We start from the raw sequence: 71,034 nt of genomic DNA, 5'->3' as shown, positions 1-71,034 counted from the left end.
TGCTTAAGTCATGGGAAGGCCTAGGTCACATGGGTTTGAGTCAGATGGTTGTGATGTCCTCTGACCCTGAAGAAGTGCATATATACTCTGAGGTTAGCATTTTGCTTGGCACTCACTCACTGGAAGAGTGTCATGTGATTTGACCAGACGAGACTCTAGGTAGCCATTAAGGAGGCCCCCCTCCCCACTCCCCTGCTTTGAAAAACCCAGATGTTGGTGCTTCTCTCTCTGGTAACGATGTGTGTAATATCTTGGTCAGATGGCTAGAAGCCTGTCTGTTGATTTGTGTTATTTTGCTCTGTTTATATAATTTCTGCTTGTAATTTCTGTTTGTGTTTTCTCTGAAGTTCAGGGTACTGACTTTTTCCCCTGAACTAAGTGAATGACATATGTATGTTTAATTAAAGTAAGATTGTTAACCCCTTAAAGTTGCTTTCCTTAGAAAAGCAGATCAAAGAATCTGTGCTAGCAGCTCTCCTGTGTGCTGGTGTTATTGGCCTTATACAACCATAGTAGTGGCAAGTAGCATTGTGGTTCCACCCCTCTGATCTCCATTTTCTCTATATTCTCCATGCAGTCAAAGCTTCCAAGGTATCCATTTTAAGCTTTCTCCTCTACGCACTTTCTGCCACTGCTTTGTAGGGACTGCCCCATCTATTCCTCTTTTCCATTGTGCTTTACTTACATAACAATGCTAATTATTGCAGGTGTCAGAGAGGATACTTACTCATAGAAAGACTCCTGCTATATCATGTTCCTGATTATGTAGCCCACTACTGATCTGTAGCCTCTCCTGATCTTTTTCCCCTACATTTGTTTTGAAATCTCTTTTGTCTATTCATGCTCTCCTACTCCTCCAGGAGCTAAGTGCCCCCATGGATTCAAACTCTTGGCCTCCCTGAACAAATAGACTTTTCAAGCACCAAATCCCCTAGGCCTCATCTGGGGTAAGGTACTTATCTCCTTCCATTTACCATCTCTCTTCACCCATAAGAGCATTCATCAGTGGAATCCCCTTCACCTCCAAATAAGGCCTTCTTCCTTTCTCCCATTCCTCCTTTTCCCCTTCCTCCTCACTCATTCCTCTGTAGGCTCTTCTCTTTCTGAGACTACAGAGGTCCCCTTCCCCTCATTGCTAGCCTTTGATTGGATCCCAGTGCATCACTCACTCCTCTCTATTCCCTTGCTCTGCCCCTCCCATCCCCGCCCCCCCCCCCCACATTATGTACCTTCCCATGTTTTAATGTAGATCCACAAACAAGCATGGATTCATCTGTAGGTGGGATGTTGCTAGGTTTTGTCCATAATACCCCCATCCTCCTTTCCACTGTTACCTCTACCAATGTCCAACTTCACCTGTTTCCTTGTGTACATTTAGGAAGAAGTCTCTTACTGGTCTTTCTGCCATCATGTTGTTGCTATTACTATCCTTACCTGATGCATTTATTTACTACTCTTGTATTTCTGTTGTTTGGGGTATTTGAGAGGCAAATCATCTCTTCGGTTCTGTTTTTTTTCCTAAAAAATCTTTCAAACTCTTTTTTACTACTGAATATCCATCTTTTGTCCTATATAGTTAAGTTCAGATTTACAGGACAGGTCACCTAGGGCTTCAGTGTTCTTTGGAATACATTATTCCATTGTCTCTTTTGTTCTACTGGGTACAGAATAGTCTTACATTATTTGATGTCCTTTCCTTGGTATTTAAAGGTCTTTCTCCTGATAGCTTGCAGAACTTGTTTCTGAATTGAACTGTTAAATTTAACAATATATGTCTTGGAGTTAGGCATCATTAGGTTTTTTTCTGGAGGCAATCCATGAATTCTTTCAATCGGAATTTCATTTCCTAGGTTTAGAAGTTCTCGGAAATTAGCTTCTATAATTTCCTTCATTATGGTGCTAATGTTTTTTGTCCTGTTGTATTCTTTTTGGAGATTTCTGATCCCTTAGATTATCTCTGCATATCTGTCTTAGAGTTCAGTGTGTTTTACTTGCGTAGTGAATATATTTTCTTTAAATGTTATTTTTTATTTGCATCTCTTCTTCCAGGTTGTTCTTCACTTCTGTGTATTTGATTTCTCAGTTTACTGTTCTCTCTTTTGTTTCTTTGGTGAAGCTTGCCATTGCAGATTCAAGTTTTTCTTTTCTGCTCATTATTTTTGCTGTACAGGACATACATTCTGCTCTTATGATTCTCATTTCTCTTTTAAACAACTCAGGAATAGTGTGTTGTAGTTGCATGTCCTCTTCAAATTCCCCAGCATCTTTAGACTCATGAAATGTGGGATCATTTTCTTTTATTTTGCAGTATTTATGCTTAGAAATGCCTGAACTCTTTTACTAGATCTGGAGCCCATACTTCCTTCTGTGGTTATTGTATTTCTTGTTGATTTATCTGTTTACGTTCAAGGTCTTTGAGTTTTCTTCTTCCTGAAATCTTTGGGACTTCCAGTCTTCGCTGCACCCCCATTCATGCCCTGTTTTCCCAATCACTCACTTTCTGACTCCCTCCCCTCTGCTTGTAGTTTCCTTTGGGGCTAGCTCTCAAAGGCATAAGCTTCCTCCCACCCTGAGTAATTCATGGTTCACCAACCTAGGTCTCTGCTCCAACTGACTTTTGCATGCTCAGAACTGACCCCAGATGGATGATATATTTTTCCTTTAAGCTTGGTAGAATGCTGCACAGTATCCTGTCCTGGCAACATCCCACTTTCTCTATTTTTCAGTTCTCACAGGTAGTTCAGTGCTTTACAAATGCTGGTGCTTCCAGGTTGCTGCCCTGGCAGGCTTTTGCTCATGTAAGGCTGTGGCCAAACTGGCTGACAAGGTCTGAACTAATTTCTGTAACCTGGAGCCATAGCCAATTTATGGCACTAGAAGAGAGAGGGGACACTGGGGCATAGGTGTGAATTTTGATGTAAGACTATATTTTCAGTCTGCTAGTGCAGCCTTTCTACTAGTTTTGTGGGGAGTGAGGGGGGTGATAAATGAGCTCAGAGTCAGTGAATTTTAGGTCCTGGGTTGTTTTTTAAATTTTCTTTGGGATACCAGGTGTCCCAGCACTTCTTAAACTGTGGATTGTGGCTACAAATGGGGTCTTGACCCAGAGTTTAAGAAGTGCTGAAGGGGTCATGAGTAGAAAAAGTTAAGAAGCTCTGTGACCTAGACCATGAAAACAGCTGAAGTTGCTTTATATTTTTGGCCTATTATTTCTGTTCTGTAGAGTTTTGAGAGGTTGTGGAGATTGAAGAAAATATCTAGTCCACAATCTTGTTGCTACGTGACCTGGAATCAACAGTATCTTTCTTTCTATTTAGTCATCATATCTCAGCTGCCTTCTCACCATGGACAGTCCTTCAGTATCTATGGACCACTTCTCTGGGAATTTCTCTTAGGAATAAAGAAGTTCTCACTCTGGAGGTTCTCACCTCTGCCAGGCTGGCCCTCTTCTCTCATTGGTGAATTCCTCCCCAGGCTTCCATATTGGGAAGGGGCCTAAAATAGCCATCCCTAATTATCCTACAAGCTCTGCTTCTGATTCTCTGGTCTTTGCCACCATGGCCCATTTAGGGTACCTTCCCATTCCCCCTCCCCCTTCCAATTTCCTTTTATGCATTGTCTTCCCTCATTAAACTATAAGCTCCCTCAGGGAAAGGACTATCCTTTTGCCTATATTTGTATTCCCAGAATTTAGAACAGTGTTTGGCACATAGTGAGTGATTAATAAATGCATGCTTGCTGCTGCTGTTTGTCCTTCCTTCTCAAAGAGGACCGTGACATCAGGGAGATGATGCCATGATATGCAAGTGAATTAGATTTAAGTGAGGGAGGGCTATGCAAAGTCACCAGCCTCACTTTTTCCTTCAGAGCCATCTGGGTCCAGTGGCCAGATATGGATCAGGACAACTGGAGATGGTCCAGGATACAGTGGGGGACCTTGGCCTTTTCAAGCTAAGGTCTTTGACAAGTCTCAGTTTGACTGAGGCAGCACCCATTCAGTGATTAAGGCTTAATAAGAAATAAGGCATATTGGCTAACTGAATGACTGGACCCATACCTGTGATTCTGCTGATGTTTTCACACTATTTCCACTGCCTTTGGCCTTAGAGTCTTTAGTGGATGCTGATTCACTGCATGGCTATTGTCACTACTACCCCATCTTCTAGATCTTTTGGAACTCTGATCTAGGGCACTACTACGCATTTTTTTTTTCTGGAAAGACTTAGAACCCTTATCCTGGGATTAGCAGGATCTCCAGTTCTGTTTCCTTGGAGTCTTGGCTCCAAGGCTTGCTATTTCCTGAGTAGCAGTTTCCCAGCCTCTGGCTCTCTCTCCTTTGCCTAATAATTTGAATCAGCTCCATAGTGAAACTCTCTCTTAGGCTTTAAGTGAGCATACGTCTTTTGCAGCCATGTGGTCCTGCAACAAGAACCCATTACCAGTGGAGGGGGAAGAGAGACAAATCTCCTTAGCCTTGCTTCATTTCACAAAAGGAGCAAGGGAAGAGGGGATAGTGAGCTCTCAAGGGCTGAATTCTTTCCCTATTGCTATTTCTCTTCCTAAGTATCCCCCACAGCTAATTCCTAGTAGGGTTGGCTCCTCCCCTTTTTAACTCTCAGACCTTTCTGTTTCACCCACATCAGTTAGTGGTAGGAGAACTGGGCACTGGGTACAGGTCCATAGTTTTTGCCAATCGTTGCCCTGTTTCTGACTCTTTCATGTGCAAAAGATCAAGGTCTTAACTTTACAAAGATAAGGTGCCACACCAAGTCTTCCAGGGTTACATTCTTTAATCTCGTTATCTCTCGAAAAAAGAACTGCAAAGTATCCCAAACCACATGAAAAATGCTCCAAATCACTAATAATAAGAGAAATGCAAATCAAAAAAACCCTGAGATTTTATTCATATCCTGCAAATTGGGCAAAAATGACAAAAAATGGCAATAGTCAATGCTGGAGGAATTGTAGGAATATAGACCTACATTGTTTTTTTTTCAGGCTTAATGTATTGTTTTATTGAGTGTCTAGTCATAACAAAAGTGATGGAGAAAATGTTATTATTGTGGATTAAGCTTATATATGTGTGTGCATGTATATATGACAAAAATATCTATCTAAAACCAAAGTAGGTAATATATTCGATGAATAAAAATTAGAAAATTTCACAACAAAAATAAAACAAAGATATCCCCTTTTCCTTCTGTTATGTGTGCTTTTTTTTTTCTAGAAATGCTAGCAATAACAACACACAAATTAAAAGAAAGTAAAGGTATAAAAATATGAGAAGAGGAGGGAAAATTATCACAATTTACCAATGACATCATCAATTGCATGGAATATGAATAATATAATAATAATATTATTTATATAGCTTTAAAGTTTATAAAGCTTTTTATATTTTTATCTCATTTTATCCTTACAAAAATGCTAAGGTGGGTACTATTATTTTTCTCATTTTACAAATGTGAGAAAGGTTTTGAGACTTGTACAAGGTCACATAGCTAATTAGTGTCTTTGGTAAGATTCAAACTAAGAATTTCCCAAAAAGAAGTTCCTCACTCTATGTGCTGTACTAACCAAGTTTTCTCTTAAAAAATCCTAAGGAATCAGCAAAGAAACTAATCAGAAAAAAATTAATAGATTTCTTCAAGTGACAGGCTATAAAATGAACCCATAACAGTTAAAACAATTTCATATATCAGTAAGAAAATGCAGGAAGCTGTAAAGGAATGGGAAGTTCCATTCAAAATAGCTACAAAATGCATAAAATACCTTGGAGTCAGTCTATCAAAGCATGCTGAATAATAGCAGAGAAACAATTTTTCACTAAAATTGGGGGTCCGGGGCTATTTCAGACACTGGAGGAGTCTTCAAAACTCATTCCTAGGCCATGCCAATAAAACAAACATGACAATATGAACAAAATTAATGTACATATTTTCTAAAGGAATGATAAAATTACCAAAGGGATACTTTATAGAACCAGATAAAATAATTTTAAAAAGTAATGTAGAGTAACAAAAACTTTTCAAAGAAACGAATGGGAAAAGAGAGGAATGAAAAGGGAATAGAGCAAAAACTCTAACAACTCTTTTTTTCTCTCTGTCTCTGTCATCATATTAAGCACATGATGGCAATATTATGTAAATACTTAGATAAATCAGTGAACTTGGTATAGTGAATATTCCCTACACATCCTGTCCTTGTTTTCTGGGTCTGTCCCTAGTTCTTTTGTGTATGTATGTTTGTTTGTTTTCTTTCCTCTTTTTTTTTATTTAATATATTTAGTTTTCAGCATTGAATTACAAATTTTTTCCCCATTTCTACCCTCCCCCCCACTCCAAGATGGCGTATATTCTGGTTGCCCTGTTCCCCAGTCAGCCCTCCCTTCTGTCACCCCACTCCCCTCCCATCCTCTTTTCCCTTCCTTTCTTGTAGGGCAAGATAAATTTCTACGCTCCATTGCCTGTGTATCTTATTTTCTAGTTGCATGCAAAAACTTCTTTGTTTTTGAACATCTGTTTTTAAAACTTTGAGTTCCAAATTCTCTCCCTTCTTCCCTTCCCACCCACCCTCCCTAAGAAGGCAAGCAATTCAACATAGGCCACATGCGTATCATTATGTATAACCCTTCCACAATACTCATGTTGTGAAAGACTCACTATATTTTGCTCCTTCCTAACCTATCCCCCTTTATTGAATTTTTTCCCTTGACCCTGTCCCTTTTCAAAAGTGTTTGTTTTTGATTACCTCCACCCCCATCTGCCCTCCCTTCTATCATCTCCCCTTTTTTTTAATCTTCTTCCTCCTTTTTTTCCTGTGGGGTAAGATACCCAATTGAGTATGTATGGTATTCCCTCCTCAGGTCAAATCTGATGAGAGCAAGATTCACTCATTCCCCCTCACCTGCCTTCTCTTCTCTTCCTACAAAACTGCTTTTTCTTGCCACTTTTATGCGAGATAATTTACCCCATTCTATCTCTCCCTATCTCCCTCTCTCAATATATTCCTCTCTCATCCCTTAATTTTATTTTATTTCTTTTAGATATCTTCCCTTTATCTTCAACTCACCCTGTGCCCACTCTCTCTCTCTCTCTATATATATACACATACATATATACATACATATACACTCACATATACATATATATACATAAACATATATACATATATATATGCATATGCCCTTCAGCTACCCTAATACTGAGGTCTCATGAATCATACACATCATCCTTCTATGTAGGAATGAAAACAAAACAGTTCAACTTTAGTAAGTCCCTTGCAATTTCTTTTTCTTGTTCTTTTTCTTGATTACCTTTTCATGCTTCTCTTGATTCTTGTGTTTGAAAGTCAGATTTTCTGTTCAGCTCTGGTCTTTTCACTGAGAAAGCTTGAAAGTCCTCTATTTTATTGAAAATCCACATTTTGCCTTGGAGCATGATACTCAGTTTTGCTGGGTAGGTGATTCTTGGTTTTAATCCTAGCTCCATTGACCTCTGGAATATCGTATTCCAAGCCCTTCGATCTCAACGTAGAAGCTGCTAGATCTTGGGTTATTCTGATTCTGTTTCCACAATACTCAAATTGTTTCTTTCTGGCTGCTTGCAGTATTTTCTCCTTGATCTGGGAGCTCTGGAATTTGGCAACAATATTCCTAGGAGATTTCTTTTTGGAATCTATTTGAGGAGGAGATCAGTGGATTCTTTCAATTTCTATTTTGCCCTGTGGCTCTAGAATATCAGGGCAATTCTCCTTGATAATTTCTGGAAAGATGATATCTAGGCTCTTTTTTTGATCATGGCTTTCAGGTAGTCCAATAATTTTTAAATGATCTCTCCTGGATCTATTTTCCAGGTCAGTGATTTTTCCAGTGAGATACTTCACATTGTCTTCCATATTTTTCATTCCTTTTGGTTCTGTTTTATAATACCTTGGTTTCTCATAAAGTCACTAGCTTCCACTTGCTCCAATCTAATTTTTAAGGTGTTATTTTCTTCAGTGGTCTTTTGGACCTCCTTTTCCATTTGGCTAATTTGCCTTTCAAGGCATTCTTCTCCTCATTGGCTTTCTGGAGCTCTTTTGCCATTTGAGTTAGTCTATTTTTTAAGGTGTTGTTTTCTCCAGTATATTTTTCAGTATTTTTTTGGGTCTCCTTTAGCAAGTCATTGACTTATTTTTCATGGTTTTCTTGCATCCTTCTCATTTCTCTTCCTAATTTTTCCTCTACTTCTCTAACTTGCTTTTCCAAGTCCTTTTTGAGCTCTTCCATGGCCTGAGACCAGTTCGTGTTTTTCTTGGAGGCTTTTGTTGTAGGCTCTTTGACTTTGTTGACTTCTTGTGGCTGTATGTTTTGGTCTTCTTTGTCACCAAAGAAAGACTCCAAAGTCTGAGACTGAATCTGGGTGCGTTTTTGCTGCCTGGCCATATTCCCAGCCAACTAACTTGACTCTTGAGTTTTTCAGTGGGGTATGACTGCTTGTAGAGTTAAGAGAACTACGTTCCAAGCTTGGGGGTATGCGCCAGCTCTGCCACACCAGCACTCCTCCTTCCCTGAGAACCCCCAACCCGGACTGGACTTAGATCTTCAGCAGGCTCTGCACTTCTGCTCTGATCCGCCACTTAATTCCTCCCACCAGGTGGGCCTGGGGCCAGAAGCAACTGCAGCTGTAGTTCTGTAGCTGCCCCACCTCCTCTGCCCCCGGGGCAGTGGCCGAACTGCAAACTCCTTTTTTCACTCTGTCCCCAGCAGCTTTTCCCACTAACCTTCTCTGTTGTCTTTGGTGTTTGTGGGTTGAGAAGTCTGGTAACTGCTGCAGCTCACTGATTCAGGGTGCTAGGGCACGCTCTGCCTGGCTCCTGGTCTGGTTGGTCCGCACTGCCCACTGCTCTGCTCTGCTCCGCTCCCAGCTCTGTGTGGGACAGACCTTACGCAGAGACCATCCAGGCTGTCCTGGGCTGGAACCCTGCTTCCCTCTGCTATTTTGTGGGTTCTGCAGTTCTAGAATTGGTTCAGAGCCATTTTTTATAGCTTTTGGAGGGACTCGGCAGGGAGCTCACGCTAGTCCCTGGTTTCTCGATAGACCTACATTGTTGATGGAACTGTGAAATGGCTCAACCATTTTGGAAAGCAATTTGGAATTATGTCAATAAAATAAGTAAAATGTCCATACCCTTGGAACCAGAGACACTATTACTGGGCTTACCCCAAGGAAGCCACTGATAAGAAAAAAGTGCCCATATACTCCAAAATATTTATAGTAGCACTTTTTGTGATAGCTAAGAAATGGAAACAAAGTAGATACCTATCAGTTTGGGAATCACTATAAAGAAACTGTGGCATATAAATGAAATGTAATACTATTGTGCTGTAAGAAATGACGCGTGTGATCAATATGGAGAAGCATGGAAAGATCTCTACGAACTGATGCAGAGTAAAGTCAGCAAAGCCAAGAAAACAATCTGCACAATAACTACAACAATATAAATGGAAATAGCACACCAAAAAATCAGAAGTAAATGTAATAAAATTATAAAGTGAGACTCAAATGAAGGGATATAAGAAGATAGTTGTGATTGGTGTGGGTGGGAGGTCCATAGGTGTTACATTGCATGTATTTTTGGACTTTCTCAGTGTATCAATAAGTTATGCTTTTTATATGTTAAAAGAAGAGATGAATTTTAATACTGCAAAACTAAATACAAGTGGGCAAGGGATTAGAGATCACAAAGTAGACTCACGTGGAGGGGATTAATATGGGAAGGCAGAAGGAGAGGTGGAAAGGCAAGAGATTATGGTCAAATAATGGAATTTCTGAATTCTTAAACATGGAGGTGGTGTGAGCATCTTTGTGTGTGGTTGAGGTGGGGTGAAGGAATAGGTCATGGGAAGTGAGCAGGTTGAGTAACTAACTGTTTAGGATGTTTGAGGGCAAGTAATTATGTATTTTGAAGTCCCCAGTATTAGGGCAGGTGTTGGGGGAGAGAGAAAAAATTGTTAGCCAGGAAGCAAACTCACTGAGGAAGGAAGGGGAATGATCTGGAGGTTAGTAGACAACAGTTGCCAGGATTTTGGTTGGATGGTTGATATGAATTACATGAACCTTAAAGGAGAAGAGGTTACTGAATGATGGATGTAGGGAGTATTCCATCTCCCCTGTCTCTACTAGTGAGCATGAAGGTGCAGGAAGTATTGGAAAGGATGACCAGGGAGACCAACCCAAAAGGAGAAGGGAATAAAACTAGAATAGACAGAACCCTTAGGGAACATCCATAGTTAGGGCATGTACTTTGCATGATGAGCCAACCAAGGAGACTGAGGAGGGGTCAGAAAGTTAGGAAGAAAACCAGTAGAGAGTGATATCATGAAAACCTAGAGAAGGGAGTATCCAGGAGGAAAGGTTGGATAGGTTGTGTCAAATGCAGGTGACAGGTTAAGGAGGATGATGACTGAGAAAAACCATCAGACTTGATAATTAAGAGATCTTTGGTAACTTTGGAGAGGGCAGTTTCATTTGAGTCATAAGGTTGGAAGCCAGTTTGTAAAGGGTTGAGGAGGAGTAAGAGGAAAGGGAATAGAGACAGCAAATGAATATAGTTTTTTCAAGGAGTTTGACTAAGAAAGGGAGCAGATATAGAGGAGATAATATAGAAAGGTTTGCATAGTTTCAAACAAAGAGGCTGATCTAAAGTTTACCATGCTAATACTAATTTGTAAAATGTAGGAGTGGCATATATTATAAGAGAATTTACATAATTGAATTCAAATAAGCATAGCCTATAGGAATAAACAAGGATGGTAAATGATTTTGTTAAAAATGAGAGCATAGCAAGTTCGAATATACATACCTAATAAATTTATAGTAAAATTTATTTTTACATTTTGGAGGCAATCAGGGTTGCCATTTCCTTCTGCAGCTCATTTTACAGATGAGGAAACTGATGCAGACAGGATTAAGTGATTTGCCCAGAGTCACACAGCTAGTAAGTGTCTGAACCTGGATTTGCACTCAGGTCTTCCTAACTTCAGGGCCAGTGCTCTGTCTACTGTGCCACCTACCTGCCTTTGTAGTAAATTTTATAAAAGAAATGTTCACAGTCTTACAAAAATAGGCGAGAAATTAAAATACCGCTATAAGAACATGACAGTCAACCAAAAGATAAGTTGATTAAGAACATGAAACAAACTAGATAAAAAAGAGAGATGGAGAGAATTCAGTGGGAAAAGCAAAGCATATATATTTTACTTCAAGCACATGTGGGCCATGAACAAAATCTGATTACCTACTGGATCACAAAGAAGATATTAAGAAATACCGAAAAGCAGAGATCTTTTATTCTGTATTTACAAATCACAATGAGATATAGTCAGTTGTAAATAATGACACCATGAGTATGGTCTAGGTCCTGATGAAAATTTAAAAGTTTATGAAATAATGGAGAGGTGATTTGATTAAGAATACATCTATGCATAGCTGTGAGAAGTATATGATCTGCTTCTCTTCTAAGTTTTTATAACATTTTTAATCTTAAGATCACGTATCTATTTATAACACTGTGGAATAGAGTGTAAGGTGTTGGTCTAAACCTCATTTCTGCCAAATGCTTTCCAGTTTTCCCAATTTTTATCAGATAGTTCTTTCCTAAGTAATTTATATTTTCCACTTTTTTATTTTTTTATATATTTTTAAAATTTATTTTCCACTTTATTGAACCCTGGTTATTGAGTTCCATTTTTTCTGATTTTCCCTTCTCTAATCTGTTCTACTGATCTACCTCCTTGTTTTTTAACCAGGACCAGATGTTTTTTTGATGACAACTGCTTCATAATAATAGTTCGAGACCTGGAAGTGCCATTCCCCTTTCAACCCTACCTTAGCTTTATCATTTCCCTTGATATTTTAGATTTTCCCTCCCAAATGAAGTTATTGTTTTATTAAGTTCCATAAAGGATCTCTCTATTTTTTGGCTAGTATAGCATTAAACGTATACATTTTATTTGGTAGTACAGTCATTTTTATTATATTGGAAAAACCTAGCAGTGAGCCCTGAATATTCTTTATTCATTTTTTAGTTATTGGGAATGGGATTCCTCTTTGAATTACTGCCTCTTGGATTGTATTATTATATAGAAATCCAGTTGATTGTTGAGGATTTTGTAGACTGCAGCTCTGCTAAAGCTGTTGTCTCAAAAGTATCTGCTAATTCCTTAGGATTTTCCAAGTAAATCATATCATCAGCAAACAGGGATAGATTGATCTCTCCCTTTTACATTTCTTTATATCTTTAATTTCTTTTTCTTGTCTTATTGCTATTGCTAGCATTTCCAGTACTATAATAATGGGAAGAGTGGGTACCCTTGCTTTACTCCTTTTTTTTATTGGAAAAAGTTCTAATGTATCCCCATTGCATATCAGACTTACCTTTGGGTTTAGATACATCTTTTTTGATATTTAAAAAATCATTTCCTCTAAGCCTAGACTTTGAAGGGTTTTCTTCATATCAAAGGCTTTCCCCACATCTACCGAAATAATCATGTGGTTTTTGAATGTTTTTATTTTTAATATCATGATTTGATTGTTTTCTTAATGTGGAAGCATCTTTGCATTCCTGGTATAAATCCAACTTGGTCATAGTGAATGATTTTTTGGATAAATCTGTTAAGATTTTATTTAAAACTTTTATTCAACATTTATTATTGATATGGAAAGTAGGTGGGAAAGAGACTCAAGAAGAAAAAGTTAATAGACAGTGAAGAAAGGGCTGGTATTCCCTAATAACTCCCCCCAGGCAGCTGGGTGATGGGCACAGTGGCCGAGGTCACGAAAACCTGAATGCAATCCAGCCTCAGACATTTACGGGTCTCTTATCCTGAGCAAGTCAATTAACTCTTGTCTGCCTAAGTTTTCTCATCCGTAAAATGCCTGGGTTGTGGTGTAAATGAGCGCTATTTCTTTAGAAAAGGCTTTCTTTGCACAGTTTAAAACACTAGCTATTGTCATTGCAGGATTTGGAAACGTAACCCAAGGAATGGGCATGAAAGCTGTCTGGTACTGGGGGGGCAGTGTAGACAGAAAAAGGCGAATGCACAGAAGAGCGAACCCCACGTAGTGAAGAAGTCGGGCTGGATAAACACCTGTCCCCAAAGCCTGCAGAAAGCCGGAGGTCCGCAGGGCGGGTTCGGTCCCGACAACGAACCGGACGGACCTTTGTTCCCGCGTCCGCAGGGAGCACCCCCCTCCCCAAGTTGGGCAGCGCGGACCTGTGGGTCGCCTCCTCCCGGGAGGCAGCCGCAGACGAGGGCCGGACTGCCAGCCGGGGCTGCTTCTCCTCCCCCTTCCTCCGAGCCAGGCCTACCCCGAGCCCTCATGACGTCACCGACGCGGGACCAGCCCGATTTCCCGGCGCCAAACTCCATCCTGGGATTTCTAGGCTTCATCCCCACCGCCATCTTCCCCGTGGGCAAGGAGGTAAGGAGGCCGGAGGGGAAGGTTCGGAAAGGAAAAGACTGGGGGCCCGGACATCTAGGCTGAAGAGCCAAACTCAATTAAATACTTAAGAGTCCCGCCAGTAGAATTCTGTTAGAGGGAGAAGGTGTTGTGCGCGCATCTCTTGCCGCTGCGCACAGGATGTCATGGAAAATTGTACAAGTTGTCTTTGGACTACGATTCCCAGAGGCCTCCGGGGCCGAGGGACGTCCATTTTTTTTCCGGACTACATTTCCCAGAAACCTGGGCGGCGAAGTTCTCGAGAGACCTAACGCCAGCTTCCTTTCTCTGTTGGACTCTGAGCCTTGAGCTCCCTCACCCATCGAAGCCAGAGGGCAGCTTCGCCTCCTGCACGCTCCTGTAGGCCCTTAGTCCCAGACCCTAGCGGGGCGGACACTTGTCTCTATTTCGGAGTCACGTGCCCTGAACCCGGTCTCTATAGCAACCGCTTGACAGTGGTCCGTCGGCCTCAATCACCCCGGAAAGGGCGGAAACCCAGCCCGGAGGTTCCGGGAAATGTAATCTGGAAGTGGAGGTGCGGGCAGGGTCGGACGGAGGGCGTAGGGGCGGGGTTGGGGAATAACTAACTCACTTCTGCCTCAGGCGAGGAAGCAGAGACCAAAGAGATTGTGTTGATGACTGCCAGTCCTTGCGTCACTTGAAACCCTCACGCCCAAGGCCTGTGATTTTGGCAGTTGAGTTTCTTGGCCTTTGGCGTTGGGGGCGGGGAGGGTTTGTGGAGTTGCAGGGAGTGGGATTGAGGAGACCTGGAGGGGTGCGGTTGGGCAAAGAGATTTTGCATTCCTGGGGGGCGGGGGAAGAAAGAGTCTGTCTGGGTGTATGCGCATGCTCCATGGCATTACTTGGAATCTCTGGGGTCCATCCTCAGTGAGCTTTCTTGCCGCTAGGGGGCGTATGAACTCCGTGTTATTTCTATTTTCTCAAATATTCAAAATTGCTTCGGAATTACTTGATTAACACGTTATTGTTTCCTTTCTTCCCGTCATATTTTACGTTCAGTGAATGATCATTTTGAAGGACCTTCCTTAACTTGTTCCGGTTCTCTAATAGCATTGTTAATTTAATAACTCATTGTTAACTTTGGTTTCTTATACCTTAGGGGTGTCCTTTGAAGGGAACTTCTTTGAGGCATAGATCCTTGTGGAGTTTTGTTTTTGTTATTTCTTAACTTGCACACGCTCACATGGCCGTGGAATCTAGAGAGGCTGTAGCCCTGGATCCCCAGAATCCAACAGTGAAAGAGAGACTTCAGGTAGTAAACATGGAAGAAGAAGAGGATTACCTGTGGGGGGAGAAAGGCAGCCAGAAGAGGAACAGCCCCTCCACCCAGGAGATCTTCCGCCAGCGGTTCAGGCAGTTCGGCTATTATGACACACCTGGACCCCGAGAGGCTCTGAACAAGCTCTGGGAACTTTGCCATCAGTGGCTAAGACCAGAGATCCACACGAAGGAGCAGATTCTAGAGCTGCTGGTCCTGGAGCAGTTCCTGACCATTTTGCCAGAGGACCTGCAGAGCTGGGTGAGAGATCAGCATCCAGAGAGTGGAGAGGAGGTGGTAATTGTGCTGGAAGATTTGGAGAGAGAACTTCTTGAACCAGGACAACAGGTGGGAAAGGGGAAGTGTAATTTATTTTGGGAAAAAAGTGGTTTTTTTTTGTCTTCTCCATTACAGAGTGAGCTCCTTGAGAGCAGGCTCTGTTGTTGGTTTGGTTTTTTTTTGCCTGCCTCCGTATTCCCAGCACTTAGCACAATGCCTTGCACATGATGGACACAGTAATGTTGGTTGACTTGATTTGCTGACAAAGGGGATAGTTATGAAAAGAAAGTGAGTAAATTCCAATCTTTAGTGTAATTAGCTAGGACTATTAGCCCATATATTTGAGTCTTCTTTATTTTCTTGTTGCCAGTTGCTCAACTGCTCTTGAAAATATGAGATATAAGAATTCCTAATTGCAGGGGGCTGTAAAGAACACGTTTGTGGAATCATTCAACAAATATTTTTTGAGTGTCTACTATAGTTAAATCAGTGTTAATCAATGTGAGGGCTACAAAAAATACATAATCCTTGCTTCCTCTGACTTCATCTAAAAATTGACAAAATTGTACTGGCCACAATTCAGTGAACACCAAATAATACCTAGTAAACTAAACAAACAATAAAATGGCTATGCATTGCAACCTCCTTGAGGACTAAGAGTCTAGTTGCAGAAATAGGGCAGGAACTATAATTTCAATTAAAATATAATAAAGATATAGGGGGCAGCTAGGTGGTGCAGTGGATTGATCTCTGGGCCTGCAGTCAGGAAGTTTTCATTGCTGTTGTTTATTCCTTTCAGTCATGTCCAGCCTTTAGTGACCCCTTTTGGGATTTCTTGGCAAAGATCCTGGAGTAGTTTGCCATTTCCTTCTCCAGCTCATTTTACAGATGAGGAAACTGAGGAAAACAGGGTTAAGTGACTTGCCCAGGGTCACTGAGGCCAGATTTGAATTCAGGAAGATGAGTCTTCTTGAATCCAGGTCTGGCACTCTATCCGCTGGATCACCTAGTTGCCCCCAGTGTCAGGAAGATCTGAATTAAAATCTGAATTGGAGACTGGAGTCAGGGAAACTGGTTAAGAGGTACTAGTACAGTGTTTCTTAAACTGTGGATCACGACCCCATATGGGGTTGTGAAAAATTTGACAACAGTAAAAGGTTTCTGAAGGCACAATGACCGAAAAGTAAAAGTCAGATGCACAATGAATGCACAGATGCACAAGGTGGTGCTGGCAGCACTTGCCTGTGTTGCTTGGGGCAACTTCACTGCAGCCTTAGTTCTGAACACAAAGCATGTGCACTTGGCACTGAGCATGCCCTCTGGCCACTCTATGCTAACAAAACTGATACTGAAATGTGAAAAGGGGTTGAGAGCGGAAAAAATTTAAGAAGCCTTGGTCTAGAGGAGATGCGGAGAGTCTGCACTAGTAGCAGTATAAATGGAAAGGAGGGGGTGGTTGTGAAAAAGTCTTCAGAGATGCGATCAACAGGACCTATGTCTCTTTCTGTTCCCTTGTTGGCCACATCCAAAGACCATATCATGGTTTCCAGCTGCAAGTCTGAGGGGGTGTTGGTTTCATTAACAGAAATGTCAGGGTTTGGGGGTGAGAAGAACTTATCTGTTTAGTTGGGGGTTGTTGAGCTTGGGGACCCCCAGGTCCTCCGTTAGAAATATCTAGTAAGTCAGGGCTCTGCAACTTTAGGTTTTTTTTTGAAACAATTAGAGAGTATATTTTGATTTGCTATTTTAGTGAGAGCTCTGTGGTAGCTTGGCTTCATTTACTGAAGCATTTATGTAAATTTCTGTGCTTGTAGGCAGGCCGCATAAATCACACTGCAGGCCCCATGAAGCCCCATTTTGGACAGCCCTGTAGTAAGTAATTGCTGTCCAGGAGAGAGGTTAAAGATACATACAAGTATATTAATCTTTAGAGAACCAGTTTACATATTTAGGGAATAATTGACTAGTTTGGGATGCGGGATTCCTATAGGATAATAGTTTGAGATGAGAGACTAGAAAGGGAACAGAGTCTAACAAGGCAGGCTAAGGAATTTGAACTTTTTCAGTAATATTGAGGAGCTGATGAAAGGTTGTTGTTTCTGTTATTGTTTTTGAGCAAGAGCGTGTTATGAAAAGTACTTTTACTATGATTATTCTGGTGTTATATTTGCTTATTTTATTAAGGAAGACTGGAGGTAGGTAGACCATTTTAGGAAGCAATATCTGTCGTCAGTCAGTGAGCATTTATTAAATATCTTCGTGTGAGGAACTATGCAAGGTGATGTGGAAAGAAAGAAAAAATTAACTGGACTTGTTCAGTGACTAGATATGAGGCATTAGGGAGAAAATAAAGGATGACTGAGTTTTTTTGATCTGGTTGACTTAATTGCCAAATTTACCTGAAAGTGAATGAGATTTCTTCCTGGGAAAGCCTATTTATAAGCATATAGAAAAGAACCATAGAAGAACATAGAGGAGTGGTCAGAGAGATAGGAGACCAAGGGTAGTGTGGTATTATGAAAACCAAAAAGAAGGGAGTCAAATGTGATACTGAAAATGTAGGCCGAAAATAAGCATAGAGTAGGAGGGAGGCTGGTAGAGTGTAAAGTGTGTTGAATTTGGATTGGGATGATTTTGGCTTGAATCATGAACTTTCCTCTTGTTAGAGCAAACCTTTTAACGTTTCTGGTTCTCAGTTTCCTCACCCTGTAAAATGAAAGGGTTGGACTAGATCACTTTTAAGATTCCTTTCAGCTCTCAAATCTATTATCTTCTATCACAACAACAAAGGAAGTAATCATATTTTCCCAAGTTTTTCAGCTAGCATGTACTAATATACTCAAAATCCTCCCTAACATTCTATACTTAGGCTTTATGCTTAAGAACAATTCTTCTAGGTATAACCTATATCTGATTGTTTACTGTCTCAGGGAGCATAGGAGGAGGAGAGGGAGGAATAGAATTTGGAACTTAAAACTTAAAAAAAAAAGTTTAAAAATGTTTGTAATAGCAGTGCTACTTGCTACTGTGGCTATGTAAGGTTAATAACACCAGCATACAGGATGGCTACTAGCGCAGGTTCTTTGATTTGCTTTTCTAAGGAAAGCAACTTTAAGGGGTTTACAATCTCTCTTTAATTAAACATACATGTATCATTCACTTAGTTCAGGGGAAAAAGTTAGCACCCTGAACTTCAGAGAAAATACAAATGGAAATTACAAGCAGAAATTATATAAACAGAGTAAATAACAAATCAACAGACAGGCTTCTGTCTGACCATAGCAATATATACATATACATATATGTATACACATATATGTATATATATGTACATATACATATATATACACATATATGTATATATATGTACATATACATATATGTACATACATATATACATAGTTACCAAAGAGAGAAGCACCAACATCTAGTTTTTCAAGGGGTGGGGAGGGAGGGGTTCAGCTCCTTAATGGCTGCCCAGAGTCTCCACACCACCACTCTTCCAATGAGTGATCCCCCAAAGCAAAACCTCTCCTCCCACAGTTCTGAAAGTTCTAGCTGAAGGGCTACCCTCAGAGTATATATAAATCCTTTTTCAGGGCTCCAGGGCTTCACACCTCTCCTGACCCAATTAGCAAAAGGGTGTGGGCTTTCCTACTGACCAAGGCAAGACTCACTCAAAGGCACTTGATTACCTTAGTGCTGAGAAACAGCACTAAAAAAGAAAAAAACAGTAAGAAGTCCCACTTTGTTTGCCCTTACGATGTTTTAACATGTAATTGGGGGAAAAATAAAATATATTAAAAAAAAGAACAATTGTTTTGTGAGAACATGGTTTCTCATACTTTCTAAAAGTTAAAGTATCATTATGGATGTGGTAGGTCTACAAATGGTTAAAGCTAAGCCCATAATTTATTTTTAATTGGTAAAAATGGGTAAATATTAAGAGGAGTTTATCCACATTGCTTGAAGTTTTCTTGTACATTCATCTTACTAAATACTAAATCATTCATTATTCACTTATCCCCATCATGATTAACATTAGCACGAATTTTATGAGATTTCTTGTGTTATCAGTAACAGAAATTTCCTGTGTGGTTAATTCTTTCATGTGCCCAGTCAGCCATTTTCCTGAAAGGCAGTAGACTATTCATTATTAATAAAAAGTGCCTCCTGGGTTGTTTTATGATTAATCTTAATACAGTCCTTTTGAATCTGACAAACAAGACTTTGGTTCTTCCTCCCCTGTCCTGTATCCCTGGAGGAATGTACATTCTTTCTGTATTTTATGTTTTAGCTTCCATGGTGATTCCTTCACAAAGCCAAACATATCTCCTTATCTTCAGGTTGCATCAAGTACACAGAGAGAGGCAGGGGCCTGGGAGAAGATGGCACCCTTGAGAGCAGCACAGGATGCACTGAATGTCCAGCTTCAGCCTATGAATGCCCAGATCAAGTGTGGCTCTCCAGAGCCCCAGTACTTACAAGAAAGAGGTGAGGAGCAAGATTGAATATAAGAAGGAGGGTTGGACTAGATGGTGTTCAGGTCCTTTCCCATTTAAAATCTGATTCCATGAAGAGATTTTTATTTTAAAGACCAATGATTTCAGGAGCTATATGATTTTATATGAGAAGGAAGCAACCAATAGACAAAGAAACATTGAAGATTAATAGTGGGGATGGTACAGGAGCCAAGCTGCTGGAGAAGAAGGGATGGACTGAAATCACTTGTTCATGTGGTGGGGTTTGCCTTGGCAAGAAGGAGGACCTGCCTCTTATGAGAGAATGAGGTGAAGGAAGTGATAGTAGGGGAAAGCATCTGCATGATATGAAATGGGGAGATCAGAGGGAACACTTGTCAAGCAGCCTGATTTCTTCAGAGAAATATGAGGCCAGGCTCTTAGCAGAGAGGGTGGTAGTGGTGGTGGGGCAGGGCCAGGGATAGTGAATTGATTAGGGGAAGTATAAAAGAATTGTATTGTTGCATTGAGGGCCCAGTTAAGATTATGTAATATAAATTTTTAATGGACCTGGTCAACACAATTTCAGTTTTCTCCTCCACGATTCAGAAACACTTGAGTGAGAGTGAAGACAGAGGATGAATTCTAGTAATGTTTATATTCTTAGCTTTTTGAATAAATAATTCCATGTAAATTTTTAAAAGCATTATTGAGTAGAAACTCATTGGATCAGAAATCTACAGTTTGGAAGGACCTCAGAAACCACATAATCCAGGGGTTCTTAACTTTTTTTGTGTCACAGACTCCTTTGACTATGGGCCCTTTCTCTGAATAATGTCTAGAAAATACATAGGGTTATAAAGGAAACCAGTTATATTGAAATATGGTTATCAAAAACTTTTTTTTTAAGTTCACGGACCCCAGGTTAAGAACCATTGACATTGTCCTACCTTCTCATTTACAAATGAGGAGTCCAAGGCCTCAGGAAGTTAATTGACTGGCCCAAGGTCACTAGGCAGGTAGTAAGTAACATAAATAGTCTTTGAACCCTGGTCCTCTGATGCTAGAGCCAAGGCTTGCTCTACTGCCCCATAGTCTTTCTTAATGATAATTTCTATCTCAGTTTGTGATACCTATAGGATGCCTGGTTGTTCTAATCATAAAGCTATAACCAATACATCACCCTAGACCCGCTAGTAGCTTAGGTTAATTGCAGGCAAAGTAACCAAAAGTCAGATAACAGTCTAGCAGGACTGGCTTGCGAAAACTTAAGCCTACCAATAGGTACTCTTCATCTTTTCTAGCATTCCTCCTCTTTCCAAGTTCCTAGGCCCAGTCTTTTCTACTGTTTCTGGTTCATTCCTCCTGAGAATGGCCAGAAAGCTTTCTCACGGAGGAATGGGCTGCAGGGTGCCTGCCGCTCACAGGAATTCACTATGGCTAGAAACAACTTCACCCTCAAAATACTGAATTAGTATAACTCAAGGGGTTTTGAAAGATCCTTTCCTCCATGGGAAAATGGATTAGAGTTCAGCAGAGCAAATTTCCGTAGTCCCCCCTCTCCCATTGGCAAATCTGTTGTAGAAGAACCATCCTTTGTCTTGGAAGGTCACTGCCTCCTTTGGGGGAGCTGCTGTCAGAATGAACCATCCCTCCCATGGAGAGATGCTGATTGGCATTCGTTAAGCAAAGATCATGAGGAGCTTGCCACCAGATTGTTGCCTGTGACGGCACGGGAAGGAAAAGCCACACACTCCCTGAATTAATACAAGTCTAGAGACCAAAATGAAAGAGATCATAGCCTTACTCTATTCTGTCCAGGTCAGGCCACATCTGGATGGAGTACGTGTTCATTTCTGGGTGCCATTTTTTAAGAAAGCTATTTACAAACTGGAGCAAGTCTAAAAAGTGATCAGGACACTGAATGGGCTCACAGCCATTCCACAGGGACCTGGAGTGTTTACTCTGGAGAAGGAGACTTGGGAGGACGTGGCCACTGTCTTCAGTGGCCCCTTATATGGAAGGGGCATTAGGTTACATTTTATCAAAGCTGCAGAGCACAGAACTGTAGGCAACGAGTGGAAATTATAAAGAGGCTAATTTTTTAGGCTGATGATAGGGAAGAAATTCCTAATGATGACTGCTGTCCATCTTTGGAATAAGCTACCTTAGACAAGAGTAAGATAGTTGTTATTAGAGTACTTTAAGCAGAAATTGGACAAATGTTTGTGAGAGAGAATTTAATTCAATTCAGCAAACTTCACGCATATTTATATAAGGCCTTGTGCTTGAAATAAAACATAATAACCCCAGCCCTCAAGAATCTTACATTCTACTGAGAGGGTCCAATTTGTATCTAGAAAAGTAAATACAAGAAAATTTCAAGGAGAGAAGCAGCACTTAGTACTGGGAGTATCAGGAAGGGCTTAGTGTTGGAGGTGGAATTGAATGATGTTGGGGATTCTAGGACGTGAAAATGAAGAGGCATGCCAGGCCCAGAGGACAACCCAAGCAAAGCCATAGAAAGGGGAAATGGAATGAAGGGATTGCATTATTCCGAAAAATATTGTACTAGATGACCCTCAGTCATCTGGCCTTTCCCACAGCTGCTAATCCATGTTCTCTGGCTTGGAGGGGTATAAACAAAGTACTGTACAGGTTCAGAGTAGGGAGAAGTGATACCCAGGGTATGGAATCAGGTGAGGCATCATGGAGGAGGAAGCATTTGAGCTGAGCCTTGAAGGATAGATGAGATGCTGACAGACAAAGATGGGGACTCGAGGGAGGGCTAAGTGGATTTTGGGTGACTGTGATAGGGCAGTCCTTGCTTTAGCCAGCTCAGAACCAAAACTATCACCTGCTTGTTACAGGAGGAGAGTGTAGCCAGTACAGGGGTGACATTCTGGGCACTTCTCCTTCCTACAGTTAACCACTGAGTCTCTCTTTGGTGGTAATAAACAGTTTTCTCTCTCTCCCTTCTTCACTTAAAACCCTTTTGATTACATTTACAGGAAATCAGGCATATACTTCCCTCCTCCCCTTTTCCTGCCTTAATTTATTTTTTTCCAGTTACATGTAAAAACAAACTTTTACATTCTTTTAAAAAAATTTTGAGTTCCATATTCTCTCCCTTCCTTCCTTGCCTCACCTCTCATTGAGAAGGCAAGCAATTTTATCTAGGTTATACAGGTGTTCCTAAAGTCTGGACACATAGGCAAAGATGCGTATTTTCAAGAAATGAATGAAATTTTCAAAAACATTTTATTTAATTGGAATATTAACAGATAACATCTTCAATATGATTTCCATCATTTGTGATGCAAAGGTCTTGCACTCTGCAAGATTCATGTGAACTCAATGCAGTAACTCCACATTGTCATCAATTTTCCTATGTGTCCAGACTTTAGGGACACCCTGTACACATGCAGTCATGCAAAATGTTTCCATATTAGTCATGTTATGAAAGAAAATACAGACAAAAGAAAACCTGAAGGGGAAAAATAAAGTAAAAAAAAAAGCATCTGCATCCATACTCCATCAATTCTTTCTCTGGATGTTGGATTTTTCATCATAAGTCATTTGGAATAGTTTTGGCTCATTGTATTGCTGAGAATAGCTAAGCCATTCACGTTTGATCATCATATAATATTGCTGTTACTGTGCAATGTTCTTCATTTTCTGCTCACTCCACTTTGCATCAGTTCATGTAAGTTTTTCCAGGTTTTTCTGAAACTATCCTGCTTTTTATTTCTTATAGCACAGTAATTTTCTATCATAGTCATATGCCACAACTTGTTCAGCTGTTCCCCAATTGATGGGCATTTTCTTGATTGCCAGTTCTTTGCCATTACAAAAAGAGCTGCTATAAAAATTTTTGTACATATGGTCCTTTTCCTTTTCCTTTGATTTCTTTGGGGTATAGATATGGTAGTTGTATTGCTGGGTCAATGGATATGTACAGTTTTATAACCCTTTGGGCATAGTTCCAAATTGCTCTCCAGAATGGTTGGATCAGTTCACAACTCTACCAACAGTGTGTTAGTATCCCAGCTTTCCAACATCCCCTCCAACATTTGTTATTTTCCTTTTTTGGTATATTGGCCAATTTGATAGGTGTGAAGTAGTACCTGAGTTGTTTTAAATTGCCATTCTGTACTCAGTAGTAATTTAGAATGTTTTTTCACATGACTATAGATAGCTTTGATTTTTTTTTTCTAAATTGCCTTGTCATATCCTTTGACCTTTCATCACTTGAGGAATGACTTGTATTCTTTTAAATTTGACTCGGTTCTCTATATATTTTGGAAATGAAGTTTTTATCATAAAAATTTGTTAAACCGCACCCCCCCACCCCAGTTTTCTGCTTTTCTTTTAATCTTGGCTGCATTTTTTTTCCAAACCCTTTTAAAATTAATATAACCAAAACTTTCCATTTTACATCTCATAATGCTGAATATCTCATTTGGTCATAAATTCTTCCCTTATCCATAGATCTGACAGGTAAGCTATTCCTTGGTCCCATAATTTGCTTTATGGTATCACCCTTTATGTTTAAATCATGTAATCCACTCTGCTATCTGCTTTCATTTTATGGGTGCATTCATCCCAGTTATGATTACTGTGTATTTCCCTTTTCCACAGTTACATGTGAAAACAATTTTCAATATTTGTTTTTAAAATTTTGAGTTCCAAATTCTCTCCCTCCCTCCCCACTCCCACACTGAGAAGACAAACAATTTGAAAACCCCAAGAAAAATAAAGTAAACAAAAATATGCTTGAAGGTTTTCTTCCATCAGTTCTTTCTCTGAGTATAGATAGCATTTTTTTCATGATAAGTCCTTTAGAGTTGTCTTGGATCATTGTATTGCTGATAATAGCTAAGTCATTCACAGTCAATTATCCTACAATATTGCCGTTACTGTGTACAATGTTCTCCTGGTTCTACTCATTTCACTTTGCATCAGTTCATGTATGTCTTTACAGGTTTTTCTGGAGCATCTTGCTCGTTATTTCTTATAGCACAGTAGTATTCGATCATATGCCACAACTTGTTCAGCCAATTCTCCAGTTGATAGGCCTTTGGACAGTTCCATATTGCTCTACATAACGGTTGAATTAGTTCACAACTCCACCAACATTGAATTAGTGTCTCAACTTTCCCACATCCCCTCCAACATCTGTCATTTTCCTTTTTCTGTCCTATTAGCCAGTCTAATAAGTGTGAGGTAGTACCTCATTGTTTTAAGTTGCATTTCTCCAATCAATAGTGATTTAGAGCATTTTTTTCATGTGGCTTAGATAGCTTTGATATTTCATCTGAAAACTGACTTCATGTCTTTTGATCATTTATCAATTGGGGGATGGTTCTTATTTTTATAATTTTGGCTTGCTTTTATATATTTGCAAAATGAGGCCTTTATTGGAGAAACTTGCTTCAAAATTTTTTCACTGTCATGAGTGCTAACTCTTATTTCCTTCTATCCTATTTCCCCTGTTTCCTTTTCCTTTCACCTTGTCCTTCCTCAATAGTGTTTTACTTCTGACTACCACCTCCCCCCATCTGCCCTCCCTTCAATCAGCAGCCCTTCCTCTCATCCTTAAAAGAGGGTTGGAATAGATGGCCTCTGGGGACCCACCCCACTTTAAATCGTTGATCTTGTCACCTCTCTTATTCTCAGTTTCCTAATATATAAAAATAAGGATAATCATACTTCCTGCTTATTCAAAGAGTTGTAATAACTGCAATAGGTAATGTACATAAGGGGCTGGGGAGATGCAGACCCTTCTCAGTATTCCTTTAAGGAGTTCTCTCAGCACATGTGACATTTGTATTTTCTCTTGATCATTTCAGATTTCGAGACTAGTACCAAATGGTCCTTTCCAAAGCAGGAACTTTCTGAAGAAATAGAGTCAAAGGAGAGGATATCTGGAAGATTCCCAATGGATGTTTCCAAGGGAACCAAGATTGGAGAAGCCTATGAATGTGAAGGCATTTTAGATGAGCAGCAAGGAAACAAATTGGAGAAAATAGATGGATCCCTTTCCCAGGATGGAATTGTGTTAGTGACCATCCCTTCTGAAAAAACTCTCTTAGGAGAGAATGGTGATGAATATGGTGACAGTCTGAGTAGTTGCCATTTGAGCTCAGACCTGGTTATACAGCATAGAGGAGAGAAACCCCATATATCTAATACAAATGACCAAAACTCTAGCCAGAATTCGTCTTCTAGTGTACATCAAAGAGATCAGACTGTCAAGAAACCTTTTGAATGTAATGAATGTGAGAAAACCTTCAAGCAGAACTCAGAACTTCGAAAACATCAGAAATGTCATATGGGAGTGAAACCCCACAAATGTACTCAGTGTGGGAAAGCATTTGGCCGCGGTTCTGACCTTAGGAAACATCAAAGAATTCATACAGGAGAGAAACCGTATTCATGTAGTGAATGTGGGAAAGCCTTCAGGGGGAGCTCAGACCTTATTCAGCATCAAAGAATTCACACTGGAGATAAGCCCTATCATTGTAGGGAATGTGGGAAAGCCTTCAATCAGACCTCTTCCCTTATTCAACATCAGAGAATTCATACTGGAGAGAAACCCTATGAGTGTAATGAATGTGGGAGAGCTTTCAATCAAAGCTCAGCTCTTACTCAACATCAGAGAATTCATACTGGAGAGAAGCCCTATTCATGTAAAGAATGTGGGAAACCCTTCAGGCATTGGTCTGGCCTTATGACACATCGAAGAGTACACACCAAACTTTGACCCTGTGCATATTCTGAACGTGACAGATCTTCAGACAACTTGTAACTGTTGTTAAGTTTCATAAAAATATACTGGGATCATAACCCCATAAAGTAATTATGAGCTAGCTAGCTCAAGGGCAGGATCTATGTTTGTTTTTTTGTGTTTGGTCCTTGCCTGAGTGCCATGTGCCTATGAGAAATAAGGTTTATTTTGTGATAGATTAATCTGAGTAATAAATGGAGGAAACATTATTTACTTCCTCCCTTTGCTTTTTAGGAAACTCAAGGAATGTGAAATAAATGGGAATGTAATATCTTGAGCTGGAGTTTAGTTACTCCAAGAAACTATGGATTGGATATAGCAGATTTGCTTTGCCTTTAGCCACTGTCAAGGAATTCCTGTATTTGTTGTTGTTTGTCATTGACATCAGGGTGACATGGATATTGTTAGTGACTCTCCCCCTGGGTGTGATCATCTCCTACCTCCTTCCTTACTTCCAATGACATCTGTCTCCGAGGAACAGAACTAATGAGGAGAGTGATTCTAATATTTTTTTTTCCCATGGGAATAAATACAGATAGTCTCCATGTCTCTGAAGAGGTCTGACAGTGAGGAGGGGCTATTAGTATGCCAAGAAAGAAAGGAAATAGACACACTCATATAGTTTCTTAATATTTGGCATGTAAGGTATTTACTATTATTTTTGTAAATAGGTATCTTCTAAGAGGGGAGGGTATATGACTTTTGCTATTTCACAGGTGGAACTGATATCCCGAGAAAAGAAGGGCTGTACTTAAGGGATTAGGACAGATTGGGTGCCCAGAGGCCCCTCCTCCGGCTGTACAGCATAGGCAAGTAAGTCCTCCGAGATGAACTGGGGACAGCTTTTTAAGAGGGTCCAAACTGAAAGCTATTGGGCTGGAGAACAATAGAGTGACAACTATAGGGTTTCACAAAAGATTTTTATTCCTGCTCAAGAAGAGGGAACTGGACCTTGAGTCAGGTAGAAAGGATGTTTATTAATAAGTAGTTCTAATCTCAGTTATTGATCCCTTCCTACTTCACCCTTCCCCTTAGCCAGAAGTTATCTTGAAGCTTGACCAAACTCAGGCCTTGCGGTCCTTGTCCTGAGCGGGACACCCTTCTGTCTTCCTGGCCCAATGGGACATCTCACTTCCTTATTACTTTCTTCAGGGAGAGGGTGGTTGAGATATTTTTTGTTTTCTCAGGTCAGTGCTGAAAAACCATGATTTGGAAGAGGAGTTGCTGGCTCAGTTCCTGGAGTGGGTACCTAGTCTCTAGAAATGCTGGGCCCTTCTGACACCTGAGATGGTAGAGAAGACACTGTCTAACTTCTGTTCTCCTGGAAGTCCCATTTTTCCATGTTGCTGTGACTTTGGCCTGAGTGGCTTCATTTTTCTCCTGTAGACTTTTCCAGCTACAGTATTGGAAAGGGATTTCACTTTGTACCTCTTCTTTGGTCTGTGCCATGAAAACTGTTGCTACTGAGGAAAGGAGTGTGGGTATTCTGTGTGCATGTATGTATTGTAAGCACATGTATATTTTTGTTCTTTCCACTGCCTACCATGAAGGCTTACCCTTATTCCTGCATTTGGGTAGAATGGAAGGTCTTTCCTTGAGACTCATTTTCTAAATCATGAGTTGTTTCCCCGCATCAGAATCTTTTGCCATTATTCAATCCTTCCTGTTACATGTTGGTGAGGTTAGGTGGATGTGGCCCTCGGAATTGGGGATGGGTGATTCGGTAGCCACACCAGCAGAGCTCACCTTGGATATATACTATGTGGCTTAGTGATAAATGGATATCATGTTTGCAGTGGCAGCTGATAAGCCCTGGACTTAGGTTTGGGGAGTGGACATAAGGAAAGCATTCCTCCACTAAGGTAGGGAAATGACATCATAGTGACTCTTGGAATGGCTGGCAGTTTCTGGATTTAGAAGTATTTCTTTTTAGACCAATTAGTCCACATCATTAGTAACCATCCAAGGTGTGGAAATATCAAGCATAGGACCAAAGGAAAAAGACTAAAAGCATGAAAGGGTTATGCCAAATCCTGTGTTGCTATGGAATTAGAAGGAGCCACCATGGTGTTTTTGCTGGGGAGGGGAGTTGGTGGCAGTTGGAATCTACAGTGAGAACTGAGGTCTGGGGTTTAGGGTCAGAGGGTAGGCTGTCCCATCTTTAGCTCCATTAATCTAGTTCTTGGATGTAAAATGTTATGAAGCATTCTTTAGATACTAGGTCAACCAGGCCTTCTCCCAAGGCAGGTGATTTTTCTGTAGAAAAAACAGGTGAGACGTGAGATAAATAGGAGATTGAGAGCTATGAGAAACCCATAAATCTCAGAATCAGAGTCAGAAGTACTGAGCCAAAGAGTTTGGCACCTCAGAAATTAGTCCCACCCATACTTGATTGGGAATCTTTACTTACAATATCCATGGCAAGCTCTGAGGACCTCTGAATCCCTTTTACTTCTGTACATCCCTAACTAGGGAGTTTTTACTGACATCAGATGTTGTAAATGTGTCTGCCATGAGGCTAAGCTGATTAAATCTAATCCTTTTTCCGCATGACAGACCTTCAGAGACTTGAAGACAATTATGTTACTTCAGCCGATCCTCATGGTGTCTTCTCTGATCTTCGATCTTGGGTGCCCTCTTCTGGACATGCCACATATTATCTATGTCCTCAAAACCTCATGTGTTGTCTTCTTCATTAAAAGAGCTTAGACTGGCAAGACTTCATTCTTTATCTGTGATAAAGCTATGCTGACCCCTAACACTGAACATAATATTCCAGATATGGTCCATTTAGAGCTGAGGGCAGCAGAACTTTTACTCTCTTGATTGACGCTGATCCTGTCAGTGAAGCTTAGTATAGCATTGACTGCTGTCACAGTGTTGACCCTTATTGGACTTGTGGTCCACTGGAAACTCCAGATTTGTGTGTGTGTGTGTGTGCGTGTGCGTGTGTGTATGTATGTATGTATGTGTGTGTGAACTGATGCTTCCCTGTCCTGTATTTGAGAAATTGATGGTTTTGAACAAAATATAGAACTTTACTTTCATCCATATGAAGTTTTATCTTATTTGACTCAGACCATTATGTTATCTTGTCAAAGGTCTTTTTGTAAATTAAATCTGTCATCAACAGGTTAGCTGTTCTTCTGAACTTTGTGCCATCTAGATTTGACAAACCTACCTTCTTTGCCTTCTTACAAGTTATTGACAAAATATTGAAGAGTTTAGGGTCAAGGACAGCTACCTGGGACAGTCTGCTGGAGATTCCCTTTCAAGTTGATGCTTCATTGGTAACTATTTTTTGGGTCTGTTCAGATCCACTTAACTGTACTACTACATAGTCCATACCTCTCCATCTCATCCCCAAAGATGATGTGAGAACCTTTGCTTAAATGCATTGTTCAAATCTAGTAATTCTAATGCATCTACATCATTCCTCTGATCTACCAGTCTAATTACCTTCAGTAGAGGCAGTGAGCTTAGGCTGGCAAGATTCCATTCTTTATTCTTGATTATGCTGACTTTTAGTAATCTCTTTTTCTCATTATCAGTACTTGTGAACTATCTCTTTAATAGTGTTTTAGAATATTCTTAAGGAAAAAGTCAAACTCTCTGTACTGTTCTTGCAGACTCTAATCTCATCTCTTTTTTTTTGAAAATCAGGAACATTTGCTCTTATGAGACTCATTTACAACTTTGCAAATAGGTTGCAGAACTGAAGGAGGATGGAGCTTAGGTAATTTAAGAATCGTTGTCATGTGGCAAATGGATTAAATTTGGATGGGTCAGAATGGTTTATGATACAGCAGAAGTTCAGCAGAAAAGGGTGTGTGTAGATAGCATTCAGTCAGGGCTAGAGTCCTATGGGGGCCGGCTCCCTCATCCCCTCAATCTTGAGCCACACCAGGGTAGCATGCTGGGTGGTAGCCCGGACAAGCAGAGGGATTTGGGCTCTGCTGAAAGGCATGGCACCTTTAGGGCCCTGGGTTTATATGAGGTTTTCAGACAAAGTGCTTGCTTTGGCAGTTGTCACATTGCTGGTGGGGTGACAGGGTCAGGGAACATGGATCAGCATTTAAAGGAGGGTTTCTAAAAATTAACTAGGAAGGTGAAGGCCAACTCAGGATGAGGAAGGTAGAATTCTAGCTGTGTTGTATCAGCAGGTTTGTGGGAGAGCTTCTGCAGCCAGTTCTAACTAGAACTGTGTGCAATTAAGGTTTAACATTGCCCAGCAATGTGTAACAGCTGACAAGCCTAGGAGAGTGGGACCATGGAATCTGCTGGCCATTCATTTGTATACTCCAAAATATAAGAAGAAAAGAAATCGCATAAGAAAAATTTTCAAAATTTAATTGGATATGGGACAGACTGCATATCACCAGAATCCACTGGATGCTAACAAGAACCAATCCCAGATTCAGCTCACACAGACTACAGGAATAACATGACTACAAGCAAACAAGTAGAAAAAACTCACCTTCAAGAAACAGCAGTTTGAATTGCACCAAGTTTTTCACCTAAGATGAGAAAAGACAGAGTTTCAATAAGATATATAAAAAATTAAGGAAGATTGGACTTCATCCCAAGACCTATTGTACTCTTCTGCTAAATTTCATATACTGTTTAATACTTTCCTGTAAAACTGGGCATTTGGAACCTCCACAGCTATTGTAAGAATTTCTGTAGGAGAAAGGCCTCTTTAAGGACTTAATAGGCACACCAACCCAGAAACAGAACTTCAACAGGTAAATTCTTAAAAACTTTACAGGTATGAATGACTAATTGTAACAATGTAAATTCTGTGTTGGGTTTAACAGATGTGTTATGATCTATAATTGTCTCAAAGTGTGGGGAGATTACTTTGGGAGGGGACATCAAAATAAACATTATCCTTATGAAAAATTCCCCAATTGTGTCTCTCTCTATTCATCATATTTGTTTCTTATAGCATTGTACTATTCTATAACATTCCAGTACCACAGTTCGTTTAGCTAATTCCTAATAGATGGACATGTATTCTTTCTCGTTCTTTGGCAGTCAGTCAGTAAGCTGTTGTTAGACATCTGTTAAGGGCCTGCTATGTGCCAGACACTGTGCAAACAGTCTGTGATCTCAAGGACCTTCACAGTCTAATGGGGGAGACAACATGAAAAATTTTATGTACAAAAAAAAGATAGATACAGAATAAATTGGAGATAATCAGCTCAGTAAAGTCACTAGCATTAAGGGGGATTAGGAAAGGCTTTTAGAAAGTGAAATTTTAGCTGGGACTTGAAGATAGCTAAGGAAGCCAAGAGGCATAGATGAGGAAGGAGAACATTCCAGGCATGGGGGACAGCTGCTACAAATATTTTTGTGTATATGGATCCTTTCTTTTTACTAATAACTCTTTGGGGTGGGGTGGGGTGGGGTGGTTGTATACCAACAGTGAAATCTTAGGGTCAAAGGGTACGGACACTTTATTTGGATAATTTCGAGTTGCTTTCCAGAATCGTTGTACTAATTCATAGCTCCACTAATGTTGCGTTAGTGTGCCTATCTTTCTACAACTCCTCCAACATTGACTGTTCCCATCTTGTTATGTTTGCCAATTTGCTGAGGGTGACGTGAAACCTCAGGGTCATTTTGATTTGCATATCTCATGTTTAAATGATTTAGAGAATTCTTCCATATGGTTTATAATTTGCTACTCTTGTTCTGAGAACTATTTGTCCTTATTCTTGGTTCACTTTTTTCAGACTTTTTGGTCTCTCATCCTTTTACACATAAAAATGGAGGACCTCCAAAGAAACGTTTTGTTTGTGTGAATTTTATATATTGATATTTACTATATTAGGAAATTTAAATATTTTAATGTTATTATGAAAATAGTTTTGACTTCATGGACCCCTGAAAGCATCTTAAGGACCCCCAAAAGTCTCTGGACTGCACTTTGAGAACCACTGATTCATCTGTTGAGGAGTAGCTTTTGATCTTACATATTTCTGTTGGTTGTCTATCTTTCATGTTCAGACCCTTAACTGAGAAAGTTGTCTCCCTTCATTGAACTTGCTTGTGCAGAACTTTTGTTTTTAATTGATAGAAGGGTGAATCCAAAAGGTTTGAAATTACTGCTCCAGATGATTATAATAATCTTGTGACTGGCTGGCCTCCCTTCCAGTCTCTCCCTTCTTCCCTTTGTTGTTCTTCACACAGCTATGAAAGCAGTCATTTTCAGGTTCAGATCTAATCATGCTAGTCCCCTACTAATCAAAAGAAAACAAACTTTTGTGTGTCCCTCTTGTTGGTAGGGTGAAAGACCATCTCCTTGACCTTCTGAAGTCTTGCTTTCATATATCTAATGGGGGACTGGTCAGTGAGAGTCCACTCCTTAAGAATATGTTCCACATGCCCTGCCTGGGATTAACCCTGCTTTAGGCAAGAATTATTAAAAGAGGGGCTCTCCCTCTCTGATTAAGAAGATTTGCAGGTATCGTCGGAATGATTGGTTTCCTCTGTTTATTGATCACACAAGGCTTTGCATCTCATTATTTAACCAGTTCTGACTTTACCTGATTGTTTTGTCAATTAGCCCACTTTGTTGTATAGTGACCAGAGGGAGCTCTGAGAAACGTTAACAAATAATTTGTTCAAATCTAGGTAAAATCTTCACAAGACTCTCCTCTTTGACCAGTTTAGTAACTCTTTCCAAATAGGTGAAGGGGAGTGGGATGAAGAGGGAATGGTTTTATGATTTTATGTGATCATGACTTGTTTTTGATGATGGGCTCCTGGTGTCCCCACTTCCTTTCCCAACAGCTCAAGAAGTCTGTAAGTAAGGTGAATTTTAGTGTAAGTAGGGTAGATTTCAGTGTGTGTAAAGTGGATTTTTGTTATTATTTCTTAGAGTTCAATTTCCCAGGATCTATGGCCTTAACAACCTCAGTTTCCCAGGATACGTGGCCATAACAATCTCTGTTTCCCAGGTATTAGATATGAGTTCCCAGGCTCATGGTTCAAAACATCTCCACCATGCTTGCGTAGCATTATATAAGGATAAATAATGTAGATGTGTGCAGAAACTGTAAACATCCGCTGCGACTGCACAGTGAGATATAGGGATGAGATGATGTAAACTTGTGAGGCTGTTGCTGGCAATATGCCTTCGTCTGATGCCCTATAAAACAGGCGGTCAGTGGTCAGTAAGTTGGGGAACCTTTATGGTTGAATGCACAAGCTGGGATGCTGTGCACCTTGATCGGCCCCCATCAAGGATTGGGAAGGGGGAATCTGTGTTTGCCTCAACCGGCCCCCACTGAGGCTTGAGGGAATTTAGGGGAACCCTTTAGGGCTGAATACACAAATGGTGCCTGTCTTGATTGACCCCATCGAGACGTAGGGGTAGTTGCCCTACTAGGGAATACTGTAGGAGTTTGTAGCGCTTCCATAATCTGCAATACTGTGTTGCAGAAGACTAGACTAGAATAAAACTTATCATTAACTCTTTTGAAGCTGTCTTTCCTGTCTGACCAAATCAAGAGTGAACCTGTTAGAGGCTGGAGTCTGAAGCCTCCAGTGCCTCCTGTGTATTATCTAACAAAGTCATTGCTTTAATTTTTTACTCTAGAAGGTTTGTCAGAAATTGTGGTGATTGCTGGTTTATAGTTGGAAGAATTGACATTTTTTCGTCCTTTAAAAACCTGCCTGCCTCCAGTCCTGAGATCCCTCTCCTCTTCATCACGGTTTTTCAGAGATTGCTAGCAGCAACCCACTAATCACATCCACAAGTCTTTTCTGTACCTTGGGATGTAGTATATGCAGGTCATGTTTGGCTCTTAGAATTTATCAACCTTTCAAATGGAGAGCAGCCAAATCTCCTCTCTCTCAGAAATGGAATATCAGTGCCTTTTAACCCCAGCTCCTCATGCCTCCTTCCCCTGTTGTCAGTTTTTGTTTTTTGTCCCCATAAACCCTTGCTAAAAGTCCTCTAGACTCACAGGTTTATTTGGGGACCTTAGCATTGATAGCCAGGAGTTTCAAAGAAGCAACAGGTTGAATCTGTACAGGGTTTGGTTTTTTTTTCCAAGAAACTGCAAACATTTCAGACTCCTAGCTTCATCCTCCTCTTTGTGTCTGCAAATGGGGAAAAAAAGAAAAAAAACCAAAACAACCTTCTGCCTTCTCCCAAGGTCCCAGTTTCCCACTCTGGGCTTTGCTCCATAGTGGGTGGTCACAGGAAGGGGGCTCCACATCTCTGCATAGCTGCAGGCCTTGCTGGAAGCTGAATTCTACATAGACCCCTGGTAAGCCTATGAGCTTGCAGCTGCCCTTCTGGCCCTCCTTGCTGGGGGCTTGGTGAGCCGGACTCTGGAGAGAAATTGCTCAGCATAGCTGTGAACAGAAGCACAGGTTTCACCAATTGAAACACCTAAAGGATGTATGCAGGATTATGCCAGCCCAGGAATCATGCCTGGGGGGTCTATGCACCAGTTTTTCTCATGGGGTTCTCTCAGAGATCATAAAACTTCCCTTCATTTCACACAGAAGGCTCTTCCTCCTGGGTTCTCTCTCTTCACTTCTGAGGTCTTATTCATCCTTCAGGGCCTACCTAGCCCAAGTCCCATTTCCTCCTACTTACTACAGCCCTTGTTGATCCCAGTCTCAGATACACACCCTTCAACCCTAGTCTTTTACGCTTACTAATTATTTCATGGTTAACAATATCACAAACCAGTAAACTCCTTAAAGGCAAAGGTCATGCATGTATTAGACTCTTTTTTGCCCCTAGACACACACACACACACACACACATCACAGAACAAATGCTAAATGTACGATAAAGTCTTACTGACTTATGGATGGTTTGAAGAACCTTAGTAGTACCTCAGAACCTTAGTAGTAGATTCCTTGGGTGGGGAGGAGGGGGGTAGTAACCTAATCCCCAAACAAGAAATTATTCTAATACTGTACTATGATGGGGAAATATGTGAAGAAGACATGTGATAAAAATGCCAGCTGAAGTACATGAAGATGCTTAAATTTACACACACACATCCATGTGTAGAAAACTATAGTAAACGTAAAAACAGAATGAAGCCAATACTTGGCTCGATTCAGGGTACCAGTATAAACCAGTTCAAACCAGTTAAAAATAGTATCAACTGGTTCAAATTAGTACAAACCAGTAAATACTAGTAAAAATAAGTTTTACCTGGTTGAAACCAGTCTAAACCAGCAAAAATCAGAACCAGTGAAAATTAAAGAGAGAATTCTGGGAAGAATAAGGCAGAAAATTGCCTTTCTCTCCCCAATTCCCCATCCCCCCCAATAATTTAAAATAATGCCTCAAAGTGAACTTTGGAGTAGCAGAAAAAAAAATGAAAAGTTATGGTAAAGCAGTTGTCCAACCTAAGACAACTTGGAAGAAAGGAGGAAAGACCTGACCTGAGCTGTGGTAGTCTGGCCTGAACGTTACCTCACTAGGTCAGATTGGACTCCTGCTTACCTAGGCCTTTGGCATAATGGGCTTCTCAAGGTCATAGACCTTCCTTGTACAGGATCACACTTGAGATGGGGATGGGATAGGAGTGGGGCAGAGGGGTCCTGGTCTCTTTTAAGTGATGTTACTAGTCCCTGCCTGTCTTCAAGATGGACACCTTTATTCTTTCTTAGTCTTGAAATCAGATGGTTGGTGTTTCTAAGGGACTTTGGCTTGTGACATCATTTACAGTGGTGTACTGTAACTAACAGAAAGGGGAGGGCCTTTTGTTGGTGGAGTCCACCCTTGTTCAGGGTTTAGGGAAGAGGGGGTGAGCAGAGGCATGTCAGATGTGATCTGCACCCAGAGACACCCAGAGTGTACCACATCTCCCATCTCTCTTTCTGTAGTGGATTTACAGCCTCCTATCTGCAGCATGTTCCAGTTGTGGATTTTGATGTCTGTGAGCAAAATTTTCATCAAAACTCTAGATTCCCAGCCAACAGGCATATCAGATGGAAGGGTAGGCTGTGTCCTGGCTTCCTCCAGGAACACAAGGGGATCTGTCGAGTATGCTATTTCCTGTTCCCTTGGTCCTCTGACCCTGATACCCCAATGTCAGCCCTCTATGTCACATTTTGGTTCTATCCTGAGGCCATTTAAGCATGCCTTATTGATAATGAGCCCTTACTGAGTCCCAAGGAGACCTCTGCTCATCTTCATCTAAATTCTCAGACTTGTGGCCTTTTCTGTCCAAATCTAAGTTTGCCATGTCTTCCCCAACATAACCCTGATCCTTCAGTCTCCCTATGTCTGTGAGGTGACTCTGGGGGTCCATTGGCCTGCCACATTCATGACTCCTAAGTCCAAATTGGAATGGTGAGCTGGTTAGTTGGATGTGCCTGTCCACACTTACTTGGGGTTATACTGCTGTTTCCTACTATGAAGATTGGATCCAACATGATACTGGCTGAGTGTTGAGCAGCCTTCTCTGTGCTGTGCTAAAGCTGGCTCCAGTCTCCTCTCTCTACTCTGCTGCTATCTCCCATCATAAATTCATAAGATCATAGATTTATAGCTGTAGACGTCTTAGAGGTCTGAGTTATTCCCATGGCTTCTTACCAGTGAAGTACTCACTTTCTCTCCCAGTCTTCCATAGGTATCTCTACAACTGTTCTGTTTCTTCTTCTTTTCTCATGGCCCCTCTCCCCTGCCAGGTCCTCCCTGGGCCCCTCTATTTTCCTTGGCTCCAGAGGTGAGGATGAGCTCCAGCACTGGTAGGTCAACCAGGTCCTAATGATGGGTGTCCCAGACCTTTGGCCACAGCTTTCTCCTGATATCAGGGTGGCCTTAGGTACAGTGAATTGTGGAAATGCCCGATGGTCTCAGAAAATGTCTTACCTTTCAGGAATGATCTTCATGTCAGATTCTAAGGCCTGCATAGCAGAGCCCCTGGTGCAATTTCTCCTTAGCTTGAAGTCAAGGCTATTTCTTAGAGAAAACTGAAGGACAGCATTAGGAAAGAGGTCAAATATTTTCTTCCTGGACCTTTCCTTCCCTCTCTCTCCTCATTGGCTACTTTGGATCCTTAAATTTTTGGGGTGAGCCAGTCAGGAAAATTATACTGGAAACTTCAGTGGAATGGGTAGGATACTATGAAGCTCTAGAAGCCAGGCAGAGGAGTTAAGATGTGTGTGGGGAAGGGTGGCTGGAGGGGAGGCTGGAGAAATGAACAGTTTTTTCAGTCATTTTGTGCTGTCTGCAGGTCATTAAACTATCTGCATGGAGAATGGCTTATTGATTTCTCTGTTGATATTTTCACTAGCTCTTCCCCTATCTCTTCCTCCTCATGGGGCAGAGTCTGTCCCATTTTTATATGTATTAGTATACCTAGCACCTAATGTAGTGCTTGGCACATACTAGGCACTAAATAAATGCTTGTTGATCGATCAGTCAATGGATTAATTCTGTTTGGCCCCAGAGGGGAGAATTATGAACAATGGATGGAAATTGCAAAGAATCAAATTTCCGTTTATTGTTGTTTTGGGCCACAAGGTGGTGCAGTGATAGAGCACCAGGCCCAGAGTCAACTAGACCTGAGTCCAAATCGAGCCTCAGACACTTACTAGCTGTGTGACTTTGGGCAAGTCACTTAACCCTGTTTGCCTCAGTTTCCTCATTGGTAAAGTGAACTGGAGTATTTTTGCTGAGAAAACCCCAAATGAAGTCACGAAGAATCTGACACAACTGAAATGATTGAAAAACAGCGATAACAAATTTAGGTTTGATATAAGGAAGAATTTTCTAGCAATTTGAGCTATCCACCCAAAACTAGAACATATCACCTCCCCTTCAGGAGGTGATATGTTCCTCCTCACTGGAGGTCTCAAAATCTGAATACAAACTTGTTGAGTATGTTGTAGAGTAGGAGTCCTTCGTGTGTGTGTGTGTGTGTGTGTGTGTGTGTGTGTGTGTGTGTGTGTGTGTCTATGCGTCTGTGTCTGTGTGTAATGGACCCCCTTGAGGTCTGGTAAAGCCTACTATTTCTTTCTCAAGAATAATGTTTTTAAATAATGGAAGGAAATGCTAAATCTCAGTTGTAAAAATAAAGATATAATTTTTTTTTCCCATTTGAATTCAGAGACTTCCTGAAATCAGGTGAAGAAACCTTGCATTCTTGTTCAGGTAACTAGGTTTAACCATCAGGTTACTAGATGGCCTCTGAGATCTTTTCCAAATCTGAGATTCTTTGAGTCGGTGAATCTGGTAATAAATGATAGTAGGCCCCTAATGTTATAAACCTAATCACCTCCTCATTTTGTGGATAAGGGTATTGAGTCAGGGTACAGTGGGGAAAAAAACCAAACAAACCATAGGCTCTGGACTCAGAAGATCTGGGCTCAAATTCTGTCTCTGACATTTACAACCGAGGGCAAGTCTCTTAATCTTGCTGGGTCTGTTTCCTCGTTTATAAATTACAGGGAGTAGACTTAATGGCCTCTAAAGTTCCTTCCAGCTCTAGCTGTATGATCCTATGAGGCCATGAAAAGCACTACAAGAACCTTGAGAGAAGGCAGGAGGGCAGGATCCCTGGGTGTAGTAACAGGTTAATATTGGCTCAGCCTCAGGATGCCTGGGATACTTGGGAGGGATAGGGTGTCTAGGCACGTGTCTGAGTTCTGTAAAACCTTCAGGAGAATGTATACCTGGGCTTCCTAATATGGTTAGGGTTTGGGACTAGGCACAGGAAGCTTATGTTCTCTGTTCTCTGATAGGTTGAGTGTTGGGTGACTGGGGAGCAGGAGGCCTGGGTTTGGTAACCGCTTCATTGAACTGGGTTCTGGGATCATTTCCTTATTGCTTGTTGGATTCAGAACTGGCAGTGGTCTGTCCATTTTGACCCTTATCATTAGTTCAATGCTGCTGCTTATGGTTCAATTCCCTCAGGCTCAGGGAGGCAGGATTGTGAGGCACAGCACCCCCTTTTCGGGGTCCTCAATGACAGGGGTAGATGGCAACATCATGAGATGAGAGGGAGAGGGAGGCTTTTTGGCTGTGCACTGGTCTTAGTTCACCTCTAGGGCTTGGAAGGTTTTTGTCAAAGAAGTAGTTGTATCCCTGGATCGCTGTATCCAATTTAATCTACATTTATTCAGTGCCTACTATGTGCAAAGCCTCTTGTAGATTTTTGTGTACTAAACTATTGTCTCGTTACTGGCAGATTTTGGGAGAATTGCCCAGGAGTTTCTACAAGTGATTTGGAACCAGAGAAGCAAAGCCCCCTTTATAGCTGTCCTGAGGTTTGTTCCAGAATGTATAAGAGAAGATATCCAGGGATCAGAAGACTGCATGAGACATCTGGGACTCAAAACTAGGGATACAAGGAGACTTGATGTTAGTTAATGTTGATAATAATTATTGTATTGCTTTGACCTTTTGTTTCATGATGTTTACATTTAAATTTAAATTTTCTTGATAATCTTGGTGACACATCAATCTCCCTTCTCAAAACTTGTCCACTGTGAGCCCTCTAAGTAGCCTGATCATATTTCTGATTATGAATTTATGAAAAACCTTATATATTTGGCTTATAGATAAGTGATCCATGGCAGGGGGAGAGGGTTGCCCTCTACCCCATAAACCAAAAGGGGGAAAATTGAGGGAATCGAAAGGATTAGCTAACAGTTGGGGCCCAGAAGGATCATGAGTGAGGGACAGAGACAGCAAGGACTGAACTTCATTCCTGATCTTGGGAGCTTGCTGTCCAGTAGGGGGCGATAAAGACCGTTTCTCAGTTCTCAGTCTTCCTCGCTTATCTCTTGCATTTGACACTGGTGTCTGTCCATCCTCTTGGATACTCTCTCCTCTTTGGGTTTTAGTGATACCACTCCTAGTTTTCCTCTCATTCTCAGTTTCCTTGGCTGAATCATCATCCATATCATGCTGTCTCTGTCTTTGTCTCTGTCTCTGTCTCTGTCTCTCTCTCTCTCCCTCCCTCCCCCCCCCCCTCCTCTCTCTCATTCTCTCTCCATTCTCTCTCCATTCTCTCCCCCTTCTCTGTCTCTCTCTGTCTCTCTCTGTTTCTCTTTCTCTCTCTCTCCCTCTCTCCCTCTCTCTCTCTCTCCCTCCCCCCGGCCCCCCCCCACCCCCAGTCCTTGTCTCTCCTCTGAACTTCCACCCTCTATCACCAATTGCCTATCATTCATTTCAAACTGGATGTCCCAAAGACATCTTCAATTTGACGTGTCCAAAACTAAACTCATTTTTCCTCCCTGAATGCCCACCCATTTCTAAACTTTTAAAAGTTTCTGTTAAAAGCAACATCATCCTTCCATTAACCCAAAGTTTGTAGCACCATCCTGGATTCCTCACTGTCTCTTACCCCACAAATCCAATCAGTCACCCAACCTTACCATTCCTACCTTCATGGCATCTCTCTCTCCACTCCCCCAGCCACCACCTTAGTTCAGATCCTCCTCACCTCTCACCTAGATTATTGTTGCCTAATTAGCTGCCCTGCCTCAAGTCTCCCCTCATTCTAGTCCATCCCACTACCCCCGACTGCCAGAGTAATTTTCCTTAAGCACAGCTCTGACCATGTGACTTCCTTAATCAATTCCAGTCACTTCCTATTCCCTCTAGGATAAATATAAATCCCCCTGTTTAGCTTTGAAAGCACTACACAACTTGGTCTCAACCTATATATACAGTCTCACTGGGCACTACTGTATCCTTCCCATACTTTGTGATCTCTCTCTTCTTCCCACAGAGGACACTCCATTTCCTGGCTCTATGTCTCTTCATTGGCTCTTCCCCGTGCATGGATTGCACCTCTCCTTACCATTTTCTGTATATGCCTTTTCTGGGGCATCCCAGCTGTTGAAATCATATATATATACATACATACATATACATATATAATGTGTGTGTATGTATTATTTAAGTTGTATATATTTATACATACATACATATCTATATCTATATCTATATCTATATCTATATCTATATCTATATATACACACACATATATATACCTGTTTTCCTCATTGGAAAATAAATCCTTGTGAATAGGGACAGTTTCCTTCTTTGTACTTGTATCTCTAGGATCTAGTACAGTTCACTATACTTGATTAATAAATAGCTGTTGCTAGACAGAGGCTAGCCGCCCAGCATTCCTTTTCCTGCTCTGCTTCTGACTCTCTGGCCTTTGCCAGTCTCCGTTGCCTTCTCATCCTGGAAGATCCCTCTGCCCCGCTTAGCTTCTGTCATTGGTGAGTTGGTGGCACCTCCATTTTGAGGAAGGGCCCATACCAACCATCTTTCATTCCTCTCCTGAACCTGTTGGACTTTGCTTCTATGTCTTCTCCCCCTTTTTAGTTCCCTTTTATGCATTTTGGCCCATTAGAATGCAAAGGAGATCAGGGACTGTCTTTCTTTTTGCTTGCATTTGTATCCCTAGCACTTAGCGAGGTGTCTGGCATGTGCTTGTTGACTGAATGAGTTACTGATTGAAGGCGGGGCCAAGCAGAGACTTAGACTCATAGATCATTAGAGCTGGAAGGGGCCTTTAAGAGATCACCTATCCTGACCCTTGCATTTTTACAGATGAAGACACCAAGTCTGAGCCAACAAAGACGCATGACACAGAACCTGCTCTTAAGGAGTTTACAATCCAACTGGGGATGGAGGCTGAGTCAGATTAGTGAAGTGAGATAACTTGGTTTCAGATCTTACTTCTGACACTTACTAACTGCTTGAGTTTGGGAAAACCTTTTAATCTTTATTAGCTTCAGTTTCTTCAACTGCAAAATGGGACAGAATAATACCTTTTTTATAGGGTTGTGAAAGTCAAATGTGATAATGTATGAAAATCACCTTATAAACCTAAAGGCATCATGTTCTCCATTACCCATATGAACTTATCAAACAGTCCAGGTGCATTGCTTCCTTGCCTATTACATGAAGTTATCACTGATCCCAGGTATCCTACCTCTCCCTTCCCCCAAATGGACCAAATCTAGGACTCTTGCCTCAGATCCAAGTTGAGACTTCATTCAGCCTGTCACTTAACCCTGGTGCTTTTTTTTTTCTTCTTTTGGTGAGGCAATTAGGGTTAAGTGACTTGCCCAGGGTCACATAGCTAGTAAGTGTCAAGTGTCTGAGGCTGGCTTTGAACTCAGGTCCTCCTAACTCCAGGGCAGACACTCTATCTACTGTGCCACCTAGCTGCCCCTTAACCCTGGTATCTTGTTCCCCACCTCAGGCTAGCTCACAGTGAGCAGGGATATGAGGCTCCATGCTTACTCAGCTCAGATACAGGAAGTGAGATCCTTGGCCTGGCTTCAGGATCCAGGTATCATAGGCTTCATAAAAGTAACAGCTAGCGCTGGAAGGTTTGCTAAGTGCTTTATGTATCTAATCTCCTCCTCATAACAACTGTGGGGTAGGTGTTATTATTATCCCCATTTTTCGGGTGAGGAAACTGAGGCTGTAAGAACTTTATCCTGGGTCACATAGCCATAAGTGTCTGAGGAAGGATTGGAACTCAGGTCTTCCTGACTCCATATCCAGCATTCTACCCATTGCACGCCCTAGCTGCCTCTGAGTTATCAGGTCAAACAATAGAGTTTTATGAAAGTGTCTCCTTCCTCCAGCACCAACCAGACCCTAAGATCTTTAAGAGAAGAGTCTGTATCATTTCTGTCTTGTTTATAGCCCCAGTGTTTAAGTCCGCACAACATACTTAATAAATGTTTGTTGAACTGGATCATTTTCCCTCCCAGCTGGTCTATAATGCCTTCTCTAGATTGTCCCAATGTACTACAACCACAAATGCTTTCTCAGCAGCCTCATTTAATGGCTGAGAGATTTCTCCAGAAAAGCCCAGGAGCCTGTGAGCAATGAGGCCTGGAATGCGCTGGAGAGCTGAAAATCTGACCTTGACATCACTATTTCCAGGTGTTACACACGCCCTGTACCTTGCTCTTCTTCCTTCTTTCCTAGAACTTCTTTTTTTTTTTTGGTTAATATTTTTTGTTATTTTTTAATAATATTTTTGTCTTAAATATTTTTTGGTAATAAATTTGTCTCTTTTTTAAAGGCATCTAGGCAATACAGTGGATAGAGTGCTGAGTTCAAATCTAGCCTCAAACACTTATTAGCTGTGTGATCCTGGGCAAGCTTCAGTGTCTTTGATTATAAAATAAAGATTATAACAACACCTACTTTGCAGGGTTGTGAGGATCAAATGAGATAATATTTGTAAAAAGCCCTTAGCATACTGCTTGGTACATAGTAGGCTTTATATAAATACTTTTCCCTTCCTTTCCTCCTTTTATATTACCATTCGTTCTGAATATACCTCTCCCCTCTGCTTTCCCCAGGGACCCATCCACTGTAACATAACATATTGATTGTTGGGGAGAGCCCGGAATGGTAGGTAGGTAGGAGATAAAAGAGAGAAGGGGTACCAATTTGAGACATACTATTTTTTAGGGTTAGGATATTAAATTCAGGCACTGAATAATGGGGTAGAGTTGACTTAGCCCCAGGGTCTCATTGCTGATGGGAAAACCTGAGCAAAGTTCACAATGTCCATGTTTGGAGGAAAGACACAGGTATACCCTTTGCCTTCCATCTGTGGGTACTGCTCAGCTTTGGGCCACTTCAGCTACTGGGATCTCATGGCTCAGCTTGGAGGCAGGGGAAGGGGGACAACCTGAGGGGAGGCAATTGGGTGATAGTCCTGAGCACAGTGAAAAGTTCATAATAGGTCAGGGCCAGCGTCAACTGTGAATCAGGATGCTTGGGAACTATGAACAGTTCGTGCTGGTCATTGCTGCAGGGTAGGATGCCTGGGTTTTGTAACAGGTTTAGGTTTTGGTCATGGGAGGCAAGGGGCATATTTTCTGGGATAGATTGAGGACTGGGAGCCTTGGGGTGTGAGGAGCCTGGGTTGGTATCTGCTTCATGTCACCTACATTCTGTGAATAGTTCTAGTTGGTGGCTTGAGTGCCTGGGGCCATGAACTAAGTGCCAGAGAGGTTGCAACTCTCTCTCAGACAGATTTACAGAAGCAGCCAAATATTTCATAAATATTCCCCATTTAGGGAGCAAAGGTAGAGGGGTATGAGAAACAAGGAAAAAGAGGTTTTTGAGGTTTGCTCTGGCCACAATTAATTTTCTGTGTCTTTTAGGGATTTTGTTAATGAAATAACGCATGTTCCTGGAAATCAGTTCAATTAAAATCGACAAATACAGCGTGTCCCAAAAGTCTTAGTGCGGTTTTGTGCTTTTAATAGCTATTTAGAGCTTATTATTGGGACTTTTGGGACATGTTGTATTTATTTAGCACCTACTATGTGTTGGGCCCTGAATAAAATTTGATGATGATAGTGGGAGGATGAGGCATAGTGGATAGAATACTGAATTTAGAGTCAGGAAGTCCTGGATTCAAATCCTGCTTTAGATACTTCCTAGCTTTGTGACCCTGAGCAATTCACTTATCCTCTCTTGCCCTTAATTCCTCACCTCTAAAATTGGGGCGTTTGTGCACACGGTTCTTTCTAGATCTAAATCTTGAATCTTATGATCTATGCATGGAGTGCAGAAATGAATAAACACTATTCCTACCTTCAGAGAGCTCACAGTCTAGCATGGGTTGAGATGCATAATCAGCCACAGAATTGTTAGCACTGGAAGGGACCGTAGAGATCACCTGGCTTAACCCCCTCATTTGTACCGATGAGGTAATTAAGGCTGGTGCAACAAAGATAAGTAACAGAGACCCTGGGCTCAGAAAGCTTATGATTTAATTGTTGTAGAGGGAGAGGAAGAGGAGGTAGGACTGAATCAGATTAATGAAGTGAGATGATTTGGGTTTATGTCTTTTGACACTAGTATGTGAACTTGGACTACCCTTTTAACCTTTGGGAGCCTGTTTCTTCAGCTGTTAAATGGGGGAAAATAAAACCTGTCTTACAGGATCATTGGAAAGATCAAAGGTCATAATATATGAAAAGCACTTTGCAAATCATGTTCTCTATCTCCCAAAATGAACCCATCATGGAATCCAGGCATCTCACCTTTTAGCATGCCGCATGAAGCTTACACAGAGCCCAGATATCTTGCTCCCAGGCCCTAGGCCAAATCTATTACCAAATCTAGGCTTTTTGCCTCCAAAACCAGTGTTGGGAATTGAACCTATTACTAAACCCAGGCATTCTGTTCCCTATCTCAGTCTGGCTTGTACTTGAGCCCTTAGTTCTCAGGGAGAGGCACAGCTAACTTGACTTGGATAAGGGGAATGAGACCTTCTGACTCAGCCTCAGGATGAAGAGAGCAGGACAGAAGGTTTAATGATGTTCTCCCCTGTTTGGGAGTCTTGTCTCTACCCTTACCCTCTCATTCTACTGAAAAATCATACCTCATGAGCCCCCACTGGTATATTTATCTTCATTAGTTGGCCAGAAGATACAATTAGTACAAAGCAAAGGCTTTTAATGAAATAGTATAGTAAGAAAAGTAGCAATGGAAAACTTTCTCCACTAACCTTACACATGCTCTCCCACAAATGTGTACACTGTGAATGGGAAAACGCACACATGCAGGGAACACATGTGGCCAGTGTGTGCATGTAGAAGGGCGTGGAGCTGCTCCTGTTGGGTCTGCTCCCTGATAGGTATTTTCTGCCTGCCCAAGCAACTGACAGAGCTTTCTCATCAATGTTCTTAGAATTGGAATCTCTCTGTAGGTAGGACACTAGGACTTAGCACACACCTAATCTTGACAACTGTAGCAGACATTAGAGGCACCTTAATTTTTAACTGTTCTTAAGATTGCTAAGTCAAGATTTGTGCTCTTAGGCAAACCTAACACTCTGGAAAGCTGCACATGGAGTCATGAACAAAACTGCTTGTCTGCTCACCATCTTGACAATCTCCCTGTTTGCCTACCTGTCTATATGTCTATTTGTCCATCAGTCTTTATTATCTCTCCCTGTCTTGTATGTCTGAGTTCCTTGAGAGCAGGGACTGTGTTTTTTCTTTTCTTTGCATCCCTAGTGTTTAGCACAGTGGCTAGCATATAGTAGGTGCTTAATAAATGCTAGTTGACTGACTGCCCATCATACTGTCCATCCAAAAATATAACTGTTTGCCTGATTATCTGATTGCCTTTCTGTCTGTCTCTGTGGCTGCCTGCCAGCTCACATGTCCATCTGTCTGACAGTCTACCCGCTTGCCCCTCTGCCTGCCAGTGTATCCACTTGTCTATATATCCAGCTGCCATCTGGCTGGCATGTTACCCACATATTTGCCCCATATGTCTGGTTCCCTAGCTATCTTTCTACCTCCTTTCCTGACTGTCTGCTTGTTTATAAATTTATTAAGAGAAAGACTTGGAGCCAAGACATTTTGACACTAAGGTGGAGCTGGAATTCCCAGGAAACCTGCAAGGTTTGGTGAGGCTCAAGGCCTAGAACTGGATTCCTTACAAAACTCTAGTTCCCTAGCATAAGGGAGGTGATAATCCCACAGTCCTTTTCTTGTGAAAATGATCTCTAGAGTATTGTGTTCCATTCTGGCTGCCACATTGAATACTGGCAAAAAGGAACATTTCTAAAGACAGAAGACTGGGAAGGTAAATGGACTCAACATTTGATAAACTGAGGAAGTTCAGCCTGGAAACTAACAGAGTTATCAAGACCATATGGCAGCCTTCAAGGATTTGAAGGGTCAAAAGTAATTAAACTTGTTTTACATGGTACCAGAAGGAAGAACTGGGAAAAATGTGGCAAAAGGTTGGAAAATTATAGGGAGGCAGGTTTCTGGTCAGCAAAATAAAGACATTCTTAACAGTGAGAGCCATTTAATAACACTTACATCGCATTATAGCAATCCTTACATCAACAATGTGAGGAATCCAGTCCAATGCAAGGGGAGCCACCCCTATTTTGGGAAACTCTTCTTAAGTAGAAGAAACATTTAAAACTAGTAGGTTTTTTTTCTTGCATGTTGTTTTCTTTGAAGTATAACCACTTAATCTCTTGGCTTGCATTCTAAGCATTCAACATTCTTTTTTTTTCCTTTTGTAATTTTTCCAAGAAGGTTCTGCTCCCTCATTCCCCCTACTCCAGGATAACGATCGCTTCTTCCAAGGTCATTCTTAGAATAATTATTAGTTCCTAAACCTGTCTTTACTAAGATGGCAGCTGCCTCCTAAAGTTGCTGAATATGTGCTATCCTTGGGCTAATTTTGAGAAAGTACCCAATCTTATCTTGGGCCTCCACCTAAGATAAGAGTCACCTGTTCTTGAGATCAGTAAAGTAATTGAATTTATGCCAAAGCTGAGTTGCCTTAAAGATAAACCACGAATTCATAAAAGACTGTCATAAGCTCAGCTGCACATACCCTGGCCAATTAATGCTCCCAAATATTTAAGCCAGTCACAAAGATAATCTTTTACTGATAAATTGTAGAGATGTAGCTTTTTCTCTGTGTAAAGCAAGAGTATTGCTACCAAAAATTCATCCAGTGCGTGGCTAGTGTAGGACTCGACAGGCGCAGAAGATTGTACTCCTCACCTGGGAGCAAGCACCCAAGGGGATCCTGGCAGCTTTCATGTTCCTTGCATTGGCTGTCCATATTAAATCCCACTAGCTGAAATACACACTTCAATAAAACACATTGGAATAGATATGGGTCGTAAATTGGCTTTTGCTTTCATCTCTCAGTATTGTAGAAGTAGAGTTTATCATATAACTATTCATTAAAGACATTTAATGTTAAACATGGGAGAATGATCACCTCTTCAACTTTTGGAATTAACCCCTTGAGTCTAGGACATTGAAGTAGTGAGTTCTCTGGCTCAGGAGGTGTTCAAGACTGGATGGCCATTTATTAGTGATGTCATGGGGGGGATACCTGATCAGATATAGGTTGGATTAGATTCCCTTCCAGTTTTGAAATTCTAAGATTCTATGATTGTAAGTACCAGCAGAAAATACCAAAATCTGCTACCAGATGCCCCTGGGAGGTTATGGAATACTGGAAGATATAGACTATCTATTTTCATTTTTTCCTTCTAGTAACACTTCAAATAATACCTCCTCTAGGAAGCCTTCAGCTTGATTAACACCAGGGGAAATGATGCTTCATGACTTAACACGTTTATACATTCCTGATGTAAAGTCTGGCGTTGTACTGCAACTATGTGTAGAAATGTCTTTTTCTCTTTCTAGATTGTAAACTCCGGCATAGTATGGTCTTTGTCCTATTTCTCTTTGTATTCCCTAGCACCTAAAAGAGGACCTTGTACACAGGAAAGGTTTAATTAGTGTTTGTTGAATTGAATCGAACTGGCTTCTGATACTGGGCTAATGGAGGGATTGGTAGCAACTTAATGAGTCTTCTTTCCAGAGAGAGATTTTCCCAGTATTCTGTCTGGAAGCATGTACCCATGAAAGAGAAACACCTCCCCGGATAAAGAGCCTTTATTCCAGGAATGACATCCACATAAGGATTACCAAGGAGACCCATAGCTGGGGAAACCTGCAGCTTTACACTAGTTACTGTACCCATTCCATTGAAACAGGTGTGACTCAGTGATCTGGCATTTGTCTCCATGGACTTTTCCGAGGCATGGCCCAGTTTAACTGATTTATAGACTCAAAGCCTCAATCCTTTCCTCTTGGGCCTGCTGTTGGGAGCCAGGCAATTCAGGTTCTTACTTTCTACATCTTGCCACTGGGCCCAGATGGCTCCGGAGGAGAAAGCGAGGCTGGTGACTTTACACAGCCCTCCCTCACTTAAATCCAGTTCACTTGCAAGTCATGGCATCACCTTCCTGATGTCATGGTCCTCTTTGACAATGAAAGACAAACAACAACAACAGCAACCTGTAATAGAATGCAAGGTCCTTGAGGGCAGGAACTTTTTCATTTTTGTCTATGTGTCTCTTGCACCTAGTACAGAGCCCAGCACAGACCAAGTGCTTAATAAATACTTGTTGAATAAATGAATGATTTAATGACCTTTTATCCCAAGGGTGGGGACCCTGAGACCTCTAGGCCACATGTGGCCCTCTAGGTCTTCGACTGAATCCAAACTTCACAGAACAAACTCCTTTAATAAAAAGATTTGTTCCATAAAACTTGGACTCGGTCAAAAGGCCGCACCCAAGGACTTAGATAAGATTTATCCCAACCCTCTGCCCCTGAGTTAACTGGAATTCCAGGCTGACTGTATTCTAGCCCTAGATTGTGCCCTAACCTCCCTTTCCCTTTCTTTTCTGCACCTATGTCCTCTCCTTCAGACTAACTAGTCTCCTGACAATTCCTTGTACTCACTAGGTTATTTCCCCAAGAGGACTATTCATATCACAGTCCATGCTTTAACTAATTCTTCCTCATCTTTTAGGGACCCGGTAAAGTCTCAGCCCCTTGTGGGATTAGACTATGTCAACCAGCAACAGGAAAGTGGCTGGCTTATGCTAGAAATCCGATCAACAGCTGTTTCCTCAACATGCCGGCAAGTGTGTGTTCCAAGTGAAGGCTTTATGTGATTCTGGTTCTGGGACACCTCCAGACACCACTATCGCATCCGGGATGCCTTCCTGGACTGACCTTTTGTGTGAGTTTGTGCGGTTGCCATTGGATCAGAGCCCTTGGCATCGGCACAGAGGAGATGCCTGTGTTTCTCAGAGGGCAAGGTTCAGTGGGGGCAGATGAGAACCAGCCTTGTTCTGGGTGCATAGATAGATTTGGAGCTGGAAAGAACCTTAAAAACCATCATGTTCAGCCCCTTCACTTTATAGATGAGAAAACTGAGGCGCCTGCCCAGGGCCATTGTTGTTGTTTGTTGCTGTTCAGTCATTTCAGTCACGTCTGACTCTACACCTCCATTTGGGGTTTTCTTGGCAAAGATACTGGAGTGGTTTGTCATTTTCTTCTCGAGCTCATTTTATAAGTGAGGAAACCGAGGCAAACAGGGTTAAGTGACTTTTCTGGGTATCACACAGCTAGTAAGTATCTGAGACCAGATTTGAACTCAGGAAGATGAGTCTCCCTGACTTCAGGACCAGCACTCTATTCACTGTGCCACTCACCTGCTCGTGATCACACAGCACGGAATTGTCTGAGGTGGGATTTGAATCCAGATCCACCCAATTCCACAAATTGTGTTCCATCTACTATGCTGCCTAGCTGTCTCTCAGGCTGCAGTCTGACAACATGATTCTGAGGGTTCCCCTGTATCTACTATCAAGGAAGAATGCCCAACGAAGAAGTTAGTTCTCTCTCAGTAGCAAAACACAAGGCTAGGCACAAAGGAAGGATTAGGGATGGACATGTTGAAAGAATATGTCCAACCTACTTCTTTACCTTCCATGCCTACTTTGCCTCTTGCTCTTTCAATCCTGATACTTCAATCCCCCGGGCTGGGGGCCCTGGGTTCGAGAAGGGAGCCCAAAGGTAGGTAGTTCCCAGAGTTTCCATTTAAATGAGCCTCACAGTCACCATTGGGAGCATTAATGAGATACCTGGTTATTAGAGGGTTGATTGAGCTGAGTCAGGAGGAAGTTTCTTTGCAGACAGTTTAATCACTTTTTAGAAAACAGTGGGACCCCAGTCTCTCTACCCGCTCCATCAACAGTCTATTTGCCCTGTCATCCTGCTCTCAGTTCAGCCTACAGCCAGGGACCACCCATGGACTGGCAATTCTTTACCCATCAATTCTCCCTTCTTTTTCCTAACAGCAGGAAATGGTTCTGCCAGTCTGCCAAATCTTTCTTCTTTTCCTGAGAGCCCCTCTACCTCAGGCCATTTTGTCTTCCTGGAGTCTGGAGCCAGGGCATGAATAGGGATGTGATAGGGAGAAGTACATGAAACTGGGAATATATGAGAGAGAATAGAAGGAGAATTGAAGAAAGCAGGAGAGATAAAGGCAGAGACTAGGATGGGGAGAAGGGAAACTTTGAATCAGTAGGAACACAGGAAGACCAGCAACTGGAAAACTGTTGTGTCTTGATTCTGAGGTCACAGGGGGAAGTCACACCGAATCTCAGGACAGAGGTACGTACTGACGGATCCAGGGCACATAGGAGGAAACCCTGGAGTATACTCCCGGAAATAGCGGCTCAGCACAACTTCTCATGAAGCTCACCACACCCACCTGGACCCATCTCCTGTCTTGAAGTTGACAGACAAGAGGCCCCCCAGAGTCACCCTAGGAGAAGGAAGAAGACAGGGACAGCATTTCACAGTTTGCAAAACCCTGCTCCATCCATTATATTATCTATCACCCAAACCCCTTTGTGATATGGACAGGGCAGAGATAATTGTACAGAAGAAAAAACAAAGTTCTGAAAGAGGAATGGACTTCCTCCTGTCACATTGAAGAGAAAGCACTTTCCTTAGTGGCATAAGAAATGCATTTGGGTCCAACTGAGTAAGAGAGTAGGGCTGGTTTGGCACGTACATAGGCAATTATAAACTTGTCAGGACCACAGAGAATAGTTCTCCTGAGAAAGAAATGTGAGGAATGTTTCCTGGTAGGAGGGACCAGTAAGGCAGTAGCTTTCCATGGGCAGAACCAGGAATTGGGTTGTGGGCACAGCTAGAAGGATAGGCATTGATTTTCATTCAGGGCAAGAAGGTGTTTGTTTTGTGTGCAAGGGATTGGGTTAGATGGGAGCTACATCCCAGGGATCCCTGGGATTCTCTCCCAGAAAGCTGTCCCAGTGATTTTGGATAGATAAGAGATCTCTTAGAATAAGATCCGTGTGTTCTCTAATTCATCAGTTCCATGCTTCATTTCAGTGTTTGGGGTCTCTGGCTGCCAGGATCCAAGAGAATAAAAAAAGAACTCAAGATTCTCATACTTCACACACCCATCTTCCCATGCAGTCATTTTAATAGCTGTGGCATAAGGACCAGTTTAGAAACACCAGGCCAAAGACTGGGCTCTCCTTTCTTTTATCCACTTCTGCAAGTAGTCTCAGGGTGGGCAAAAGATTATTAGCAGCAGCTGCTGCCTTCCTGCTTCCACAGTTCAGCCATCTTGCTTCCCTGACAATGGATTAGTTTGGATTTATCTTGTTTCCCTTAAATGCTAATTAAAGTAAAAAAAGACATTCTTCCTCTCTATCATCAGATGAGCTAAGGAGTAGGAGGGGGTATCTAGACCAGGATTGGTGTAATAGCGGGGAGAGGAGATTGTGCCCCACTCTAAAAGCTCTAGGGGTTGGTGGGAGAGGTCTAGTTAGGCAGAATAGAAAAGATGCCCCAAATGCCAAGTGGGTCTGCAGTCTAGCTGGTTCTCCTTTTTGGTCTGGGTCCTGTTTTTGTTAATCCTACAGTAAGTTAGTGGCAGAATCTGGATTAGAACCCACATCTCCTGATTTCTAAACCAATCCACCCACAATGCTAGGAGGGGGTACATGCATAGGTTTTCTTGTCTGCAAAATGGGACAGACTTTTTATCTATTTCACAGGACTGTTGTGAGGAAGAGGCCCTGTAAATGTTAAAGTATCATATAAGTGGAGGTATTACAAACTGGCTTGAATGAGATTAGGCAGATATTAATTAATCATCATTAATTACAGGGTTAGAGGGATTGTGGTGGAGTGACTAGACCTCTGGACTAGGAATAAAAAGACTTGTGTTTGAGTCTAGCTGGAGCCACTAAGTTATTGTGGACCTAGGACAAATCTCCATTCTCTTGGCTTCAGTCATATTGCACAGCCCATCAGAAAAATGGACTAGGTGACCTCGAAATACCATGCAGATTCTGTGGTCTGTGGTCCTATGGGCTTCAGGGGCCCCCTAGAGATGGTCCCTGTGTCCCCTGATCTCAGGGGGATGGAAACATCATAGCAACCCAGTACCCCTGGGTCCATTATACATAGTCTGAGATGAGATCTGAGCTTTTTGGTGAGGAGGGGTTTGGAGTAACTCACATCACAGAAGGTCTTACGCTCCTGGGGATAGCCAGCACACAGCATCTCATTCCCAATGGGCTCTGGATCATAGAGGACTTGGCACCGCTGTGTGTCCACAATGTGCACGTTTATCTCTTGCAGTGGATAGGACTGAGGCAGGGGCACTGTGGGCAAGGGCAGGAGATGTGGAGCATGGGCTCACGATGCAAAGGTCCTTGGTGACCACCATGGGGTAGCTGGCATGATGGAACTCACATTGGAGTAGGGGCACAGAGCCAGCTCATGAGCAGTGATGGCTACTTTCCGCTTCCCCATATTTTATTTCTCTCCCAGGTCTTGATTTCAGAGTGCCTGAGTTTCAAAGTCATCTCTCGCCTTTTCTCTCTGCTGTTTCTAGGGGACCGATGAACTCATATTGGGGTATTGAAGACTGCTACTGTTATACTAAGTCTTTCTTCCAGGGAGGTTATACTTAAATACAAGAGCTTAGAAAGGATGCTTAACCCCAAATATTGAAGCTAATGATGAAATTTAAGGCACTACGCCAAGTCTAGGAGGAAGAGATCTTCCTTTGGGGAATCCAAGGAGGCCTTTCCTGCTGTTGCTCATATCACATCTTATGTGGGGGGCAGGGCAGGGGGAGTCCCATACTGTGTCTAAGGGTATGAATAGGCCACTCAAACCCCAGCCTCCACCTCCCTTTGTCTCACCATTTTCTCTGATATCCCCCCAGCCGGTCACCCAGCACTGAGTCCTTGGTGGGACCTGAGTACCAGGTGGGGCCAGAGTGATAGGCAGGATGAATTTGGAGAAGGGCACAGGTCGTCTGATCTTCAATAATGCAATGTCTTTTCCGTGAAGGGCAACCCCATCATAACGGGGGTGCAATAGTATCTGACTCACAGGAACTAAGATGAAATAGCGGCTCTTGGTGTAGAGGAACGCCTCCCCCATTTGGATCTGCAGGTGCTGGGGTTTCAGGGAGCTGTCAGGGGAGAGTAACTAAGTCAGGAAAGAGTAGCCAGGCAAAAAAGCACAGGTCTACAAGACCTGAGTCAAGTCACAGCCCTGATATTTACTTGCTGTGTAACCTAGGTAAGTCCCCTGCCCTCTCTGAGCTTCAGTTTCTGTAACCTATAAAATGGGGATAAGTAACACTTGTGTTAGCTACCTCACAGGTTGCTTCGGAAAACGCTTTGAGTGCCTTCAAATGCCCTTGTCAATGTAAGTGATTGTAATTATGATGATGATGGTCTAACAAATGGATCATGAACTTACCCTCTTAAAGGAGGAGTGACCTCTCGTCAGTGGTCACCATGGGAGGCTGCAGGTGGATTCCCACAAAACTGCTCACTCAGGGCATTTTCAAGGAAAAGATTCAGAGAATCTCAGGGCTAGAAGGTACCAAAGATATCACCAAATCCCACCCATTTACTTCACAGATGGGGAGACTGAGACCCAGATAGGAGAGTAACTTGCTCGGGGTCACACAGTGGGTCACTGGCAGAGCCAGGACAAGAATGCAGATAGCCTGAATCTCAAGCCAGGATTCTGTCTAATAGGAACCAGACCCACATTCAGTCAGTAGCCCACAGGAACAATGCTCCCTTGGATTTGTAAGTTCTGCTGTGCCTTCCAGCACAATGTGAAGAACACTGGACTTGGAGCCAGATGATCTGGATTCAAATTCCAGCTGCGATACTTACTACTTGTATGACTTTGGACAGGTGCCTTCATTTTTCTGGTTCTCAGTTCCCTTTTCTATAAATGAGAGTGTTGGATGGTTAAGGTGCCTTTTTATCTCTGATCCTCACTGTGTTTGGCTCCTGGTAACTCTAGTAGGAATTGTGCATGTCTATAATGGGGAGTAGGATTTGCCCTTTTTGTGTGAAGGCAAGGAAAGATGAAATGGAATACTTATAGGTATGTGTGATTTTGAGCAAGTCATTAACCTGTGACCCTCAAATTCCCCCGATGTAAAATGAGTGGGTTGGATTTGATACTCCCTAAAGTCTCTCTCAGTCCCAACATTTTATCATTCTATAATGTCATCCTCACCCCTCCTATTCAGCGGTAACTTTATCTAGGGAGGTAGAGAGCTGTGAAGAAGACAGAACTGCAAGAGAAGGAGAACTGGAAGAGATGGAGAGATGCAGAGATGTAGAGATGCAGAGACTGAAAGACGGAGAGAGAGAGAACTGCAAGGGCTCTGAGAATTGTAAGGGCTTTCAGAACTTCAAGCTCTCGGAACTGCGGGAGGAGAGGACACAGGCAAGCAGATGGTTAGGATTTGTGAGTGAGTGTTTATGTGAGGGCCCTAGCAGCAAGGAACGTTACAAGATGGCTTGGCTCCTTGCTGTAATACTGTGTTTTAATTTCCTTGCTGCTACATTGAAACGGACTTACTGGCTTTGGGATACAATTGTTGCTATGTTGAATTGGTATTGTTGGTTCTGGGATTTGATCCTCTGGTGTCTGAATAAATGTTTTACTTCTTCTGCCTTCTATATAAAGAGTCTTTTATATTTTGTGATTCCAAACTATACAGGCATATTCATGGTCACCATCAATAATCATGAATCTTGCCTTACTGATACATTTGGAACAATTCCTGCTAAGGACCAGCAGCTCATGTCCCACCCTTCCCTTGCCCTACCCTCTCTGCCTGGGAAAGGGTCAACTCACCTGGACACACAGTGGGCAGCAGTCAGTACCCACTGGTGGCTGATGAGGGAGCCACCACACACGTGTTGGCCTCGCTCCTGGATGCTTACCATCCATGGCCACTGCGCCCTCTGGGCAGCCCAGCCCCCCACAATACGAGGCTCTGGGAACATGCTGTTTGCTGCCAACAAACATGAGCAGCCGTGAGAGTGGCTCATGAGGCTACCCATTCCCTTGATCCTTCTCTACCACCTTGTCTCCTTTCCTTTGAAGAGGACCCACCACAGGGCTTGGAGTCAGGAACCCTGGGCTGTAGCTTGACCCTACCACTGTTCTTGATAGGTCATGTCCATACTCTGTAACTCAATTTTTAATCTGTGAAATTGAACCATTGTCTTCCCTGCTTCACAAATGTGACAGTGGATGTAAAACACGGAATGTTAAGGCTAGCATCTGTTCTAATCTCCTTATTTTACTCAAGGAAACAGCCCCAGAAAGGGGAATGAATATGTTCAGGGTCATACAGCCCATTGGTGGCAAAACCAGGACCCAAACCCAAATCTTGTGATGTGGAAGTCCAACACACTTGGAAAAATGTAAAATTGGTAAACAAATGAGAGTGACCTGATTTCCCCACCTCTTCCCACTCTCCTCCCTCCCCCAGCAAAGACTGACACAGGATAGGTCTGCCTAGATACTTTTTTCCCTTTTCTTAACCCACTCTCTCCTGGATTCTGGACTCCCCATGGAGCTCCCTTCCCCCTTCCACTCCCAGCTCCCCCCATGGTTCTGGGAAAAATCCCAGGGCTTAGAGGAAGAGTATTTGGGGTAGTTCCTAGGGGTGGAGACTGGGGCTTGGATGAACAAATGTTTAGGGAATTGGAGAGAAGAGTGGTACAGAAGAGCAGGACCTACTGAGGTCTCTTCTGTCATTCTTTTTTCCCTTCAGCATAAGGACTTAGACCTTGAGAGTTAACTTGACTAATTAGAGTGATACTTACCTTTTTCCCCCAAGAAGAGAAGACCCAAGAGCAGTAAAGACAGCAGCATCTGGAGGGGGAGAGGGAGCAGAGATGAGCGGGCCAGGATCTACTATGGAGTCTCCTCTGAAGTGGTAGGTTTAATGGATTTTATCCTGTGACTTCCAAACCACCATACCAATGATCCTGCTAATTCTTCCTCCCTCTCCCAATATACCCCGAACACAACAGGTATGAGAAGCAAGCCCCTGTTGCTCTGGGTTCCCCCTTGGTGCTGCACATTGAGAAGATGAGGACTGCAGAAAGGGGACCCAAGTTTTGTTGCTACCAGCAACACTGAACAGAAACCTATGGCTCTTGCCTCCAAAGTGCCACCTCCCCCCCACCCCGCCCCCAGCTCACATAGGTTCTTCAGAGTATCTGGAAGAGAGGCAGGGAAAGATTAGTTGAAAGCAACTGGCTGGAAATGGGAAGTCCCATCTCTTATAGACAGACTCCATATTATAAGTCATTAGGACCAAGCCAGACCAAGCCTTTGGAAAGCTATGGGGATGTAGCTTGCTTCTTTGGCTCACCACCAGCTTTCACTGGCCTCCCCATCACAGGACTTCCCTTCTCCCACTCCCTTTACCTGTCTGGGGAAAAGTCCTTTCCCTGTGGTTATGTCCATGAGTGAGGCTCGTTAGAACCCTCCGGTCCTATTCTGTACTCTCACTGATAACAGCTCAGTTTCATTTGGTTCCCTTGGGACCTTGACTTCCCCCTCTCACTTTAGCTCTATTATTGTTGGAAGCAGCCACCTCTCCTTCCTTCACCTTTTCTCTCCACCTCCTCTTCCTTGATTGCGCAAATGAGACCAAAGGAGGAAGGGTCACAGTTCCTAGGAGTACTGGAAGTTTGGGACAGGGTTGAGGTGCGTTGAATTTCTAGGTTCCTTGGGAACTGGGGAGAACATTGTGAGAGAGTCTGAAGAAAGAGAGCCTTCCCTGATTGGGAGTTCTGGGGAGAAGAACAGGCAGCTGAGGATCAAGACTCCTATTTAGACTGGAAGCTCCCTGAGGGCAAGAAGAGTGTTTTACCTAAACTTGGTCCCCTGTTGCCCAGTTTAGTAGTTCTCTGCATACAAGGAATATAGGGAATGATTAATGAAAGTTTATAGAATTGAATTGGCCCCATGTTTTTTTTTTTATAGGCTCAAAGCCAAGGCAGATTCTGAAGTGTTTTTGCATGTCATCAAAGTCACAACACTTTTGCCCTTATCTCCCTATTGGTTGTGATCAAAGACGTGGCCCCAAGTTGTGCCAAAGCTAAGTCACCCCTAGCCAGCAAGTGCCAGCTTAAACTGGCTCACTAGCATTTTCACCTTGGAAGTATGAGCATCAGTAAATGCTACAAACCAGGGTATGATTCATTGTCGTGTGTGTTGTCTAGACTTCAGAATGTGTTAATTATGCAGATTAAACTTTAAAAATATGTTGTCTGTCCTAGGATTCTGTCCACAGCCACAATCTAGTCCCTGCCCCCAAGTTATCTCACCTATCCACCGCTGTGAACAGATGTATCCAATCAGATTGGTGCTTCTGGGAGACCGTGGGAAGCTAATATGTTGCCATACCGTACCATCAGCCTTACTTGACCCACCCCCATGTCTTTCCGGACCCCAAACCCATCTTGCCCCATCCTTTCAGCATTCCTTTGGCCTTCTTCCTCTCAGTAACGTTACTTCATTCATATCAATCAAAAAGTTTTTTAATTGCATGCCTACTAGATGCTGTGATAGGGCCTGGGGCAGGAGTGGGGAATCTGCAGCTTCTAGGTCCTCAAGTGCAACCTTTTGACTGAGTTCAGGTTTTATAAAACAAATCCTTTTATTAAGGGGATTTGTTCTGTGAAGTTTAGATTCAGTCAAAGGGCTACACTTGAGGCCCTAGAGGGCCACATGGGGCCTTGAGGGTACAGGTTCCCCACTCCTGTCTTGGGGCATACAAATACATACATGAAACAGCCTCTATGCTGAAAGAGTTTCCATTTTGCAGGGAAAATCACATGAACACAAGGGAGGTAGCATGGTACCCTTGAACAAAAATTGGCTTTAATATCAGAGAACCTGGGTTCTAATTTCATATCTGGGGCTTGCTTACTATTTGTGTAACCTTGGGCCACTTAGTTAAACTCACATAAGCTTGGGTTTCTTCATTCGTAAAAAAGGAAGTGTTGGATTAGGTCAGGGGTTCTAAACTCAGGTCCTGTGAACTTAAAAATTTTTTGGATAGCTATTTCACTGTAATTGGTTTCCTTTTTAATCGTATGTATTTTATTTTACGTATTTAACAGCATTTTGAGGAGTCCATAGGCTTTACCAGACAAAGGGACAAGAAAAGTTAAGAACCCCTGGGTTAGATTGTCTCTAAATCTATGATCCTATATAAAGATATCCAAAGTAATTTTTTTTGCAATATCTATAAAACAATATAAGGTTGTTTTGGTGGGTGAGATACCAGTAATTGGGAGGAAACAGTAAAGACCTTTTGCAGGAGGTGGCATTTGAATTGAAATTTGATGGTAACTAGGAGTTTTAAGAGGCAGAGGTGAAGAGGGAGGGCATGCTAGGTATGGGTAAGCATCTGTGCAAACTCATGGAGGTGGGAGATTGAGGGTTGTGTGTGAGGGACAGCAAGAAGGCCAGTTTGGCCAGAGTGAAGGGAAGTAATGTGTTAAAAGAATGGGAAGTTAAGCTGGAAGGGCTTTAAATGCAAAATAGAGAAATTTGTATTTGAATCTGGAAGTCATAGGACGTCATGGTCTGGGAATGATCTGTATTCCTCTCACCCGATCTAAGTCCCAAAAGGCCCATTGGAAAAAAAAAAAAGCTTCTGGTGACTCCTGCTCTGGAAACCAGGCACGAGATGCTTCTATTCTAAAGCAGAGCCCCAGTCTGGGAGCTAGGAGAGGTGGGTTCTCATCCCAGCTCCAGCTTTCATTTTCTGTATGACTTGAGACGGGATATGGCCCTTGTCTGAACCTATTTCAAGGGGTTACATTCAGCTTCCACTGTGTTTCACATGTAATTGAGAAGGGAGGAGGATTAAGGAAGGTCCGGGAGTGTCTGAACAGAGTCCTAACCACTTCCTCCTTATTAGCTCTGGCAAATTCTGAGGGTTGGAAGGAAGCCAGGAATTGAGAAGCCTTGCTGGCATTCTGGAAGAGGAGAAGAAGTAGAGATGGGGAGAGGAGAGGACAAGAGAAGAAGGAGAGAAGAGAAGTGGAGAAGAGAGAAAAAGAGAGGAGAGTTAGAGTGGATAGGAGAAGAGAAGAGCAGAAAGAAGAAGAGAGAAAAGAAGAGGAGGAAAGGAGAGTACAAGAGAAGACAGGAAAGGAGAGAAGCAGAGAGAAGAGGAGAGAAAGAGAGGAGAAAGAGGAGATGAGAGGTGAGGAGGAGTGGAGAGGAGAGAAGAAGAAAGAAGAGAAAAGGAGAGGAGACTGCAAGAGAGGACAGGAGAGGAGAGAGGAAGAGAGTAGAGGAGAGAAAAAGAGAGGAGAGAGGAGATGAGAGGAGAGGAAGAGTGGAATGGAGAGGAGGAAAGAGGAAAAGAGAAGTGGAATGGAGAGAGGAAAGGAGAGAAAAAGAGAAAAGAGGAGATGAGAGGAGAGAAGTGCAAAGTAGAGGAGAAGAGAGGAAAGGAGAGGAGAGAGGAGAAGAGAAGTAGAGAGAAGAGGAGAGGAAAGGAGAGGAAAAGGACAGAGAGGAGAGGAGAAGTTGATGTAGAGACACAGGGCCTGGATAGATTGCATCAGAGAATCTCAGACAGGAACTATTAGGAATCTGATCTGCTGTGTCCTCCCCTATATGGCTTAAGAGACAAAGGTATACGTATGTCACCTGGGCTTCTGTTTAACAATTATAGCACTGGGTAACCCAGAAGTGAAGAGATTTCAACCAAAGCAAAACTGTAGTTAATATAAACAGGAAAGACAGTATACATTGTACCAAGTTTGGGGCTCCCGTCCCTCTTGTATATTTCCGCCTTTCTTCTCTGCCACTGCTACCACCCTGGTCCAGTGATCCACCACCTTTGTGCCTGGACTGTTGCACAGCCTTCTGGTTGGTCTCTCTAACTCCAATCTTTCTTCACTCCAGTCTACCCTCCACTTACCTATCAAATTCTTCCTGAAGTAAAGGTCTCATTACGTCACCTTCCCCTTGCCTCTTCTTTCCTGATTCAATAATCTCCAATGAAACATCGAGGGCAGTCAAATGGTGGCCTTCTCTAGTGCAGGATGGGGAGGGAGGGAGAAAAAAAGAAACATTAAGGACATCAGTGTCACAGGAACATAGAATAAGGGGAGAGGAATAAGGTGTAAAAAGATTGGAAAGGCAGGAAGGGTCCGGGTCATGAAGAGCTTTAAAAGTCAAATAGAGGATTTTATATTTGATTTTGGCAGCAATAGACTGACTAACATTTACTTAATAGTGACATTTAGATGCCCACTTCCATAGGGCTGTATTCCAGCATAGACCCTAGTGCCCAGGCAAGTAGTCATAAATGTCAGAGACACCCTCCTCTGGGTCTCCAATAGCCCTTGTAAGATCCTGGTGTCCCCTCCCCAACTTTAGAGTCATTTGCAGAGCTGTGCTATCTCATCCATCCTTCCCAAATGAGCCTACCCTTGTCCTTCCCCATAAGCCAGCTGCAGGATCCATGCTGGACATCTTTGCCTGTGATCAGCATTACTTTAGAGGAATCTATTCCTCTCCATGCTTGGGGATCATTCTGGCAGACCCCAACTGGATTCTCATTTGGTAATCAGCAAAGGGAAGCAGTTTGGCACAGCAGAAAGAGCCCTGGACCTCTCACGTCCCTTCCAATTCTACAGTCTGTGATTTGGAGCCAGAGGACCTGAGTTTGAATCCTTGTTCTTCCTCTCACTTTCTGTGGGATCTTGGGCAGGTTACTTAACCTCTTTTGGCTTCAGTGCCCTCCTATGTAAAATGAGGGGACTGTACTTGTTGACTTTGAGGTCCCTTCTAGCTCAGTGTCTATGATCCCATGAGTCCTTACAGCTCTGAGTCTATGATTCCAGGTGTCCTCTTTGTAGTCCCAACAAATTGTACCTACAGTGTTGCCTTCTCCGTGGTACAGCTGCCATTGTCTGGAGGCAGGGGCTGAACAGCAAAAAGTTCACAGGATGAGCTGGGAGCTGCAGCGATGCAAACAGATAGTGGTGGCAGTGGCAGAAAGGCAGATAGACTAAAATAGTCAAAGAGGCAAGACAAGCTCACCCTTTTCTCCTCAGAGTGGGGTTTGTATGGAATAGTCATCAAAAATTAAGTGTTTATTATTTTCAGCCTCTCCCTTCCTCCTCTCTTCTCTCTTCTCTTTTCCTCTCTTCTCCAGTACTCCTCTCTTCTTCTCTTTTCTCCTCTTTTCTCTCCTGTCCTCTCCTTTCCCCTTTTCTGTTTTCATCTCCATTTTTCTCCTCTTCTCTCATTTCCTCTCTTGTCCTGTCCTCTCCTTTCTTCTTTACTGTTCTCTTCTCCATTTTATCCTCTTTATTTCTCTCTTCTGCTCTTCTCTCTCCTCCTCTCTCTCCTGTCCTTTCCTTTCCTCTTTTCCGTTCTCATCTCCATTTTCTCCTCTTCTCTCACCTCTTGTCTTCTCCTCTCCTCTCTTATTCTCTTTTCTCCTCTTCTCTCTCATCCTCTCCTATTTTGTCCTATGTTTTTTAAATTTTCTGTTCTCTTCTTCACTTTTCTCCTCTTCTCTCATCTCCTCCCCTCCCCTCTCCTTTCTTCTCCTCTCATCTCCTTTTGTCTCCTCTCCTCTCTTCTCTCTTCTCCACTTCTCTCCTTGCCTCTCCTCTCCTCTCTTGTCCTCTCTTCTTCTCTCACCTCCTGTCTTCTCCTCTCCTCTCTTATTCTCTTTTCTCCTCTTCTCTCTTCTCCTCTCCTATTTTGTCCTCTCTTTTTTAAATTTTCTATTCTCTTATCCACTTTTCTCCTCTTCTCCCATTGCCTCTCCTCTCCTCTCCTTTCTTCTTCTCTTCTCTCCTTTTGTCTCTTCTCTTCCCTTCTCTCTTCTCCACCTCTCCTCTTCTCTCACTCTTCTTCTCTCCCAGAATGCCACCAGGGCTTCTCAACTCCTGGCTTCCCTCCAATCCTCAGACAAGTATTACTATTTGCCAGACACTATACTGAGGCCTGAGGATATACAGAAAAGCAAACACAGTCCCTGTTCTCAAGGAGCTCATGATCTAATGGGCTAACAGCTAAGTACGAACAAGATGTATCCAGAATAAGTTAGAGGTTGTCTCAGAGGGAAAGCACTAGCATTATGGGAAATTGGGAAAGGGTTATTGCAGATGAAATTTTAGCTGAGGCTTGAAGGAATCCAGGGAAGCCAAGAGGCAAAAATGAGGAGGGAGAGCTTCACAATTATTGCAGCTGGGGTGGTAGTAGGAGAGAGATGGAGTGTCTTGGGCTTGATATATTATCACAAATGAACAAAACTTGGCTTTCAAGCATTGCAGGCTGTGAAGGGTGGATGTTAGGTGTAGGTAAGTTGGTATGGAGGCATCTACTTGGTATTCTAGAGAGATGGCTTCTCCCCTCCTTCCCTTACTTCTTCTTAACATGAGTCCAACAGACACCCCGCCCCAGGGATTTTATGGATTGATTTCAAGGTGTCTATAAATTCGAATGGGAAAAATTGCATCTTTATTGTCACTAACCTCTAACTTACATTTATCATTTCCTTCAATTATGAATGTAGGCAACAGACCACAGTAGTATTAACACTATATATGACTTTGTCACCACTAGAAATCATAAATATTTTCATATCATGTTACAGTTTTTGGAGATATATGGAAATATTGTTTATATTCATCACTACATTGAAATTATTGTAGTTATCAGACCTGTAGCTGTATTGTATGTAATAGCACTTTTTATGCCTGAAGACTATATTTCAATGTAGTCCTATGTATTTTATTTTATGCATTTAAAATATTATCCTGAAATGAGAGTCCATAAACTGAATATATCTACCAAAGGGGTCCATGCCACAGAAAAGGTTAAGCATCCCTGCTGTATGTGGAAATGGGACCTTGAATACAGAGACAGAGTCAGACAGGGACAGATAGAGAACAAAAGTCTTGTATCCCAGAAGAGTTTTGTAGGGTCCAGGGTCTGGTAGGATTGGATTGAAACATCAGACAGAGATGCCATTCCACAAGGTTATGGCCTTTCAAAGACTGGGATGACAGGCTTTCCCTTTTGTGACCTTTGAGGTGAAATATTTTCCTTATCTGTAAATTCAAGATAATAATACCTAACAGCATCCAGTACCCCTTTCCATGTAGGTACTACAAATCCCGGGAACTTTGTGGGTCAGGATCAGGGATGGCTGGTTAACGTTTAATAACCAGCTCTTCAAAAAAGTACACATTACACACCTTTAATTTAAATTTTTATTATTAACATTTTCCCTATCATCTCCTTAAGTTTAGACAATCAACAAAACAATAGCCCAAGCCCTGATTTATAGCACTTGCCAGTTTCTGTGGTGTAAATGCTTGCAGTGAAAATTTACCAATTAGTTCTGTAGCCTATAGCTAGCTGATCTGAGCTGGCTCCAGCATGCCTCTGGACTCTGAGACCACACAAAACCTTGAGTCAGGAGTCTCCACTAATATACATGCTTTTATAAGCTAACAGACTTATTAATCCAAAGAGGAAGACATTTAATCAAATAGCGCACATACGTGGGGAACATAAGTCCTGCAACCAAGAAGAAATTCACAAATGTATGAAAGAATGAGCAAAAAATCGTTAGCACTTAGTATGCACTGCACTAAGTGCCAGGATACAAATTGCCATTTTCCTTTAAGGACCATGACAGAGCAGATGAGAATCATGATGGACCAGTATAGTCCCGGGAGAGTGAGATAGATCTGCTAGAAGTTCTATGAGCTATTTCATTCCTAAGTGACATTGTACAGGTCTATTAAACCCTCTGGGTCTCCATTTTCTGCCCTATAAAGTGACAAGATTAGTTAAGGAGGCAATATGGTGTAGTAGACAGAGTGCATAAGGAACCAAGAACCTTGGGTTCTAATGTTGGATGACTGCATTGTGTGATCATGGGCAAATCATCTTCCCTCTCTGGGTCCTAATTTCCCCAGCTACAAAATGAAGACAATGAACTAGATGACCTCTAAAGTCTCTACTAAATTCTGACATCTTATGGTCTTACTACCTTATTCATCAGTCACTCATTCAGTCCTTATTAAGTACGCACTTATGAAGTGGTCAGGGCATTGTGCTGGACACTAGGGAATACAAAGCAAGGGTCCTTGCTTTCAAGGAACTCAGAGAATAAGTAAGAGGCTAACACACAAACACATATATCTGTTTCTTTAGGAGAGGAAGAAGACTGAATCTTTGATTTCATCCATAGAATAGAACTCCAGGTATGCCAACTGCTTCTACCAGGACAGATTGGAACCTGCTCTACAATTTGTAGTCTTGGGAAGTTCCCTGGAGCGCTGCACTGTGGAATTACTAGGCATGCCTAAGGTCACGCAGTGAGTATTTGCCAAAGGCAGGTCTTGAACGTTGGTCTTACTGATTTTAAGGCCACTATGCTATAGCTCTCATGGATAATTATATTATGCAAAATTACATAGAGGAACACAGAACAAGGTGTTAGGTGAGATCTGAGCAGGACAAACATAAGATTCTAACACCTTTGATCTAGTCCTAGTGGGTAGAAGATGGGACTTTGAAGCAAGCAAGGAAATAGGGGTGAGGGTCAGAGGAGCAGGAGGGGGATGGGGATAGGAGAAAATAGAAATACAGGAATGTAATTGGGCAGTAACCTGACCTCTCAGCAGGTGTCCCAGCTCCTTTGGAGGAGGGCTAAGAGTTCCTTGGACTCTCCTCTATTTCCCACTTTCAGTCCTGGGTATTTAAATAGGGTACTAACTGAGAGGGAGGACTGAGCTGGAGAACCTGGTCATGGTAAGGATCCTGCTCCCCTCCTAGACCTTGGCAATCAGGCCAAAAGAGCCTAGGTTTCAGTCCCTTAGAGCAGAGATGCTGCCTTGGAGGGTCCATCCCAGATCCTAGAACCCGGGGCCGAGCACTATTTAGACTCAAATCTTCTCCCCTTTCTCTTCCTCCAGATGTTTTGCCTGCTGCTTTTGACCCTTCCCCTCCTGGGAAACTCAGTCCCTATTGTTCAAGGTAAGTTATGGCTCTACCAAACCCCTGACTGCCCCTTGGGATTCTTGTTTCTGGACCCATGGGGAATGTCTCCTGGGAGTCAGGAGAGAATGGTTCAGCTCTTCCCTGGGGGTGAGTAAATTGCTTAGGGCAGAGCTAGTTGCTAGGGATCGGGACCCATGATTTCTTCCTGTGTGAATGAGAGCCCATTGCAAGATGGGATAGTTTCATTCTTTGCGCTTGCATTCCCAACATCCGGCACAGTGCCTGACACATAGTAGGTGCTTAATAAATACTTCTTAATTGTTCGGCAGAAAGATATAATGGAAAGAATGTGGGACTTGAGGTTAAGAACGATATAATTTTAAATCCTGTCTCTGATGCTGAGTGGCCCTCGGCACTTAACCCTCTTGAGTCTCAATTACTTCATCTGTAAAAAATAACATTTGTGGCACCTGTCCTTTATAGGGGTGTTGTAAAGATCAAATGAGATGGTGTATGTCTAGAGCTCACAGAGAAGGCACCGCAAGGCTCAAAGTTCTTAAGGAATGTCAGCTACCATTATTTTGATTACTGGGAGACGGGTGACATCTTCGTTGCCAACCAGTTTATGGCAGAGAGTGTCAGTGCCAGGAATGATCCCTGGCAACGGAGGAGGCCTGGGTGGAAGGACTGGTCTAATAGTACTCACTTCTTGTATACTCACTTGATTCTCCACTCAGATGAGAGCGAGGCTAAGATTGTTGGGGGCGATGCAGCTCAGGAGGGAGAATGGCCATGGCAGATCAGTCTGAGGAAAAAATTGAGTGGCTCCTGGAAGCACATATGTGGGGGCTCTCTCATCCACCCCACATGGATCCTGACTGCTGCCCACTGCTTTAATAGGTGAGTCACCTTCCTCCCTCTCAGAGTGGTGCAGGGGGCATGACTTGGGGGAAGGACAGAGAGAGCCTCAGGTCTCAGAGAAAGGAGAGCTGGACTGTAGTTCAGACTGTGCCACATATTAACTGACTGTCTCACTTTGGACAAGTCTCTTCCCCTCTCTGGGCCTTTTTCTAAAATGGGGATACCAATCCCTACCCTGACTTCCTCAGTTGGCTATTGGATGAAAAATCCCTTTCTCATCTGCAAAGCGCTTAACAGATGTATGGTATTGTTGCTATTATCAGAAGGGAAATCCAGGGGGAGGAGAAGGCCAGTTGGCAGGAGGGGAGCTAGAGAGCTTCTCTGTAATATGATGGTGGTGGGCTATGGGAGTTCCAGGAAGGTCCAAATGCCCAGTTCCTTGGTTGAGAGCTAGAGGGCATAGCGGGGGCACAATTGGGTCTCAGGATTCTTGGGCCATGTAGCCTCTCTAAGGAATATTGTTCTCCCTCTTCCTCCAGTGCTAAGAACGATACCTCATGTTTCATGATCCAATTGAGGAAACAGAATCTATATGAAGATGACCACCTGGTGCCCCTGGAGGAGATCATCATCCACCCCAACTATACTCATTTCTTTCTGGGTTTTGACCTTGCCCTGCTAAAGCTCCAGTCCCCTGTACAGCTCACTGAAACCATCCAAACCATCATGCTCCCTGAAGCCTCCCAGATTTTCACCCGAGACATGGAATGCTGGGTTACTGGTTGGGGGAACATTGCAGAAGGAGGTGAGTGCTGCAGAGGGAGGTGGTGTCCTGGGATTTCCCAGGGTTGGTACAGGGCCACGATCAAGGCCAAGACTAGGCATTGAAAGGACTATGGTGAGGATAGCAGAAAAGGTTGTAGAGATGACTTTTCCCTCTTTTCTTTATTAATGAAAAATATTTTGAATATTTTGGGTTTTCCCCTATGTGGAGCAGAAATGCTATATCTTAGACTCCTTCCCCCTTGTCCCCAGACTGCTGTGCCTTGATGTTCAGACCTATGGACAGAGGCACTAGGTTTTTTTGAAACAGAGCTTCATGGCCTTGAGGAAAGAGCACTGGATTTGTTATCAGAGGTGCCAATCCAAGCTTGGGTACTTACTAACCGTATGGCCATAGACAAGGGAGAAAAGAGAGCCCAAAGGGGCCTCAGTTTCCTCCCTTAAAAATGAAAGGTGATCTCTAAAATATCTCTCAGCTCTAAATGACTGTCCTATGCTAAAAGACACTCTGTCTTTGGCTATGTTCCTCTGCAGATCTTGGTGTCCAGGTATCAGTCCCCTCCAGAGCACAAATGTTAGCCTTCAAGAACACTGTAACCCCCATTACACAGAGTAAGACACTGTGCCCAGATCCTTTCTGTCCTTCTCTCTAAGCCAGCTGAAATGTTCTACTCTCTCTTCCTTTTACAGTGCCTCTGCCCTCTCCCTATACTTTGAGGAAGGTACAGGTTTCCTTGATGGACGCCCTAACCTGCGACCAGGAATACACTCAGAGATCTGTTCGTGAATCTGAGAGGATGATCTTGGATAACATGATCTGTGCTGGTGAAACTGGCAAGGACTCCTGCCAGGTAGGAAGCTCTGTCCCTTTTCCTACTTGTGCTCCCTTCTCTGATTCTAGATTGAACTTAGGAGTCCTGTCCTCTTCTACATCGTCTGTCCCTTGGGCCATCCTAATAGACTCTCTCTTGTCTTCCAGGGTGACTCTGGGGGACCCCTGGTCTGTAACGTGCAGGACTCCTGGCTCCAGGCTGGAATAGTGAGTTGGGGATTGGACTGTGGTGCTCCTCACAGACCTGGAGTCTACACTCTTGTCACGGCCTTTGTGGATTGGATCAATCAGCAGATCCAGTGATTCTGGCCCAATTTCTCCTTCTCCTCCTTCATCACACCATCACCTTAATGATTCCAGCCTCCACTTTGCCTGGGAAGCCAACCCAACTATTCCTTAATCCTCCCCATCACACTGGACTCACGCTGCCTTCTTCAAATACCTCCTTCCTGGAGGCATCTCTCCTTCTCTGCCACCCTGAGTGCCCTAGCAGCTGCAGGGTAGAGCAAAGAGCCCTGGACTAGGAATCAGGACACCCAGCTTCTGGTTTTCTGCTCTACGACTGGCTCACTGTGTGACCTTGGCTGAGTTTCAGTTTCCCCCTCTGTAAGATATAATATAGTGGGAATGAAACTCTTCTGATTTCCAGTATTCCGTGGTTCTGCTCTGTGTGGACACTTGGATTATTTCAGGAGACAGTGGGTGGAGCAAAGAAGGGGGGAGGGAAAGAGGCTGGTTTACATGGCATTGCTTGCATCTTATTAAACTGCTTCTATCTCTTACTCTGGAATGGATGTATTTTCTTTGGGTTGGTTCTGGCCAAGGGAATGTGTATTATATGGAAGGAATACAAAATGATGAGGACCTTTGGAAGGAAGTTAGTTACAGGCAAGCAAGTTTTACCTTCATATGAGGGAAAAGACATGTCTTAATAATCAGCTATATAGAAATGAACTGAGTCTCTTTGGTAGGTTCCTGAGACAGCAGGAAATTAAGGCAACATCCTGTCCAACCTCCTTACTTTACTTTTAAGTCTGGGGATGATCAGTGGTCACACCCAAGGTCACATATCTATTGAGTGTTAGAGATAGGATTTTAACTTAGGTTTTGCTGTATTCTGGTCTATTGTATAGAATTATCCACTAAGAATAATTGACTGGAGGTCTTTGATCTGAGAATGGATGACCATTTGTCTTGGCCACCATAGAAGAGATCCTTGCTCCCTATAGCATTTGGACCAGATAACCTGAGAGACCAATGGTATTTGGTATAGAATTGAGATGTCTTACTGGAAGTAGACACTCCCTTCTCTTTGGTTGCCCAAGGCCTTAAGAGATAGGGGTCAGGTCCCTAAATGGGATATCAAAAGCCCTGGATTCTTTTCCCCCCTTTTTAAAAAATATTTTTTATTTTTAGTTTACAACACTCAGTTCCACAAATTTTTGATTTTCAAATTTTCTCCCCCTCTTCCTCCTCCCCACCGTGTGCCAAGACGGCATGTAATCTGATAGAAGTTCTACATACACCTTCACATTAAACTTATTTACGTAATAGTCAAGTGGTAAAGAAGAATTATAACCAATGGAATGAACCCTGAGAAAGAAGAAGCAAAACCAAAAAGAAGAAAAAAAAAGCAAATAGTTTGCCTCAAACTGAATCCAGACTCTGTAATTCTTTCTCTGGATGTGGATGGCTTTTTCCATTATGAGTCCTTTGGAGCTGTCTTGGAACCTTATATTGCTGAGAAGAAAAGGACGTGTATTCTACTCTTGTTTCTACTTCTAACTATGTTTCCTTGATCCAGTTACCTCTCCATTTGTTAGCCTCCGTTTCCTTATCTGTAAAATGGAATAATAGGGAATATAGAATCTTTAAGAACCTTCTTGGCTATAACTATTCAAGACTCTATGACTATAACTATATTTCCCAAGAGCCACAGATTTGAGCCCATTGTTTTCTGAGCTTAGTTAAGTGGATTATCAAAGAATGGCCTGGACTCATCCTGGCTATGGTGCTTACTAATTGTGTGACTTTGGGAACTTCTGTTCCATAGACCAGAATGTTCATATTCAGAAGACTCTCACTGATTTGGGATTTGTTCACTCGGACTCTCCAAATCCATCTGAGACCCAGGTTCACTATCAGTAAACCAGGGAGCCTTCTGCTTGCTGGAGTGCCCACCCATATTACCATAATTACCCAAATAATTCTACCAATATAGCTAAATAGTCTTCTAGGGAAGGGAACATTTTCTTTTCCACTGAAAAAGAGGGAGGAAGTGAAAAACCTTTCACCTGCAATTAAAATTTATCTTGTCCCCTCAAAAAATAAAATACAAACCACCTTTTTGAATGTATTTAAAGTCTTGGCCTCTCACCCGTCTATGCCATATAGCTCAGAAATCTTTGGGTAAAATCATTGGCCTATTATTTTGTTTCCTGGTAGCAAGCAAGGAAGATGAATAGCTGTGCTCCTCCTGACCGGACAGGAGCTTCAGGCCTTCTCTCACCTGAAAA

At 42.4% G+C, this 71,034-nt stretch overlaps 3 protein-coding genes across 4 annotated transcripts; 2 read left to right on the top strand and 1 right to left on the bottom strand.

Annotated features, from left to right (window-relative positions):
* Positions 1-13,310: 13,310 nt before the first annotated feature.
* On the top strand, positions 13,311-69,137 carry LOC118830902 (tryptase-like). Its single transcript, XM_036737975.1, has 7 exons — positions 13,311-13,466; positions 65,254-65,303; positions 66,018-66,078; positions 66,780-66,942; positions 67,443-67,708; positions 68,377-68,537; positions 68,666-69,137. The coding sequence occupies exons 3-7, from the start codon at positions 66,018-66,020 to the stop codon at positions 68,819-68,821; spliced, it is 807 nt and encodes a 268-aa protein (XP_036593870.1). The 5' UTR covers positions 13,311-13,466; positions 65,254-65,303; the 3' UTR covers positions 68,822-69,137.
* Positions 13,778-31,202, top strand: LOC118830900 (zinc finger and SCAN domain-containing protein 30-like). Of its 2 annotated transcripts, none has more exons than XM_036737972.1 (4): positions 13,778-14,019; positions 14,605-15,111; positions 19,389-19,536; positions 25,355-31,202. In XM_036737972.1, the coding sequence occupies exons 2-4, from the start codon at positions 14,689-14,691 to the stop codon at positions 26,266-26,268; spliced, it is 1,485 nt and encodes a 494-aa protein (XP_036593867.1). In that variant the 5' UTR covers positions 13,778-14,019; positions 14,605-14,688; the 3' UTR covers positions 26,269-31,202. The 2 variants fall into 2 exon arrangements, with proteins under 2 accessions (XP_036593867.1, XP_036593868.1); XM_036737973.1 differs by lacking the exon at positions 13,778-14,019 and adding an exon at positions 14,120-14,178.
* Positions 51,308-57,501, bottom strand: LOC118832155 (serine protease 33-like). The gene is made up of 6 exons (XM_036739574.1): positions 57,463-57,501; positions 56,853-56,901; positions 55,873-56,032; positions 53,898-54,172; positions 53,206-53,351; positions 51,308-51,472 (listed from the first exon to the last, which is right to left on the bottom strand). Exons 1-6 carry the CDS (start codon positions 57,499-57,501, stop codon positions 51,308-51,310), a joined length of 834 nt encoding a protein of 277 aa, XP_036595469.1.
* Positions 69,138-71,034: the final 1,897 nt, after the last annotated feature.

Source organism: Trichosurus vulpecula, chromosome 9 (assembly GCF_011100635.1).
Source record: "Trichosurus vulpecula isolate mTriVul1 chromosome 9, mTriVul1.pri, whole genome shotgun sequence".
NCBI lineage: Eukaryota > Metazoa > Chordata > Mammalia > Diprotodontia > Phalangeridae > Trichosurus > Trichosurus vulpecula.
The sequence above is the reverse complement of the archived record's forward strand: the minus strand, read 5'-3'. Positions and strand labels throughout refer to the sequence as shown.

Coding starts and splice junctions, on each gene's coding strand:
- LOC118830900 (XM_036737972.1), top strand. CDS start 14,689: ATGGCCGTGGAATCTAGAGAGGCTGTAGCCCTGGATCCCCAGAATCCA. Junction 15,112..19,388: donor TTCTTGAACCAGGACAACAG/GTGGGAAAGGGG, acceptor CCTTATCTTCAG/GTTGCATCAAGTACACAGAG. Junction 19,537..25,354: donor CCAGTACTTACAAGAAAGAG/GTGAGGAGCAAG, acceptor TGATCATTTCAG/ATTTCGAGACTAGTACCAAA.
- LOC118832155 (XM_036739574.1), bottom strand. CDS start 57,501: ATGGACATAACCACAGGGAAAGGACTTTTCCCCAGACAG. Junction 53,352..53,897: donor GGGGGATATCAGAGAAAATG/GTGAGACAAAGG, acceptor CCTTGCCCACAG/TGCCCCTGCCTCAGTCCTAT. Junction 51,473..53,205: donor AGCGTAAGACCTTCTGTGAT/GTGAGTTACTCC, acceptor TCCTTCTCCTAG/GGTGACTCTGGGGGGCCTCT.
- LOC118830902 (XM_036737975.1), top strand. CDS start 66,018: ATGTTTTGCCTGCTGCTTTTGACCCTTCCCCTCCTGGGAAACTCAGTC. Junction 66,079..66,779: donor CTCAGTCCCTATTGTTCAAG/GTAAGTTATGGC, acceptor TTCTCCACTCAG/ATGAGAGCGAGGCTAAGATT. Junction 67,709..68,376: donor GGGGAACATTGCAGAAGGAG/GTGAGTGCTGCA, acceptor TTCCTTTTACAG/TGCCTCTGCCCTCTCCCTAT.